General features: G+C 42.4%; 1 protein-coding gene across 2 annotated transcripts; it reads left to right on the top strand.

The window, feature by feature from the left end:
* Nucleotides 1–5,959: 5,959 nt before the first annotated feature.
* Nucleotides 5,960–63,297, top strand: GAD1 (glutamate decarboxylase 1). Of its 2 annotated transcripts, none has more exons than XM_026677748.2 (17): nucleotides 5,960–6,065; nucleotides 7,805–7,949; nucleotides 12,184–12,246; nucleotides 25,041–25,199; nucleotides 33,803–34,045; nucleotides 40,472–40,562; nucleotides 49,125–49,237; nucleotides 50,418–50,533; nucleotides 50,702–50,781; nucleotides 50,970–51,024; nucleotides 52,990–53,106; nucleotides 54,021–54,085; nucleotides 56,357–56,435; nucleotides 57,062–57,211; nucleotides 57,800–57,907; nucleotides 58,631–58,720; nucleotides 61,349–63,297. In XM_026677748.2, exons 2-17 carry the CDS (start codon nucleotides 7,880–7,882, stop codon nucleotides 61,520–61,522), a joined length of 1,773 nt encoding a protein of 590 aa, XP_026533533.1. In that variant the 5' UTR covers nucleotides 5,960–6,065; nucleotides 7,805–7,879; the 3' UTR covers nucleotides 61,523–63,297. The 2 variants fall into 2 exon arrangements, with proteins under 2 accessions (XP_026533533.1, XP_087805863.1); XM_087949737.1 differs by lacking the exon at nucleotides 5,960–6,065 and adding an exon at nucleotides 7,256–7,415.
* The last annotated feature ends 3,405 nt before the right edge of the window (nucleotides 63,298–66,702 follow it).

Here is a 66,702-nt window from a genome sequence, read left to right as displayed (position 1 = left end):
GTAAGCTAAAATCCAGCATAACACTTTAAAGAAGCATCTTCATATGGGTCCTGATAAAATCATGATATTTTTGCTATAAGTATTTCATACACACAGACACTAATATTGCTTCTACTTCACTTCTGAAATTAATTGAGGAATTCTAAAGTAAGGCTGCACTCAATCCGTTCTTCAGCTCCAATTACATTTTAGCTCCGGTTCCATGATAGAACTTCTATTTCTTGCTTAGTAGCAGCAGCAGCAGTAGCTGCAGCTGAAAATCTAGGAAAGGACTCTGGGTTAGAATGCTGAACTCTGACCTTCTGGAATGTTTCTAAATGCTAAAAGGCAAAGGAAGAACTCTCAAGTCACCAATTGACTCAGAGAGGTAAGTGTATGTCTAATCTTATAGAAAATTCATACTTGTTTTATGCCACTCAACTCCCAAAAGGCTCTGGGGAGTTCACAGCATATCCTCAAACAAATTAATAAAATCCTTTAAAAATGCAGAACTCTAAAATAGTAGCTTGATACCTATGCTTCGCTATGAAAGTATGTGGTTGGGCTTAGTTTTGGGGGAGGAAAATAAGAGGGAAAAAATTCTGCCTCTGCCTACCAGGATCCTTCAGCATTCATCTGTCTAGTGTCCTGTCAGTGTGTGAGAGAGTTGAGGGCTGTTTGGAAACTGAAGCAGTATTTGCTGTGTGAGCAAGGAGACAGCAAGGAGCCTAGGCGTGGCTTAGCTCAACTGTTTTGTACTAAAGCTGTTTGGTGCTGTGAAACTAAAAGTGAAACTGAAACTCCTCTCCTCTGCTTGTGTTTTGCATTGGAACAGATTCATTTTCAGGTGGGGAGGAGGAGTAGAACTCCTTAGCATCAGAGCGTGTTAATAATAATATACGAAATACTAATGCTCTGATGGTCATTTTGAAAAATCCTTTCTTAGTGAGCACTTAGAAACCAAGAGGAATATATGTGCCAAATTTCAAGTTTGTAGGCTTTACAGTTCTAGAGATTTTGTGATAATGCATGAGTGGTATTTCACTTTTATATATATAGATTTGAAAGGATTTGATTCCCCTTACTAAACTCTAATAGAGAAGAAACTTGAATCAATTCCAGACGCCAAGTTATTTTATAATAATAGCCCATCCATAGAAAGAGAATTATGTTAATGTACCATTGCAGGATTTTTTTTAAAAAAAATGCTCAGCTAATTACTTAAGTAACCAGAAAGGTAGGAGTATACATACTGCGCATAACTTTAGCCTAAATTGTGCAAAGCGGTGGATGCTGCAGTGGGAATGCTGCAGTTTAACTGGGTTCAGGCTTTGTAGTGTCTGTATAGGAGTAAGGCAGCATCTCCAAGAGGCACCAATTATCAGCCATGTTGCTACATTCTAAAACCACCTCCAGGGATTTTCCTATGATGAGTACATTGCAATCTTGAGGTTATCGGTGGGTACATTTACCAATTCCAGTTCACTCTCTTCCACAAAAAAGTTCATTGGGTTTACATATTGCTCCCCAACAATCTGGGTTCTCATTTTACCAACCTCAGAAGGACGAAAGGCAAAGTTCTTAACTAACATTTCTGCAGTTTCACTCTGTCTCCAACAGTTTAACTACATACGGGATTTGTTGAATACTATTAGTGAACCCTATATGTAAACCAAAATACACTTGGATGAACAGATAAAATTGAGTCAGTAAAAGCAAAAAGCCATAACTTTTGATGATAATTACAGTAGAGCCACCTAGAAAACTGTCAAGACCTTTTAAGTTGGAAGCAAAAACCAAATAACACAAAATCACAGAGGCAACTTGAGATAAAATCATCAGGAAACTGAATATGTATTATAAGAAGAAGTCAAAGTAAGCTAAGAAACATATTGGTGCTCAACATCAGTACAAAATCATGAAGAATAAAATTACATATGTAATTTATCCAAGAGGGAGAAAGGAATGGTATAAGTGGTATAAGCAGTAAAGCTGGATGAAGAAACATTATTACAGAAATAGGGGGGGGGGGAACCCACAGTTGACTAAGAGAAAATAACAAAGATTGGATAAGTGGAGGAGTGAACAAAGCAGTTGATTAAGCTTAGAAAAGGTAAGCAAAAGCCCAAGAGAATTATGGTAGATTGGGAAAAGACAAGGTAGAGATGACAGCTACAAAACTAGACAAGGAAAGGATTTATTTTTTTTAACAAGAAGGAAGCAGAAGAAAAAAAGTGACATATTTTATGGAGATATGTGGTTACGTTTTGCATCACATATGTTCAGAAATGATGCCTTGATACATACAACACTATGAGAAATCTAAATTGGTGGTTGACAAGAAATAACAAGGGAGAAGTGAATCAGCTGAAGTTGAATTAAACAAACGAAGCAGTCTAAATGCAATATACCCAGAAGGAACAAAAGGAAAAAAGGGTTTTTCTAAATTAGTGTTGAAGTAATATTCCTTCATAATGAGGAAATGTAAAGCAAGGTGCTTAAAGGTATATACAGTAAGAGTTTATCCACCATGTTTCACTTTGATGAAAGTCTTGGTAAAGAATGTTGAGTATTATTATTAATGAATATTAATTTATCATAATATGCTTGAAGCAGTTGTTATCTTCACTTGGAATGTCATTTCCACTAGGAGTTATCAAATGTGGAATTCAGGCTGCAAGCTAGTTCCGATATGCTAACAAAGGGCATTGCCATTGTTTTTGTACAACCAGCCAGAAGGCTTAAATTAATAGAACAAACTGGTTCCACAAATTCCACTTGTGCTTTTTGTTTTTGTTGTTTGCAAAAAATGGCAATTGAATGGACATCACATGCTATTTTTTTTTCTTTTTATGATCCTATAATCCCTTTTATTGGGGATTGAATGGAGTTGAGCGTTTACTGGCCCAATGCCCTCCCTGATGCCTATGTAGAGTTGTAACAAATAAATTCTCTTTGATACAGAAACATCACTAACTAGGATTGAACTCTCAATCTCCTGAGTGTGACATGAACATGTTCACCTCTAGCCACCATATCTCTCTGAACATTACATGCTATACAAATTTCCCTTAAATAAAAAAAAAGCCATCATTGCCAGGTAGATAACAGATTATTCAATAAATTAATAGTTTTAAGTCCCCCTTTTATCTAGGAAGTTTCAGAAATAGTAAATGAAATCAACTTTAAACTCAGTGGGAAATTCAGAATTTGAAATTGAGATACAGTGCCACCTTGAGAAAGCTCCTTAGTTTAATTTTTTTTTAAAAAAAGTTCCATAATAAAGGTCTGCTTTTTCTGTATGTGTTTGTTAATAATTATTTATTTTTAAAAGCCCTTTGCTTTGAAGGGGGACCAGTAATGGCAGTTCTTTTCTTAATAATCATCTGTTAGGGGAGGGCCAGATTGAATATATTTAGGCTGTACTTTCAGCTTAGCTTTTATAAACCTCTGCAGTAAAAAATGTTGATCATAAAGTTGGTTGCTCTTTGTTAAGTCTTCCAGCTGAGCCTGCAGGTATTGAGGATAAAGTAACATTTATTAGTATTATTGCTTTTACAAGTTGAAGTGCTTTGATTGCTTCATTGTCCCCATTGATAAAGCTACAGGCAAATTGCAGGTTATAGTTGAAGGAAATTCAATAAATTTAGGTACTGTGATAATCTCATATTACATAGCACTGTAGTCCAGAAGCAGAAAGACAACAGATCTGAATCAATTAATACACAAAACCTCCTAAATTAGACTACTGAAATTCAGTAAACTTGGAGAAAATCATATGATTTATTTAAAAATAGTTCATATCTCTATATTAAACATACATTTCTGGACTGAGTATGTAGTCAAACATTCCTCTCCATTGGACAGGTCTTTGAGTTCTAGAGAAGGTTCTTGCCTAGACTACAATGTATTCACCTTGCAGATCTAATTCCCAGGTTTTGTTTCCATCAGTAAGTATATGTAATTATTTTTCCTTCTGATAATAACAACAACATTTTGATAACCATGGTCTGTTTGTTTCTATCCCATTTTGATTCTATTTAGTAATGGTGAGGGCCGATTGTGTCATTCCCTCAACTCTTATTCTGACAATACTTAGCATTCCTCAAAGGCCTAAGTACACATTGATCGCTAAGCAATGAATATCTGGAGGGAAAGGGGCTCGAATTCATAAGCAGCAGGTCTGGAAATGGTTACCCAATCTATCCCCCTTCCTTCTTAGCTGCGGAATTCCATTTCTGACGTGGCTTTTCGCTCTTGCGAGAACAGCCTTTTTAATCACCCTAATTCCGAATCTTCCGATCCGTTGCTGCTCTCCGTGGTGCTGAAATCGATTGTAACACAATAGAAGTGTCCCCCTTGTACCGCCCACCGCCTCTCATCGCAGCCCTTTGAACAGGGTCTTCCCAGGAGCAGCCCTGAAGTGATAAATTTTATTTATCTTTTTCTTGCAGAACTACTCGATGCAACAATATTTTTTTTTCTTCTGTGCAAGTCAGGTTCATTTTAAAAAAAATAAAAAATTACCGGAGGGGGGAAAAGGTAAGACATCGAAACAGACAGGCTTAATGCGAAATCTGGCCCTGCGCGTCACACCGTGGGGTAGCATTGTTTTCTTTTCATTCAAACAGGGACCTGAAGTTGCTGTGAAACTCTTTTATTTTATTTTCTCCAAACAGTGAATAGTGGTTTAAATGCCGGCAAATCTTTTTAACACTCTTTAAAATAGTATCTGTTTATGATGGAGCAGCACGTGGCTGATCATTTCTTAAGCAGAGCAAAATGGTCGTTTCGGTGGGTAGTCAGCTATTTACTGCCTGTTACTCTCTGACGAGGGGCGTAAGTTATTTTATGGAAGTCCTTCAATAAAGGACAGACTAGTGACATCACGGGCGCTGCCTGATTCTCCTCTTCAGCCTTTCCTAATGCAACTTCTCTTTTCCTCCTCCCCTGATTAGGTGTCACAATGCTCTCCGTTCCCCCTTGGAGACGTATTTATATTAATCTGATATTACCAGGCTCCAAGCTAAAAAAAAACAACACCAAAGATTGACAACACGGAAGAGCATTTCTTATATTCAATATGATCTTTTCCTGTCCTTTTGGCAAAAGAAAAAAAAAGGAGCAGTTAAGAAATGCAAATTTAATGCGCGTGGTTAAAAGCGAGTCCAAACGATTAAGTGTCCTATTTTTGTCCGCAGACGCTGGAGAACGTCTCTTTTTTTTTAATTCGTTGGCGCCACCTAGTGGCGACATGGTGTTCGGTTTTCCGACTTCGAAAAACCTAGACGCGCCTTCAGAAAAAGAAAAGAGAAAAAAAATCGTTCTCCTTAAAACGACGATTTAATCATATAAATAGCCACCCGTGAGATTTTTAGCCGAGAAAGACAAGGAGAACCCTAAAAGTGGGATCGTAGGGGTATTTTGAAGAACTGAACTTATAATAAAAGCTGATGATCAGAACACGACAACGTTCCTTCTACAAAACGCTTATTATTGCACACACACACACACACACAGATGTAATCTGGCCTGAATTGCTAAGAACGAGGGTGTTGGGGTTTTTTTGAAGGCTTAGTCTGAATAACAGGGAAACAGAGATATCCTTTAAAATGCGCGGTAGAAGAGCGCTCGGTTATTTGCAACCCCCAGTCGTGATCTGGCTCCGAATGAGTTCCAAACAGCCGTCACGTGCACCTACCCCACGGGCCTCCTTTCGGAAGCCAGAACACCTGCAAGTCAATCACATTAGCTTGATAACGCGCGTGATTCAACCACCCCCGTTAACACCCTCACGCCTTCCTGCCCCCCCCCCGCCCCCCACGCTGGGATGGAAGGAGCGTGGTGACTTATGTCAGCGTTGCAACAAATCTCAGTCGAAGCTTCTCGCTTTTAAAAAGCAAAGCACTTGGCAGCCCGGGAGGGGAGGTCACTTCGAATTAAATTCCAGAGCGCCACTGATATTCCGCCGTCGTTTGTGGGGGAAGCTTATAAAGGACCAAGCCTCCTTCTAATATCTCGGCTTTTTTCGATCCGATGCGTTTTGGACTCTCGGAGTTTGTTCTCGCGTCCTCTGCCTCTCATTGGTAAGTATTTTGCGATTTGTTTTTCGTATTGCTTTTTATGGCCACCTTCACCCACCTCGGTTTTCTCGTTCGGCTGGAATTTGAGCTCGTTCTCTCTCCACAACGCCGTTTCTGCGCCTTCCTCCTGAATTAAATTCGAATGAAGGCTATTCGGGGAAATATTTGGGAGCGGATGGCGTTGATCATAACCTGTTACTTCACCTCCCAAGCTCGGCTCGGGGAAACCCATCCATTCTCGGCTCCCGGAGTTCAAGAATTGAGGTCGTGGGGCGGGGTGGCTGGTGCACGGGAATTCGGTTCGGGAGGCGAATTTAGACCCAAAATTCCAGCCAACCTGCCTTTATATTTTTGCAAGAATGAATGCTTGAACAAAAACTTTTGTGTTTAGAAAGGCAACCTTGACAGAGGTTATTTCCATCGGGCGGGGGGGAAAAAACCCTTCGTACATTTGGTGCCAGCTTGATTTTCTTTCTCTGTGTGTGTGTTTTTTGTGTTTAATTAACGCGGCGAAACAACTCCGAGACGCCCCAGCGGTGGCGGCGTCCTTAGGAAGAAAAGGAGAGAAATGGGTTGATCCGTTTGTCCCCATCCAGGAACCTTGGAACCCGGAGAGACGGAGTAAAAAAAAAAACCCTGGCAGAGCCATGGAAAGGCCGAGCGGCTCCCCTCCAACCCAACGCTGGATTATATTTATGAAATCACAAAAGCCCGAATTTTGATCATTTTGAGGGCATTGATCCCGAAGGGCGGGTAGTTAGTTATATTCCCGGCTCTGTGGCGCACCTTTGTTTGCCTTCCCAAGGCACTGGGGCTATTTCGCGACTGCAAATTGCTGTGCCGGCCGAATATGTTAGGCTTACCGGTTTATTTTATCCGCATTGGGGGGTTTTCCCCCCACAACTAAACAAACGACAATGTGCCTTCTATATTTTTTTCATCTGAAATCGAAATAAAATTGGAAGGAAGGAGGTATCTATGCCGCAAAAGTCGCTTACCTAAGAGTATAGGTCTATCAAAATATTCTCCCTTCCTCCCTCTCCCTCTCTCTCTCTCTCTCTCTCTCTCTCTCTCTGTGTGTGTGTGTGTTCTGAGCATGCTTACTGGAAGTTGGTTTCCCATTTGGCGTGAATCATAATTAGCCTCCTCATCGGCCTTTAATAGAGCTGCCCTAGACGTTCCGGTCAGCTGAATCCATCCTTCTCTCCACCGCCGGCGACACGCCAGTTTATTTCCCATCCCTGCCAGGAGCCAAAAAGGAATGGCTTTTTCAGCTCCTGAGCCCCGTCCAGACAAGCTCCCCTCTCGCCGCGCTTAAGCAGCCAGCGCTGTCTCTTCTAAAACCCGACTTAGGTGTCGTCACCTCCAGCCATTTCTCCCTCCAAATCGCTTTTGTCTGAGAGCAAGATCGGCGCGGCCGTTGCGGGGCTTCGGGGGCTGGGGGAGAGGGAGGGCGCGGAGTCTTTCGTAGGGAATCGGGATTCCTCTTCTTGTTCGGGTGTGTATTCACACCTTCCTTTTGTGCAGGCTTCTCTCTTCACACATGCACAGGCGCACCGTCCCCACCCCTCCTCCGACAACAGCCACTTCCCGAGGAGTTTAATAGCTTACTGTTGGCTGCAGACTCGTTTTCTGGATGGCCCCCCCGCCCCAGCTCCCGCGAAGAAAGAGGGAGAGGGAGGCAACGATCCAGGCTCTTCCGCGGAACAGGTTTCTAAACCCGCTTTTCTCTTCCGTTGCAGCCCGTCCTTTTTGGGGGAGACGGAGAAAGATCCAAAGAAGACTCCTGGGACCCAAGGGCTGTGCCTCTGGACCTCATGGCCACCTCGGATCCCTCCTCCTCCAACACCGCTCAGGATCCCAATCCAACTAATTTACGACCCACAAGTAGGTCTCGGGTTTTCGTTTTGCAAACCTCGGCCGTGCATGCGCCCTCCTTTAAAGCCGGAGCTTCGAGAAAAACAGCCGAGACGCAAAAAATCTCCCCCCCACCCCCCCAAAAAAGACCAACATGGAAGCCTTCTTGAATTCCCCCTGCGCTAAACCGAGAGGATGCCGAAAACGAGCTTGGGGTGGGATGTTGGGGGACGGGTAGTGCGTAGTTTTCTTCCTGCCTGAAAACAAAGAAACCTGATGCTGTTCCTAACGAAAGGCGAAGGGAAGGTGTGGAATATCTGGTCTCGCTGCCACCTCCCACCCACCCACCCACACACCCCCCGCCATTGACTTGGTGCTAGAGGAAAGGGCGGGGGGGCGGTTCTGCAAACGTCCATGGCCCTTTGTGGACGCCTCGGGTCTCAAAGCGTCCTTCCCCGTTTTTTCCGCTTCGGCAGCCCTTCATGAGGGCGCCCGGAAAGGCAGGGCAGGGCAGAATTGCTCACTGCCCCGAATTGGAGGGGAGACTGGCAGATGCCAGTGACAAGCGAGTGATGCTGCAGGTGGCGGGAAGGAAAAGGGAAGGGAAGGGAGGGAGGGAAGGAAGGAAGGAAGGAAGGAAGGAAGGAAGGAAGGAAGGAAGGAAGGAAGGAAAAGGGAAGGAAGGAAGGAAGGAAGGAAAGAAAGAAAGAAAGAAAGAAAGAAAGGGCTACTCAATTCTTGACTATAGCGCGTTCAGACAGCCACCCAGTTCCCATAGAAGAAACCGAGCTGGAATCAGGCTGCTTGACTTGATCGCCGGAGACAAAGCGAGGGGGAGGGTGCTCGAATGGGAAAGAAACGAAGCCTGGCGAACCCCGCCAAGCAGGGAATGGCGTTTGCCCTAGAAGGGCTTCTCGGGGTTATGAAGCATGAACGCCCAGACGTCGCTGTGAATAGCAGCGGCAATTTGCAAGGGAAGAATGGGGCGGGGAGGGAGGAGGAGGGTGGGCAACCAAACCAAAACCGTCCCTTTACAAAATCTGGACAAGGTTTTTCTGTCTTTTCTCACCCCCCCCCACCACACCCTTCCCGGCTGTAAAGGTGCCTAACTCCCAAAGTGGCCAAACGACACACCGGGTTAGGAATGCTTGTTCATACAGTGCTTTGCTTGGCTTTCTTCCTGGACTTGACAAAAGGAAGAGTGGTGTGTGTGTGTGTCTGTGTATATTCGCGTGCTCCCCTCGGCAAGTCTGCCCGCCGCCTTCCCGCCACCGTCTCTCCATTCAAAGGAATGCGCCTCCCGCCAGGCGCCCCCGGCTGGCAATTATGCCGGGCGCGCAATTCCTGCCCGCGCTCCCGCAAGCCTATTGCTCCCGCAAGTCTATTGTTTCCCGACGGCTCGCGGGCGCTCCCTCTGCTGCCTCCGAGGTCCCGGTGGGGAAGGCGCCGCGCGCGTGGGTGGGATCGGGTGGGGTGGGGTGGGGGGAGGTAGGCTGTTTTATTGCCCTCCTCTTCCTCTCTTTGACGAGCTCCCGCCTCGCCTCTCGGGCTGCCTCGGGCGGGGAGCGAGGCTGTTTTCCAGTCCTGTCAGAGCTGTTTTCATCGCCTGCCATTCTTTTGCCCGCGCTTCCCTTTGGCTCGCTCCCCCCCCCGTTTCTCGCCCTCCCGGCGTCCTTCTTGGCCATTCCAGTCTCCTCTTTTACTTGAGGCAGCCCCCCTCCCCCCTTTGCCTTTGGTCCTAGGCAGCCCTTTCCCCACTTCCCAGCTCTCTTCGTCAGCAACCCTCGTTTGTCTATCGCCCGCTCAGTGTCATCTCTGCTAACTGTACGATTTGGGGATGGTGTTTTTTTCTCCCCGTTTTCCTTTCTCACCGGCCTGGCTTGTTTCCTTCGCCTTTCCTTTTTCCTGTCTATTTTTCTACCCTCTCTCCAGTTTTCAGAAGGCCTCCCTCTTCCAGCCACACTCTTTTTCTGCAAGCCGTCCAGTTTATTGATTTATTTATTTTTATTTATTTTGTCAAGCAATTATAAGATTACAGGTATAGGTATAAACATAGTTATGAATACATGAGATGGATACATATACAAAAAATAAAAAGAAACAATAGGGCAGGGACGGTAGGCACGTCCCCTATTATATATAGTTGTCTAGATCAGTCTGCCCAAAGAGGATGCCTCCTTGGTGAAGTTCAGTTCCCAGCCTGGGAATCCTGATGTTGGAGTCAAGTCCGGTGCATTTGGCGGGCACCAGGTTGGAGAAGGCTGCAACAGGCGGCTCTTTGTCTTTGCCCATCCGTTGCTGCCCCTATAGGTGATCCAAAGAACAAGAAAAGCTTCTCGGGCCCGTTGAAAGCAAAAGCGGGGACTGAAGGCAGAGGGTGGGTGGAGCCAAAGTCCAGGACCTTCCTTTCAGAGCTCCTCCCCTTTCTGTTCAGTTCCCAAGAAGCAATAAGAAGACGCTGTCTTTTGGTCCTTGGGCTGTTCCTATTTTCTTACGTGCTGTTTTGAAATTGTGGAACCCATCAGACTTACATGGAAATATGAGCCAATAGTGTCATTTAATAACCATTCTCAAAGTGTGTGAAGTCCTTCAGGACTAGGGTAGGTTACGATTGAGTTACAAAGGTCAAAAGTATTGAGAATATTTCCACAACGCTTTTGCAATATTAATTTAAATGGATCTTGCCTTAAATTTATTTGGGGAAAACTTCCCAATGTCATGTAAGACCTATCTGGATCTTTCTTCAAATCTTAAGTGGTGTACTCTACATTTTAAACTCATCATTAGCTTCCTATTAGGATCCTGGTGTGTGGTCCATATGACAACATCACAAATACTCACCTGAAAGCCAAATTGATTTAGTAAAACTAACATCTCACTAACCTCATTTTAGTGGAGACTGTAGCCTTTTTATACTTTTATTTATTGGACAGCCTTTTGGTCCAATGGAGTTTCCAAGGCATCAGTAATCTTTTTTTCCCTTTGAATCAGTTGAATGTCCTTTGCATATTCCTTCTTTTAATCCACTTTTGGGTCATTTGCTTGTCATTCTCTTGTCATTTTTCCTTCACTTCTTATCCCCGTACTCTGTGAGGTACTGGGAAATTGAAAGCAGGAGGAGGCATCCATTCCTAGCAGAATAAGTCTTATTTTTTTTCTCTGCTGGATAAGCTACACTTGCTGTTGTGTACGGCCCACCTTCTTGGCAAAGTCGTGATTCCCATTTAAAACAAAACAAAAAAACAAAAAAACAAGGAAGTGGGTTGCCTGAAGGCCATCAGCTCCTCCCTTGCTTTCAGCACCTCCTGGGATGGACAGCGCAATGCGCGCTTCAGCCGCCCCTTTGGAGTGGGGCAGAGGAAGAAGGTCGGTGGGAGGGGGCGAAGAGAGCAGGCCGGATGAAAGGGGGTGTCTCGAAAAGGGGGGAGCAAGCGGACGTGAGAGGCCTTTTAATGTGCCACCCTGACTCGTCAGTCGCCTGCAACCTAGTCATGCAAGTCTGATCATCTAGTCAAAGACTATTGTTCACCCAATTAATTCTTGAACTCTTCCATGACCCCATTTCATGCTAGTTTATTTTAAGCTGCCACTTTCATGGAAGCCTGCCAGTAAATTATTAGGAGATCGGATCTCTCCCAGCTGCCGGTTTCTTCCTGATAGGACCTCTTTGGCCACTGAGCCTTGAAGCCACCGCTTGTCCACACGCGTGCCCGTCAATCAAGTCTCCCATCACCGCCTCCTCCGCTGTGGCTTCCAGTATTGCGGAGCTTAAAGCGTTGTTAGCAAAAAAAAAAAAAAAAAAAGTAAAACTAGAACAAAACAAAAACAGCTGCTCTCCCACACAAGTCACACCAAGCTCCGATGCCTTCCATAGCCTCAATCCCAGGACACAGTATAAAAAGCTATTAATGCTCTATTTATATGGATGGTTAAAATCGTCTTAATTCGCGGTGGGGGGTGAGGGGAATAGGGGAAGCAGAGATAGAGATAAATTAGATTTGTACGCCACTGGTGCCCGCTATATCGGCACTTCTTCCCACGCCCGACCCCCCCAAAAAAACAGCAAAGTTCCAGCTTGAACCATGAGATTTTGTCCCACACCTTGTTAGATCGCCTTTTTCTAAACATTCTGCTTATGTTCTGGTTTTGTGAAATCTCGCGTGTAGATTTGCTAATCTGCCAGATGGGAATTGCAATACGGCACGTGAGGTATCCGTTCGCTTCTGCAGGAAGTAATTTTTTTGTTTGTTTCTATTCCCTTTAGCCTATGACACCTGGTGTGGTGTAGCTCATGGCTGCACGAAGAAAATCGGGCTCAAGATATGCGGTAAGTGAAAAGGGGGCCAAAAAGGGAAAAACAAAGAATTTCACACTTTTCTCACCCAACTCCCTCTTACCCACATACACGCAACTAGATACCCGCGTCCTCCTTTATGCATTGTCTTGAATCTGTAATCACTCATGCAGCTTTTAATCTTTCATAATAATAATAATTTTTAAAAAATTCCGGGAGGCCTGAAGGAACTAGGTTGGTTGGCAAGGAAAGTAGGCTATCTTCTTTTATCTTGAGACAATGTGGCAGAGGCGGAATGAAGCTGCCAAGAGGTGCTCCTCCTCCCTCCTCCCACGGAGAAGTTTAACAAGGCAGCCGCTAGCTAGACTCTTCTTTTGGAAGAGAAGTGGGGGGGTGGGGAGGGACGGATCGGAGGAGAATCCCATTTGCTTTTCCCTGCTGGGTCGGAATCGAGTGCTGGGATAGAGACTCTTGCGCCACCTACTGGTCAACGTGAGCGAAACTGTGGACGCGGCGGGCGATTTTCCCCATACAATATAGATTCGAAGGAGATTGAGTGGCGGCGATGCAAAGGGGCTTTCATTGCAACCGGAAAGTCGGGGGGGGTGCGGGGCGGGGCGGGGCGGGGCGGGGGATTTTTAGGAACAGAAGTTGCACTGGTGGCGAGGGGAAGGTTGGTGGGTAGGAAGTCGGGGGTGCGGGAGGTGCTTATGCGTAGCGGAACCCAGGTATAAGGTTTCCCTCCTAAGCAGGGGGTTGGGACGAAGACCTCTAGGGGTCCCTTCCCACTCGCTTATTCTCTTCTTCAATGGGAATCGCCTTTGAGAGATAGAAGAGCCGGGAGAAACGAGTGGAAAACTGGATTGCAGCCCAGAAAGGGGTGTGTACAGGCCTTAGGTGTGCGGAGTAGTAGCTGCTCTGCGGGTTTAGCTTTCCAGAGGTGGGGTTTTTCGAGGAGATCAACCCTGGCTCCCTAACTGCTCGTTTTGCATCGCGACTCCCAAGGTCCGCTCCCCATCAGGAAGGCTCCCCCCGATGGCCATCCGGGAAGGGGGAGTGTTGGGCAGAGCCGGAGAAAGTGCCAGGGCGGCGGGAGGGAACTTGGATGCAGCTCTCTTTGTCTGAAACGTTTTCAACCTTATCGGCCCGGAAAATACAGATCTCCTGGGGGGAGGAAGATTAACGAGGGCCTGATTAAAAGAGCCATTCGTCAGGCTGCTGCGCCTGGAGATAGGGACTGGCCTCCCGCCCGCCTCCGAAGGAAGGAAAAAAGGCAGCGGAAGAGATGGATACCATCAGATTGCATCCGCTACAGCTGGAGATCCCGGGGAGGGTTGCAAGGCATCTGCCTGGGCCTAAGTTTCGCTCTAAGGCCTCCTTCCTGCCAGCGAGAGAGCCCCGAGTTTTCTTCATTGATCAATGTAAAAGTAAATTATAAAGGCCTTTTCGGAACCTCCCCCCCGGGTATCTGCTCGGAATTTCAACCTTACTGCATTTTGTGGAGCCAAACTCACCTAACTAGGCGCAGTTCTCATCTGGATATATATATCCATAAAAATTTGCCTGTTGGTTTGGGCCTTCTTTGTTTCTGGGCAAAGCAAGAGATTTCCGACTCCCTAAGCAGGAGCACAGCTATCAAGATCTCTCGTTCAGAGGGTTAGAAAGAGGGAGAAGAAACTCGCGGAGCTTATTCTTAATTTGTGACCAGGAACCACCTGTCAAGGTTGGTGCCGTTTAGGCTATTTCTTCTTTCACGAATAGCCCTTTGGAGTTTTAGGCCGTTTTCCTGCCAGTCCCTTCAACGGCTAAAGGGTGCTAGAGGGTTACACACACACACACCCCTCCCCATATTTTAATCCAACTCGGCAGAACAAGATTCCCCATTGATCCAGCTCAGGGGTCTCCAACCTTGGCCACTTTAAGCCTGGAGGCCTTCAACTCCCAGAATTCCCCAGCTGGGGAATTCTGGGAGTTGAAGGCCTCCAGGCTTAAAGTGGCCAAGGTTGGAGACCCCTGAGATGCCAGCTGATTCGGATTGGTACACTACAACAGATTCTAAGCCAGCAAGTCCCTTCTCAGAGCCAAAGAAGCTGGGTTTCCACTTCGGCGCGCGCTGCCTGCTTGGGAAGAGGGTCAGCTGTCAGCTGGATAGAAAGAACACAAGTGCCGTCGAGGTGGCATCGGTTGGCGGCGCCAAGAGGCTTCTTTCCATCCGGATTCTTCTTTTAATCCGTCTCAACGGCCGGATATCCAGCTCATTGGAGTTGCGAAGGACGAATGAGCCTCTCCAGCCAAAGGCAGGGGGCTTCTGGGCAGCGATCTGCCAGGGGGACTCTCGGAGCGAGGCGGGGGGGGCGCAATGGGCAAGCTGGGCGTCCGTCCCCGGCGGGAAATAGCCAGTTCTCGCGACCAAAAGAGGGGAAAAAACGAAGTCGTGTTGGTCAAGATTTAAGAAGGGCGCCCCCCACTCCCGGGCCTCTGCCAGATCCATGGGCGGTCCTCGGGTGACCCGTGACTGGATTGGCTTTGTGGCTGGCCCTGCGGCCGCTTTCGAAAACGAGAGAGGGACGCGAGACCGACCCACGCAGAAGAGAGAACGGCCTGCGGAAAGGGACGTTGCAACTTGCCCACCTGAAAGGCCGCCAAAGCTAAAAGCAGCTGAGATGCGGAGTTTTTTCAGTGAGGGTTCAGTCCTGTCGGGCCTTCCTCCCGAAACTCTCCAATCAAAACCGAAGGCGCGGCGGGCCTTCCCAGCCCATGGGTGGGGCCGGAGAGCCCGCTTGAAGGACGGCGGGGACGGCATCTCAAGGCAAGCCAGGAGCCAGGGCTGCTTTCACAAGGAGACTCAACCCTGAAGTCTGTGAGCTGCCTTCTTGGCCGTCGGCTTTACGCTCCTTTTCGGAAGGCGCCTCAGAACGGAATTACATCAGTAAAGGCAATTCTGACCAACGCAGGCCAGGGCTACTACCAAAACCCCGCAGGGAGGAACCAAAACTTTTCGTTCAAGAAGCAATTCAACCCCGTTATCTTTTCTCTTCTCTTTCTCCTTCTCCTCCTTTTTTTTTCCTTTTGGAAGAGGGAGGGGGGAGAGATTGGTAGTGTGCTGTTCAGGATCCTGAGCGAGCGCTTAGGGCAATGTTTGTTTCTTAACTTACTGCAGAGGGATCGGTCTGTCATCTCCATCCGGCTTGAACTAATATTCGATGAACTCTAACCAACGTGCCTAACTAGAGTATTGGCCATGTTCTTCAGCTTTCGGGTTATGTTTTGAAGTTATTTTCCGACCTAGTGATATTTAATTTTCGGTCTTGAGAACTAGAAGCTTGGCAGATTCCTGTTCTCTAGCAGGAAAGGAGAGGGAGAGGGAGAGGGAGAGAGGGAGAGAGAGAGGGAGAGAGAGGGGGGAGAGAGAGAGAGAGAGAGAGAGAGAGAGAGGAAGGAGAGAGAGAGAATTCTATCAAGGGGAATTCTAACTGTGCAAACGCACCTGATTCCAGGGGATTTCAGCCTTCTGGGTCTCGGACCGAGATGGCAACTTGGGGTCTGCAGGTCACTTTGGATGCAAACTTGTTCGCTGAGCTGTGATTGAATTCAGCGGGGTCCTTTCTCAGTAGCGATTTATAGAATTGAGATGGTTCTATCCAAGTACAAGCGCATTCTGTTGGAAGTGAACTTTGCTGAGAATAATCCAATTTACTTTTATTTTTTTGGAACAAGCTGACTTTCTCAATACATCGAGCCTATCTGAATTTTTATGGAGGAAATAAATATGCTGAATTTTTACTTATGCATTAAATAAGTGCACAACGAAAGCAGAATTAGCAATTATGCACCTCCCCCCACTTCCAAATAAAGAGCAAGGAAATTGTTTCCTGTCTCGTATATCAACCATAGGAGGCCGAGCAATACTTTAGCGGGATGATAACTGACAAAGGATATGAGCTTTGTGGTTCAGCGGAGGCTTAAATCACTTGGAACATCATAATTAAACTCAATAAAAACTAATCAAAGCTCAACCCTAAAAACAAGTCTACTAATTCAAATATCTCTGGGATCGTTTGAGGTAATATATAAAAAGGGGGACTGTGTTCAAAATGCAAATAACCCAAATTAAATAGGTTTAAATTTGTACTAACTGGCTAGTTTCCCTTGAGTGACTAAATATCACCTCCGTAAGAAACGAGGAAAGAACAGGTAATTATCAGCATGAAGAAACACAACACAATGTCCCTCTTTTGATGTGAACGGGTGTTATCCACAACTCTGATTCTTTCTGAATTGGGCTCGGATGCTTGTTTCCTTTTTTGACCCTTCTTTGTTCTTCCCAGAAAGAAAAAGAGTCAATTTCCCTACTAGGCATTTTTTTTCTACACCAACAAGAAAAATAATGTCCATTTTGATTTCTGTTCAAATGTGTCAATGACTAGGAAAGACTGTTTTTGTTTGAGATAAACCAGAGTTGACCTGTAATTTATGTCCATGATGCCTCTAGGGCTCATTTCCCAAACATAATTATTAATATAGCCAAATACCACCACCTCCTCCTCCTCCTCCTCCCTGCCTCCCTCCCTCCCTCCCTCCCTCCCTCCCTCCCTCCTTCCCTGCCTTCCTTCCTTCTTGTATTTACCTCTCCATCTAAGGAACCCACAGTCAAGAAACATGTTGCTTGATTTATAGTCAACAAATGAACTGGAATTTTTTTTTTAAAAAAAAAACATCTGGCTGGCCAATTAGAAAGTAATCAAGTCTAGATCATCTGCATAACTTTCCTAAGTGGCCATGCTCTCCCTTAGGTAGCATAGGCTTTGTCCAATGAAGCTTTAGAGAGTATCCCAAAATTCTATATGAGATTTCAGAGAAAAAGAAATTTAGGTTTCTGGCAGGCTGCCTGAGGTTTTGTAACATTTACCTTGACTGCTGGAATGCAATTGGCATGAGGTCTGCTGCAATAAATCAAGATGAAATCATCCCACATGAATTCCAGCTATTTGGAAATAGAAATAAATATGTTTGGGATGTTGATAGAAAAGTTCTTTTATCGGGTTTCTCAAAATGGAGGCTTAATTTCTAAAACGAGAGGGCTTAACTTAATCTGTCAGAGACGATCAGAAATCGGTGCTTTTGCTCTAAACTTGCCTCGTTGGCATTTGGCATCTATGATTACATAGTAGTGATGAGGTGAAAATATTTTGCATCTGCTCAGAAATTCTGTTATGTGATATATGGCTTTCAAAACGGATGAGTCTTGGCATTTACCCCTGCTGAGTGATTGGTCTTTGGGAAAATCCTAGCCCCAAAGTAAGGTATAGAATGAATGTTCCCAATTATTCCTAAGGAAAACAGTGGACAACTCTATGTATTATACGTCAGGTTTGCATGATACACTACTAGGCTAAGTGAAAATAGGATTGAGTAGTTTACGGTTTAGCATGTTTTGGGACCCCAGCCTCTATCTATACCTATTATTTTCTGGGTATCATTTAAGTCATAACATGGCTTGTTTATTTGTTCTGATGTAACCTTCATGAATGCAACCACTGCATTTTAAAATCTGGCTTTTGGATTTAGCATTTGGTGTGAAACCCTCCAAGAGACCCAAATTATTTATTTGAAGATTTTCCCAGCAGCCCATCTAAGATTTTACTTTGGTGCAGATGCAACCTTGCTATTACTGCCCCCCACCCCCACCCCTTGCTATTTTGTCCTCCCTCCCAGTTCTTGGAAATTTAAATGCTTGCAATTCTTTTGTAAACTTCATGGCCTAATAAAAACATTGTCCAAATATGGTGACTCAGAAATTCATTCTGCTCGCTTTAAGAATACTTACTTTTCAGTAAGGGTAAAAAGTATTGCACTTTGAGATAAGTGTCTCAAAGACAGCCCCAAAATATATCTGAATTTTAAAAAAATCTCTATACCATCAAATGGAGCCAGGAAGTCATTTTCCTTTCCTGTGTTCTGCTCCCACCCTATAAACTTCCTTTTCAATCATGGACAATTTTCTCCCCCTTTTTATTTCATAGGGCTCAGCATTTGAAGCTAAAGCAAATGAACCATACACAGAGAATTTCTCCCTTTCTCTCTCAATTTATACATAGAAGTTGCCATTTTATAAATATGCATCTCATTAGCTAATATTATTTCCTTCTTGGCCCCAAGTCCTTTAAAACCTGCTTTGAATAAAATTGATTTTCTTATTTATTTTTTTTAAATGCTTTACAGAGGCAAAGCCAATCAAACCTCATTACCCTCCAGGAAAGGAAAGGGGTAGACAATCTATTGTAAAGTAATTGCCTAATCTGTACTTATTACTTTAACCTCATGAAGATGCAACCACTTGGTTAATGCATTAGTGGAAGATTTCCTGATATATCATCTTCATAGAAGCCTGGCTCATTTTTTAGAATAACTGGGTTGCCCTGTATTCAAGGAGTAGAGAGCAGCCCTAACTGGCTGTGGGCAAAGTCCCTAGGTTTGTTTTAATTCACTCTTCTTTCAAAATCTGTGTTTATCCAGTTTCTAGAAAGGAAATAATTACCAAGATAGTTCAGTGATGGTTATCAATTAGCCTGGCCAAGAATGGTAGAAAATCCAAATTAAGTGGCTTTGTATTTTGATCCCTTGCATATCTAACATTCCTAGGAGATAAAAAGAGATAAAATCTCTTTTAAGTCAAGCTCATCCATGTAAGGGTTTTTTTTTTTTTTTTGCCCACAATGCTCAAGTGCTATCTCAACTGCTATCTTCTGGGATGTTTTTGATATCCGTGTCTTGTCCTCAGATCTGTCTTTTCCTAGTGGTCTCCCATCCAAGTAATAACCAGGTTCAATTTGCTTAACTTCTGAGCCAAGGCAAGGTTAGCCCTGTGCTATCAGGTGCTGGTTTCTGATGAGTGGAAGGCAGCAAAAGGGAAGGTGATTTGCTTTCTAAGTTTCAATGCTGACTTACTTGACTCTGGGCTAGACTGTGTATTATTTCCTGGACATTAATCCCAGTAGCCATGACCAAAAGGCCCTCTTGGCAAAAGCTGGTGGGATTTGCAGCCCTAGAGATCTGGAGAATAAGAGATGGGCAATGGCAAACTCATAAGTTGATGTTTTAAACAAGTTTAAAAGTTTAATTATTGTTCCACTCATATCCTATTTTAACATCGTTTGGGGAGATTTCGTTTCAAGACGGAGACCTGCTTAGCTTTTCCTTAACATCTAATGAAGGTCACGTCTAATAATAAAGGATAATCTTTAACCTGGCATAGAACACATGTTTGGCCGAATTTCAATTGCAGATGGCAGTGATGGTGTTCCAAACAACAGCACCTGTATTTATACATCATTTAGCAAAATAATAATAAAGAAGCTAAAATTTGTGTTTAATGCTTAGGGTTTGAATAGAAAAGGTCCAATTACATTTTCTTAGTCAATGGCCATGTTAACTCACCAAGGTTTCCTAACCAGTTTTACTGAATAAATCAGGCTGGTTAAGTTCAGAGAGCACACAAACCACAAATAAGCCAGCTTAAAATTGTTTACTCTTATAGTCTGAGCCTAGCTATTAACTGATTTCACACATTACACTAATTCCAATTTTTAAAAATATGTTATGATGTCAGCTTCATATTCTTTCTATCTTTTATTTAGAAGTTTAAGACAGCATACAAGGTGATCACTTTATTTCAGCACCTTAACCACTAGGCCTTAACTGGCTTTGGTTAAATGGTTGTCCCTAATTAAGCTACAATTGGATGGCTTCACATATTGAGGTAGGCTAAAGCCAGTTTTTTAAATTATAGCCTGGAATGACTGAACCCCATAACTGAGAGAGTGTGGCCCAGTTAATCTTAATTTTGCCCACCAAAGACTGAACAGCCATGAAATGTAACGGGCAGGATTTTGGACCAGTCAGTGATTGGAAAACCTGGCCACTCCCTCCCAACCTGGTCCCCCTCACAAGCTGTTATTTGGGTGGTGGCAGAGAATCTCTCAAATAGACAAGAACTGAACTAGGTGTCCTTAGTACCTTGGGGGAAAAGTCATTGTTTCAAATAAGCAAAACTCTGGAGCTTCGAAGTGATCAATTAACCTGGATCTATTTTTCAAGAAAACTGGAAAAATGGCAGCAATACTGCCAGGACAGCTGTCAGGTGCAAAGGATCAGAAACCCATTGGTAAGACTGCAGCAGCATAGAGGATTCATTCAAGCCTATATGTAAGAAATTGGTTAACTAAAGTTCAACACTAAATTGGTAACAGATAAGGGTCAACAGAATTCAGAGAGAATAGAATAGAATTCTTTATTGGCCAAGTGTGATTGGACACACAAGGATTTGTCTTGGTGCAAATGCTCTCAGTGTACATAGAAGAAAAGATACATTTGTCAAGAGTCAAGAATCATAAGGTACAATACTTAATAGTCATAGGGTACAATAAGCAATCAAATCATACTAGGAAACAGTCAATAAAAATCATTAGGATACAAGCAACAAGGTTACAGTCATGCAGTCATAAGTGGGAGGAGATGAGTGAAAGGAAGGATGGGAGGATTAATAGTAATAGTAATACAGGCTTAGTAAATAGTTGGACAGTGTTGAGGGAATTATTTGTTTAGCAGAGTGATGGCGTTGGGGGAAAACTGTTCTGGTGTCTAGTTGTTCTGGTGTGCAGTGCTCTATAGCCTCGTTTTGAGGGAAGGAGTTGAAACAGTTTATGTTCAGGATGTGAGGCATCTGTATATGTTTTCACAGCCCTCTTTTTGACTCGTGCAGTGTACAGATCCTTGATGGAAGACAGGTTGGTAGCCATTGTTTTTTCTGCAGTCCTAATTATCCTCCGAAGTCTGTGTTAGATAAGGAGTTGGACTTTGGAGCGCTTGTGGGAACGCAAGGAGTCTAAACTAATGACAGACTTAACTCTGCCCCTCAGCTCTGCCTGCTCTTCTCCTCTACAGCAGCTCCCCCAGCTGGTAGAAAAAGCACAATCTTCGTAGCATCAGGGGGTGAGGGGAACTGATTCAGAACAGCAGATGCGGGCAGCCTTGCTTAGCACCGACTGGATCGCTTCTAAGGACCACGCCTCTCCTTCCTTTCGCTTCCCCAAGTTTCGCGGTGAGGCAAAGAGTGAGCAGAGGCGCCTCCCTTCCTCCGCCCCTTTATCTCCCTTGTGGGGCTCGGGGACGGGCGCTAGGTGAGCCCGCGGGGAAAGAGGACTGCGCTCACACAATGGATTGTCCACCCCATTTCTCTCTTATTATTTCGGCCAATTTCTTCGCATCCAGGTGAGAAATAGTTCCCTCTCCAAGACCTGGTTTAATTTCGCATTTCAAAGACTCCGTCCCGCAACACCCGCAATTTTTTAAAAGTATCTTCCAAGTTGTTGCCACCGCTTCCCGTAATAAGTAGAGGCTTCGTGTCTAGCGATCCCCCCCCACACACACACACACACCTTCAAAAGCCCCTTTGTCGGCTGTGTTGGAATTGCAGATCCTAGGGCAAAAGGCCCCGCTGGCTTTGAAGAATCCGAGGGGCGCGAGGTTGGAGAAAGAGAGTCTAATTTAACCCTAAGAAAAGCAGAGGCTTCTCTCTTCGGGTCCTCCTTAGGCATGACGCCATCTGAGTTACCTTGGGCCAGTCGAGAGAGAGGTGGGGGGTCGACACTGATTTGAAGGGGAAGGAAGGAAGGAAGGAAGGAAGGAAGGAAAAGGAAGAGAAAGAAAGGATAGATCAACACTTATTCAAAGGAAAAAAGAAAAAAGAAAGAAGGAAAGAGGGAAAGGAAAGAAAAAGGAAAGAAAGAATCAACACTGATTCGAAGGGCCTTCCTTCCTTCCTCCTTCCTTCCATTGCCTCCTTCCTTCCTTCCTTCCTTCCATTGCCTCCTTCCTTCCTTCCTTCCTTCCTTCCTTCCATTGCCTCCTTCCTTTCCTTCCTTCCTTCCTTCCTTCCTTCCTTCCTTCCTTCCTTCCTTCCTTCGATTGCCTCCTTCCTTCCTTCCTTCCATTGCCTCCTTCCTTCCTTCCTTCCTTTCCTTCCTTCCATTGCCTCCTTCCTTCCTTCCTTCCTTCCTTCCTTCCATTGCCTCCTTCCTTCCTTCCTTCCTTCCTTCCTTCCTTCCTTCGATTGCCTCCTTCCTTCCTTCCTTCCATTGCCTCCTTCCTTCCTTCCTTCCTTTCCTTCCTTCCATTGCCTCCTTCCTTCCTTCCTTCCTTCCTTCCTTCCTTCCTTCCTTCCTCCCTCCCTCCCTCCCTCCCTCCCTCCCTCCCTCCGGATCCCAGAAACCTCCCCAGTCTAATAAATGTCCTCCTCTGAGGAAAAGGTCCTCTCAGCAAGGCGGTGCATGGCTTTACTCAAAGGGGAACCCCCCAAGATCGGTCTTCCGATTAACCGTTGGGAGCCTTCCCAGTATCACCTTCAAAAGAGGGGAGGGGGTGAAAACCCGATTCTCTTAAGGCTGACTAGATGGTCCCGTTTGCTTTTCATCTCCCTATCCTTCCCGGCTGGAAAAAAAAAGTAAATACGGCCAAATTGGATAAGGCTGAGGCGGGGAGGGCTTAGCTTGCACCGTTGTGGTAACGGGGCATCTATTTCTCCCGAAAGGAAAGGAAAGGAACCCAGAGGTGGTATTCTGCAGGTTCTGACCAGTTCTGGAGAACCATTAGCGGAAATTTTGAGTAGTTCGGAAAACCGGCAAATCCCACCTCTGACTGGAGGTTTTACAGTCTCCTTTTCCTGCCAGGCCCACCAAGCCACGCCCTCAGAACCGTTAGTAAAATGTTTTGAATCCCACCACTGAAAGGAACCCCATCGAAAGCCCTGCGAGAAGAGGTCGAGGTGAGGCCAAGTATGCCAGAGTTCAGTTCTTGCTGTCAGACAAAGATTTAAAGACTTCTGGGAAGGTTTTTTTTTTTCCTGTCAGCGCCCTCAATAAACAGTGACACTTGGCTCTTCCCTCTCTCCGACCTTCCTAGCTAGGGTGAGTTCCGGAGAAAATAGATTGGCGGGGTGTGTGTGGCCTTCCTCACTGTAAGATCTGTCCAACCGGACAAAATGTGGAGATTGTGGGACCTCCATCTCTTGGGGTTTTTTAAAAGGGGGCTGGGCAACTAATTCTGGTGCATTGTTTCATTCGTTTTCCTGCACATTACCGTGGATTGGACTAGATAACCTTTAGGGTACCTTCCAACTCTACAAATCTATCCTCCGTCCATCCACTTTACAATGCTATGATCTTCTATGATAGAAGCAAGGGAGAACCAAGGGGAGATTTCGTGACAGTTAGAACAATTCATCGAATGGAACGACTTGCCTTCAACACTGGAGGTTTTTAAGAAGGGATTGGACTGTCTCTTGTCCGAAATAGTACAGGGTTTCCTGCCTGAGAAAGGGGGTGGACTAGAGGACCTCCCAAGTCCCTTTCAACTCTGATATTCTACCAATTGAGAAGACGCTTTCCGGTATGGATGCATCTATCTTTGATCTGTTTACCTCCTTCGCCCTCTTTGTCCTGGGGCTTCATCGCGGTCGGGTGGATGATCAGATAGATAGAAGATATAGATAGATAGAGATAGATAGATAGATAGATATAGATATAGATTTAGATATAGATATAGATTAGATATAGATTAGATATAGATATAGATGATAGATGATAGATGATAGATAGATAGATAGATAGATTGATTGATAGATGATAGATGATAGATGATAGATGATAGATGATAGATAGATAGATAGAACACAAATATACAAAGAGAATCTCTTTCGATTTTAATTTTCTCAAGCCTTTTTCTTTTGACAACCGGTATTTGCCTTACCTGGCGTTATCTTTTCGGCGTGCTTCTCTGTTTTCAACCTGGGGCCACTGTGTATTCCGTTTGATTTCACGGGTGTGTGATTGTGATGAATCCTTATGATAAGACAGAGTTCTAAATAGCAGCTAGTCTCATTATATTTGGGGACCGAGGCTGCAGACTGACTGGTGTTTGGGATGAGGTCACTCCAAACACAAGAACTGTTGTGGCATCCGTAAGACGCCAGATGTGTAGAGAGGGGCATCCTGGGCTTCCTTTGCAAGAGGGATGAGCCACCGGTGGTTGATCGAACTACAAATCCAATGGCCCTTCACTTTTTTTGGGCAGGCTGGATGGACTTCTGGCATTGTAGTTCAACCACATCTGGAGGAAGCCGCCCATCCTGCGTATATTTCATGGGGTTCTGCCCTGCGTCCTCCATAATCCTCCCGGGTGGTTTCTGAGAAGGCGTCGTCCTTGTTTTTCCCAAACCGTTGGCTTCAAACTTGACAGCTTTGAAGTCGTGTGGACTTGAACTCCCAGAATTCCTCCTCCAGTCAGGTTAGCTCAGGAATTCTGGGAGTTGAAGTCCACCAGTCTTCAACTTGCCAAGTTTGAAGACCCTTGGACTTTCGCCTCTCTGCCCTAAAGCCCTCCCCATTTCAGTCTGTGGGGCGAAAAAGCCACCCTTGCCTCGTCCGGAATGTTCCCTTTTTGTGACCAAAGATGACCTCCAAGCCAAAGACGAGAAGGCAGGGGCGATCATCCGCTCCCCCCTCCCGTCCCATGCCTTTCCCCTGTCGGGGGGGGGGGGGTCTCCTCCCCGCGGGCTCCTTCCGTCTCCCTATAAATCCATCTCCCGGACAGCGGGGGAGGGAGAGAGAGAGAGAGAGAGAGGTGCTCTGGGCAGAGCTGGTCGCCCGTGGGAACGTCCCAGGGACCCCTTTCCGCGGGAGGGTGTGCATGCAGCTGCTGGCTCGGATCGACCATGGAGAGCGCGACGGAGGCGCCTCTGCTGACCTGTCCCGCTTCTCCTAACCCCGCAGGCTTCCTGCAAAGGAACAACAGCCTGGAAGACAAGAGCCGGCTGGTGAGCGCGCTCAAGGAACGGCAGAGCAGCCGGAACCTGCTGGCTTGCGAGAACAGCGAGAAGGAAGGCCGCTTCCAGAAGACCGAGACCGACTTCTCCAACCTCTACGCCCGGGGTAAACTAAAAGTCCCGATTCTCTCGCCCTCGCCTGCCGCCCCATCCCGAGGTTCCCTTCCAGGGCTCTTCAAAACTCCACAGCTTGAAGACTTGTGGACTTCAACTCCCAGAATTCCTCCTCCAGTCGGGGTAGCTCAGGAATTCTGGGAGATGAAGTCCACAAGTCTTAAACTTGCCAAGTTTGAAGTGCCTCCTATCTCTTCCTTTGCTCTCAAAAGCCCCAACCTGCCAAGGTGCTTCCCTTCCTAGGAAAGGGGTGGTGGCGGGAGAGGGAGAGAGGAGGATAATGGTTTGCCCAATGCCAAGCAGCTGGAAGCTGTTTTCCTGTCCTGGGACATCCCTCTCCTGCTGCTGCTGGCATCTGAGGTCATTTCAGGGTGTTGCCAGCTACCAAGCTAGCCAAATGCTTCTCCTGTTTTGCAAGTTGGTGCAACTTGGGTCATCTGTAGTGGGACAGTCCGAGGAGGGTGTCCTGCAGCTCAGAAGCAGGAAAGGAAAGTTATTTGGGACAAGCAAAGGGAAGCGGAGAGCCTAATGCCATCAATTGGCTTTAAATTGGAGAGGGTTACTCAAAGATTTCTCAAGGATTGGTCGGCTGCAGCTGAAATGGAACTTCTATTTATAGAAGCAGTCCTAGACTTACTACCACAACTGAGCCCCAAATGTTATGTTGCTAAGTGAGACACGTGTTAAGGGGGTTTTGCCCCATTTTCTTGCCTCCGTTGTTAAGTGAATCACTGCCGTTCTTAAATTAGTAACACAGTTGTTAAGTGAACCTGGCTTCCCCATGGACTTTGCTTGTCAAGAAGGTCACAAAAGGTGGACCGCATGACACACACACACACACCCCAGGATACTGCAACTGTCATAAATGCGAATTGGTGGTCAGGCATCCGAATGTAAATCACGTGACCGTGGGGAATGCTGCAATGGTCATAAGTGTGTGGGGGGGAAACGGTCATCTGTCGCTTTTTTTCAGTGCCGTTGTAACATTTAGTTTAGTTTGCTTTGCTTTGCTTTATTGTCATTGCACCTCGTACAACGAAATCAAACACCATCTTCAGTGCACATCATGACCATGAAAATAAACACAAACACGCATCATTCACACTCCACACATTAAACCGGAAACCCCTGACACCACACCAACACCAGCAGAATTCAAAAGACCTACTGCCCTGGGATAGAAGCTGTTTTTCAGCCTATTTGTCCTTGTTTTTATTATTCTGTACCGTCTGCCAGATGGTAATAGTTCAAAAAAGGGGTGCCCAGGATGAGATGGATCTTTGAGGATGTTTTGAACTTTCTTAAGGCAGCAGGAGCTATAAAGCTCTTCCAAAGAGGGGAGAGGGCAACCACTGATCTTCTGGGCAATGACATTAACCCAATGACGTTTGAACAATCACTCAGTGAACTGTTGTAAGTTGAGGACTACCTGTATAGTTTTCAATGCCAGGTGCAAAAGGAAAGTCTCTGCCAACTCGTCCCATAAGGTTCTGAGCCTCTTTCTGCAGGTCGAGAACCAAAGGATGCCAGACCAACCGTGATGCCTGAAAACAAATTGCACAGCTTTCTATCCTTTTATGGGCAAAAAACCACATAGAAACGATCACCAGCCTCTGGTGTAAGTTCAAGACAAAACAAAATTCCCCAAATTCCTTTCGCAAGCCCAACCCTGCCCAGATGGAACCTGGGACCTCACCCATTCTGTGGTCCCTGTTTTCTCAGTGGCTCTCTTCTTCTTTATGGACTTCTAGCCTATCCACTGTTGTGAGTGAGGGGTTGGGGGGCAATGTTCTGTTTTATGGGTTTTCTCTCTTTTTTAAAATAAAAATAAATAAATCCTAAGTTTAGTGAGCAAACTCTTTCTCGCCACGTTTCCTTTTAGGCTCAGTCCCTTAACCTGGAAGAGATAAGCTAGGCTTTTGGGATGGGCGCCTTCCTTCCCACTCCCTGCTTCTCAGTTTACATGCAGCTGCTAAGAGCCAACAAGCAACAAGTGATTTATCACTCCCCCCACCCACCACCCCGCTTGATTTATGACCTTCCCTGGTCAGGATGTCTTGTGCTGGACTGGGGAGTTGATCCTGGGTTTTGAGCCAGCCATTCGGCTGGCAGGCTTCCTCCTCCTGCCTGCACCGAAGTGCTCAATACCCCACTTGTATTACCATCAGCCGAAGAGCTTCTGCTAACCCGAACCTCACTTTTCATTGGCTTTAATTAGCACAGGTATTTTGGATCGCAGCGCCCGTGCTGTCTATCATTTCCCATCTTGCCTGGAGCTGAAGGGAATTGGGGTCCGAAACAGCTGGAAATCACCCAGTTGTTTGACTCCCCAGTCAGTCAGTCAGTCTGGGATATTTTGATGATCCAGTCCTCTCCTGTTCTAAACCAATGGGTGAGGGTCTTTTTAATTGGGTTGTGGAGTGGGGTTTTTTGCACAGCCTCTTCATTAGAAGTCTATTTTGTTAAATCTGCTATCACTTCCACTCTTTCGGAGACTAGCTAGTATTTTATTGAGACTAATCCCTGAAGACCGTTCCCCATTTTCTTTTATTTATAGAAGGGACATTCCCCCAACAGTCTCTTTTCTTTGTCAAAATCTTGCATTCTTTCTTTGCCTCCAACCCCAGAGCAGTTGAAAGTTTATCCTTAGCAGTTGTTTTGTTAAAGGGGCTCTTCTTTCCCTTGAAGCAACCAGTAAGCTGAAGTTATACCATGATGAGCATAGGTGTCGGTGAAGAAGGGAGGAGGGCAAACGATGAAATATGGATTGCCAACTCCTCTTCTTAGGAGTGCCATGTTGTAACACACACCTTAGAAAGGCCGGAGCTGGCCTGCGATGTCACGATGCACACTCCGTTGTGCACCCTCCATCGTTTTTGGCATCATTTGCGCGTAGCTGTGGATGCCTACACAAATGGGTTCACCCTGAGACATTTCACTGACCACTTGTCCATGGTGAAATCGGATGATTCCCATGGCAGGAAATCCAGAGCCTACCTAGTATCTACCTCTCTGGTCCCTGCACAGCATCCCCTAGGCCAGGGGTTCCCAACCTGGGGGTGCGAGACGATATTCCAGGGGGTGCGAGAAAAGTCCAGGTAAATAATAGGATATTGGCTATATGTTGGCATTTTTATTTATTATTTATTTCAGGGGGTGCGAGGTTCGAGTGAAATTTCTTTAGGGGTGCGGGGCGAAAAAAAGGTTGGGAACCACTGCCCTAGGCCTATTCCGCTTTGGGCAACAGGAGAACCGTTCTTTCAAACCAGGCTCTACATGTCATTCTCATTGCCAAGCTTGTCTATTCCCAGCTCTGTGTGTATGGGTGGTAGCCTGTGCAATGAAATAGAAAGAGGGAGAGGGGAGGGAAACCGAGAGAAGGAGGGGAGAGGGAGGGGAAGAGGGGGAGGAAAGGGAGGGAGGGAGAGAAGGAGAGGAAGGGGAGAGAGAGGGAGGGAGGGACAGGGAGAGAGGAAGGGGAGAAGGAGAGAGGGAGGGAAGGAGGGAGAGAGAGGGAGGGAGAAAGGGAGAGGGAGGGAAAGAGAGAAAGGGAGGGAGGAAGAGAGGGACAGAGAGAGGCAGAGAGGGATGGGCGGGGGAGAGAACACTGGTGGGGAGGGGGAGGGAAACCGAGAGAGGGAGGGGAAGAGGGGGAGGAAAGGGAGGGAGGGAGAGAGGGAGAGGAAGGGAGAGAGAGAGGGAGGGAGAGAGGGACAGGGAGAGAGGAAGGGGGAGAAGGAGAGAGGAAGGGAAGGAGGGAGAGAGAGGGAGGGAGAAAGGGAGAGGGAGGGAAAGAGAGAAAGGGAGGGAGGAAGAGAGGAACAGAGAGAGGCAGAGAGGGATGGGCGGGGGAGAGAACACTGGTGGGGGGAGGGGAGGGAAACCGAGAGAGGGAGGGGAAGAGGGGGAGGAAAGGGAGGGAGGGAGAGAGGGAGAGGAAGGGAGAGAGAGAGGGAGGGAGAGAGGGACAGGGAGAGAGGAAGGGGGAGAAGGAGAGAGGAAGGGAAGGAGGGAGAGAGAGGGAGGGAGAAAGGGAGAGGGAGGGAAAGAGAGAAAGGGAGGGAGGAAGAGAGGGACAGAGAGAGGCAGAGAGGGATGGGCGGGGGAGAGAACACTGGTGGGGGAGGGGAGGGAAACCGAGAGAGGGAGGGGAAGAGGGGGAGGAAAGGGAGGGAGGGAGAGAGGGAGAGGAAGGGAGAGAGAGAGGGAGGGAGAGAGGGACAGGGAGAGAGGAAGGGGAGAAGGAGAGAGGAAGGGAAGGAGGGAGAGAGAGGGAGGGAGAAAGGGAGAGGGAGGGAAAGAGAGAAAGGGAGGGAGGAAGAGAGGGACAGAGAGAGGCAGAGAGGGATGGGCGGGGGGAGAGAACACTGGTGGGGGAGGGGAGGGAAACCGAGAGAGGGAGGGGAAGAGGGGGAGGAAAGGGAGGGAGGGAGAGAGGGAGAGGAAGGGAGAGAGAGAGGGAGGGAGAGAGGGACAGGGAGAGAGGAAGGGGGAGAAGGAGAGAGGAAGGGAAGGAGGGAGAGAGAGGGAGGGAGAAAGGGAGAGGGAGGGAAAGAGAGAAAGGGAGGGAGGAAGAGAGGGACAGAGAGAGGCAGAGAGGGACGGGCGGGGGGAGAGAACGCTCTGATATTTCATGGTATTTCATATTGCATCCGCCAGGTGCAATATGATAAAGCAACCCCTGCACACATGTTGGCTGTTGTGGGGATGGAACTGCTTTTGAACATAAGGTTAACTGTATTCCATGAAAGGAATAAACCCACTTTCAAAAGTACCTTAAATAAAAATTGAGATGTTGCATTCGGAAAGAGAGAGGCAGGCGGCGGCAGTGGTGGTGGTGGGAAAGATGACGCACACAATGCCTCTCTCAGATCTGTCGGCTATTATTCAGGCTGGTCCTCTCTTGGACTCATCTAGGATCCTCAAGCAGAGGATTAGCTCATAGGCCTGGCTGGCGAAGAACCTCTTCCCTTCCTTCGCCTCCTGTCTTCTTCAACCTTGGCAACAGATCTGCAGACTTGTGGAGAACTGGCATCCGACAGATGCTGTAGTTAAATGCTAGCTGTACCTCAGGACCAATAATGGCACTCGGGGGATTGGCAGATGGTTCTCTCCTCAGCTGCCGAGGTGGGGAAAGGCAGCCTTCCCTGCAAGGGAAATGAGGACACCAGGCCTCTGGCTTCTTCAGCCTAGAATGGAGGCCAGGAACAGCTTGTCCACTACAGGGACATGGTGGAGAACATGTCCACTGAGTCATGGGGAAGAGCCGTAAATCAAATCTCGTTTGGTTTTAGCCAGTTAGGTTTTCGGATTGCTTATTATACAATGCCTTCTCACCTTGTTGTGTGATAATCCCAGAGGTGGTATTCAGCAGGTTCTGACCATTTCTGGAGAACCGGTAGCGGACATTTTGAGTAGTTCGGAGAACCGGCAAATCCCACCTCTGACTGGCCCCGCCCCCATCTATTCTCTGCCTCCCATTGAGTCCCAGCTGATCGGCTGGGTCTTCTTTTGTTGCCCTGCACAGGAGAACGGAGCTGGAAAGCAGGTTAGTGGGGTGGGGAGGGAATGGGATTTTACAGTATCCTTCCCCTGCCACGCCCACCAAGTCATGTCATGCCCACCAAGCCACACCCACAGAACCCATGGTAAAAAAAAATGGAATCCCACCACTGGATAACCCCCATTATCCCCGGTTAGTGAGGTGTTGCCTGTGAATAATTTAAATTGACCTCAATGGGGAAGGCCGTGCCATATCTTTTTCCTTAGAGGCAGCCAAGCTGAAATTGTTGGAACGTGCTTCAGATGCAGATGGGAAAGGAAAAGGATTATCTGCTTCTCACTTTTGGCCCTTGCTAGGCGATATAATACACCTAACAGGGATCAAATGTTGATATATAACACACAGGGAACACATGAGCAAACAGCCAGGCAAACAGCCAGGCCAACTTCAACTGAAGTCTTGCGGAAGATGCCACCTAAGCTGGTGACAAAATGTTCGGAAACGAAACAACAAGCTCAGAGAACAAGCCAGCATGAACTTCTACCACCCGCGCTGCAGATATTTTCTATCATTTCTAGAAATGAAGTTTCTCACCCAAGACTTGGCTTCTTTGGGTGAGGCCAAGTGAGATGTAGATTCTCCCCAGATTCTAGATGCTCGTATATACGCTAGTAGAATGGCTCCAAGAACCCAGGAGTAAATTGGATCGACGTGCTGCTCTTAGTTCATTCTTCTCTTTTCCAAGCTGAGATTTCAACCTTGATGAGGGTAGGAGATGATGGAAATTGGCAGCTCAATGCATCTTGAGGGGCAGTGGATTGAGGAAATTGCTTTAATTCATCCAGGGGTGGATCCTGATGACCGGCCACAAATGACTTGCACTAGGGAGAGTTCTAGAATTGTATCGCTGAGCCTGCATTAGTACAAGACTCCACCTGTGTGGGGTCTACTGGATGGACTATAGCCCTCATTATGGATTCTGCAGAGGACAAATCACACCATACCTCAAGTTAATAAACTTCATTGACAATATGTATTAAATGGAAGGAGAAGAAATGCAAGTGATTTGTTTTGGAAAATGAGTTAGTTGGGACATGGTATGTGGACAAAAGTATACACCTGTCAAATAAATAGCCAAGCTAGGAAAAATCTGATCTGGTACCTTTAAAAGCAAAGAGATTCATTGCAACCTAAGCTTCATGGGCCATTTTGCATCAAATGTTCCTACATTCCTACGGGATAAAAACCATTTGATGGTAGAACCAATTGCCCAGCAAGGTCAAGGGCTGTTCTGCATTGGATGTGTTCAGGCAGAAGCCAGATAGCATCTGTCCAGGAAGTCTTGATTTGGATGCCTGCAGAGTGCAGAGAGAGACTCGGCGACATAAATTGCTCTTCCTGCTCCAGGATTCTAGGCTGTCATTAGTTGAGTATAATGAAGAAAATAGTGAACCATGGAACCTTATTTCAAGGGGAATAGCCTCTTTGGTATTTTCCTACTGTAGGTTTTTGTTGCTGTCATCTCTTGCCAAATTAGTTAAAAGCTGCATTTTTTTGCCAACAATTCAGTAAGCAACTCGGTGATTTCATGGAAGAAGGATAATTTGAGCCTTGCCATTTGTTGTTGTTTTTATTCCATTTGCTTGTCTTCTTGGCTAGCTCTGTGTCAAGATTGAACCCTTTGCTCCTTTTAAAGCTTATCACTATTCAACTTGCCAATGAATGGGAGGGGGAGGGTGGAATGGCATGCTGAGATTTTGTGCACAGCTCATGAGAACTTGGAAAGTATCAAGGTCACCGCTGCAGGTGCTTGAAAAGGATGTCTCATAATTAGACAGTGTGGTCACCTAGGGGTGGAGAGAAAGGGAAGCCATTGTTTAACTAGCAAGCATTTGTGTGGTACAACCAGAGCTGGTTTTGATTCTTCAGTACCAAAATGGTGTCTCCAATAAAGTTTTACTTTTGGTCCTGAGAGTGTTTAGTTATTTTGGGTTCACTAGTCAGACAGTTGACACTATGATATTCTCAGGAGTCTTCTCCAATGCCAAAGTCTAAAAGTATCAATAACTCTTTCTATCTTGCTTCTTGAGAGACCAACTTTCACTTCCAAACAGAGAAAACAGGCTTTTAAATAGAGATGTGCAGTGAGGGGCTCATCAGATATTCCTAAATTCCAGTATCCAGCAATTCATGCCAGGATAGCCAATGATAAAGACTGTAATCCAACAACTTCTAAAGGGCCACACATTTCCCCTGGTGTGACCTAAGCAGCATGAAATTTAACTAATCCATATTTAGTGTTCAGAATAGGAATATTGGGTAATGAAAATTACAGTAATTCTGCTAGATTAATTTATGGGTGTATAGGAGAGCCACTGCTGAGCATTGATTAAATGATGGATTGAAGCTATTCAGCTTCCAATTCTTATGTGATCAAAAAAACTCACTGCATGATTATAGACCATGCTGACAGTTTCAGCCTAAATTGTTTTCCAAGCATGTTTTGGCAGTAACTGGATGGCTTATTATTTAGAAGTATTGTTGGATGGCTTATTGTTTAGAAGTGTTCTTTTGTTATTATTTTGTTATTATTTGGGGGGAAACAGAACAAAAAAACTTACTTAAGAAATGAATCTATACCTGAGACCAGGAATGGAATTCAATAAGAGTCAGGCATGGCTTGGCCTACCAAACTTATTATCTTACAGTGTACCAAATTCAACAGAAGTAGTTAAAGCATTTTTAGATTTTTAAAAAGTAATAAATACCGCACGTGCATATAATTAACAACAAGCCTCATAACATTTGTCATAGGTTTTGAAAGACTCATCTCTTTGCCTAAGGTGATGGCCATGAGAAATAAAAAACATTCCATATTGGGGCTTTCAGGAAAAGAAAAGATTAAAGATTAAAATCTAGGGAAGATTATGCCAATTTTATGTCATCTATGCATCGTCTACCCATCATCTTCTTGAATTAAAATTTTACTTTGAAGGGTGTATTTTATCACTGGAGTATAAAGTGTACAGGAGAAGCTGAAAAACTCTTTTCCATCTGTAATTGGTTTAGTTATTTATTGTTCCTTTGTTCAGATTTACTGCCAGCCAAGAACGGTGAGGAGCAAACAGTTCAGTTCCTTCTGGAAGTGGTGGATATCCTCCTGACCTATGTGAAGAAGACCTTTGACAGGTCCACCAAGGTGCTGGATTTCCATCACCCTCATCAGCTCCTGGAAGGCATGGAAGGCTTCAACCTTGAACTCTCCGACAATCCAGAATCACTCGAACAGATTCTAGTGGACTGCAGAGACAGTCTGAAATATGGAGTAAGGACAGGTGAGAGAACGTGTTGGGCTGTTCATGAAGTAAAGAGTTAGAGCAGCGTTTCTCAGCCTTGAAATCTTGAAGGTGATGTATGGACTTCAACTCCCAGAATCCCCCAGCCAGCATGAATTCTGGAATTTGAGGTTGAGAAAAACCGGATTAAATTGTTGAAGGGTTTTGTTATGTGTATGTGAAAGTAGCTGATGCAGAAGCTTTATTACAGTCTAGAAGGCAGAGACTACCTCAGAAACTTACACACACTTAATTTATTTCATGATTTTAAAGAAGTGTAAGTACAGTATAACCTTGTGCTGAAAAATTTGGTATGAGGCGATACAGCATGGCATTCAAACAAGGGTTCTGAATGGGGCCACACCTGCAGCTACACTACTCAATGGCAAAAGAGATTTCCTAGTACCAATGTTGGCATATTTTGCCACCATATTATTTTTATTACATTAGATTCAGAATAGTTCATTACTAACTTTTTCTGTTGTTCTCTTAAATCTGTCAAGCTTGACCACTCAACCTGATAGTATAGAAGAGAGAAGAATGATCAGGAATGTATTTGCTCTGATCTTGGCTCAAGGAATTGTCTTTCTATCCTTCCAATGTCCAAAAATAACAACCAAAAGATTACCTTGAATACATTTATCTATGTATAATTATCTGAATTCTTTAGTAGCAAAGGTCAATACCATTGGTGTTTTTGTGAAAAATAAAAATATATCCTGTAGGTCAATAGGATAGCATCTCAGTTTTATTGTTTTGGCCCCACAGTTAATCTTTCAATAAATTTTCCTGACATAGTTCACACATTAACCAATGCAATACACCCTTTATTTAAACAGAGGTTATTGAATTAATTATAATTGGTTAAGTTTACCTACAGACTAAGCCAGATCCAAAGAAATCACAATAATGGCTTAGATTTAACATAATGGTGGGGAAATCGTTGCTAAATTAAATCAAGTTTTCTCGTCTTTGGTAGTGATCTAATTGGTTATTTATACTACATGCTGTTAAGTACAGTATAACATTTCCACTATTATTTTATGAAGATGAATTGTTCTTGCTTGTCTACCAGTAACTGATTTTGATAGTAGGCATTTCATTTCTGTTTGAGAATGGGTGGAATTAATATAGAGAGTGAAGGTGGAAAGGATGTTGCACAAAGAATAGGAGACAACTCTCTACACTCAAATTTGACTCATCGAAATTGGCCATTAGAAAGAACCCATCTGGAAATATTGTAAAGACATACCTTTTATAGTTTTAAAATATATAGTGCAACAAATCAATTTGGCCAACTGTAAGACAAAACGTGTTTATAAGAACTTGGCCATAAGTAAGAACATATGGCATAAATAAGGCTCTATTTAATTTTAAATCATGTGGCTTTGAGACTAGATTTGGACCTCTTATTTAAGACCTATATGAAGAAGTATCCGTAGGAAATTTATTTTAAATTCAATTTCCTTCTTCTTACTGAAAGAATTGACTGATCTCTCTAGGCAGTCACCCTGCCCTGCATGTATTCTGTGTGCACACATATGCCAAAATTCCTTGCTTGTTGCTATCATTAAGGAGATTGCTGGCTGATTCATTTGTCACTCATATTTTGCATTTTACAATACTGGCTATAGCCAACTTATAACGGCGCATCTAAAAAATCCTAATTGCTTTTACCCGATGAAATGCAAGCTGCCTATGTCCCAAGGGAACAATACCATTAGGTAAACGAGGGCATTCAATGAATTTGTACTTTTTTTGTCTTTATGTTCCATAGACATTTCATACAAAAAAGAGGGGTGGGGAGGGGAGAAGGGGGATTCAGTCATTAATACTTCTAACCTTACCAATAACTCATCCGACCGCAGGGAAATATCTGCTTCCAGTCATTTTTGAATGACTTCTTTAATAAATTAGAGTATTTGCAGAACAATCTGTTTCCAAGGTGAAATGATTGCTTGGAATGCTTTTATTCCGCATGGCAAAGAGAACAAAACTCAACTACTAACAAGCTCTGGAGAGGAACTTCTTTTCACAAAGAAAAGCAGTAAGAGAGTTGGCACCTCCTCTTTTTCCCCCTGTATGAAAGAATTGGAGTGGTGAGCCAGGGTTACTGAATATTATTTCAGCAAAATGTTAATCCAGTGGGGGAGCTAGAAGTTCTTGGTAGATTATTTCTTCACCCAGCTTCAATTATCAGTAAACAGGGGGAGGAGAGGCAACAAAATCTGCCCAACTGGCGGCGCCTATTTAAGCCACTGTTCCTTCTCAGCGTTAAACTCACCCTTTGCGGACGTGAAACGCATTCGCTCCACTTAGGAGTGGGCTGCTGGGGGTTTGCGGGGGTTCGTGAGAGTCCCTAGCTAAGATTCTGTGCAGTTTGGAGAACCCCCAAATCCCACTCCTGGCTGGCCCCGCCCACCCCTCCCCTCCCCTCCCCTCCCAGGAGTCCCCACACAGCCAGTTTTGGATACAGGGCGTGCATGGAGACTCAGGGAAGGCAAACAACGGGCCTCCTGGAAGTTTGGGAAGGCCAGAAATAGGCCCGTTTCCGGCTTCCAGAGAGCCTCCGGAGCCCAGGGAGGCCCTTTTCACCCTCCCGGAGGCTCAAGGAAAGCCTCCAGAGCCCGAGGAGGGCAAAAATGTCCCCCCACCACCACCATGGTGCAGGAGTCTGACTAGGCCACGCCCCCCCATGGCCACACCCACCCAGCAACCTGGCAGAGAACCCTTTGCTAAAATTTTTGAGGCCCAACCCTGCTCCGTTCCTCTGGATAAGTTATGCAGGAAAGATCCTAATGAAGGTTCTTCCCTATTCAGCAGTCATCCCTCAGGTTACCAAGTGCTGAAGGCAAACCACAGGGAAAGATTATCACCACTGTGTCCTCCTCCTAAGCTTTCCAGAAGTATCTTTGGCCATTCAAGAAAAGAATGGGTGAAATGGACCTTTAGTCTGATCCAGCAAGAAGGAGAGGAGGGGGGGAGGAAAAGAATCTGCCACATAGGTGTGGGATGCTTCATTAAAAGAGCTGCCTTGGGACAAAGGGCTGGAAATATACAATCCAGATTTCCTAGCCCTACAATTACGGAAATCTCAACAACTAACTTCTTTTCAGGGACTTTGTGCAAAAGAAACTTTTTTGGGGGGGCGGAAGTAAATCAAGCATATATTTTTACATTATTTTTACATCCTTAGGAAAGCTATGGTTCCCCCAAAAAAATGCAGCTTGCCATGCGTGAGCCTTCTTTATATGCATGGAGTTATCTAGGGCAATAATTCATTTTGTAAGTTGGGAGATTCCTGATTGCCTAATGGGGAAACTCCTTTCTGTCAGCAGAGGATTTTCCTTTGTGCAAGAAAAAAAGGGTTCTCATATTTGATCGGTTTACTCTCGAATTTGCATTGGACCAACAATCCTGCTTTTACATCTCAGGGAATGTTAAGTCGGCCGTCTAATCTAATGAGATCAGGGAAGTTCTGTGGTGGTTTGATGAAAGTAGGAGGCTGCCCTGATTTTCAAGGAAACTGTCCAGCATTGTAAAGTATAAAGATTGAGGGGCTCACTTGGGGACTAGGAAAAAGCAATGGAAGTTTTTTTGCAATGGATCTAGTATTTTAAAGGGATCCTGATTTTGATATCACTTAAGATTGCTTCTTCGTTAGGAAGATTCTTAAATATGTACTTAAGAATATGTACACTTAGGAAGATTCTTAAATAGGCTTCCTTCCTTCCTTACATGCTATGTAATAGCATTAACCCTGATTCCAGTTTGGACTCTACTGCTAACCAGTGGTGGGATTCAATTTTTTTTACTACTGGTTCTGTGGATGTGGCTTGGTGGGCGTGGCAGGGGAAAGGATGCTGTAAGATCTCCAATCAGAGGCAATATTTGCCGGTTCTCCAAACTACTCAAAATTTCCACTACCGGTTCTCCAGAACTGGTCAGAACCTGCTCTGGTGCTAACCATGTAGTTATTACTGCTGAGATTGTGGTAGGAATGGGACATTCCAACTGAGGTAGACAGAATTCTCAACTATGCAGGCTTTGGAGTGTGGTCTACGGATAGACCTTCTGGTGAGATGTTTCAATGCAAATCCACAACCATGGCAAGTTTGCAATGTACTATTTTACTTTTAAAGTTTCATGTACTATTTTACTTCAGAAGTTTGCCTTTAAAAACCCTGTTCATATGAACCCTGGTGCAGAAAGCAAACACCCTTCTTGCGCCTGTTGAAAAATGCAGCAGAGTTCTTGCCTGTAGCTTTGAATCATTGTCAGAAAAAAATCAGTATCTGTAAGGCACAACAAATGCAAAATATAACCTTTGGATTGGAGATCACTTTTCATCAGTCTCCAAAGTTGGTCATATGTATTGTTGCAGCAACACCTGATAGTCAGAATTTGGCATGATAAATGTGAATATGAGATGTCATAAGAGAGAAGTGTTTATTTATTCTTCTAAAGCATGTCCTGATTCTCTACAACTAAGCTACTCACCAAACATTTCATACTAAGGATAGTAGCTTAAAAGGGCATATATAGTGTAGGATGCTACTAAAGCTATATCAGTATATGCCACTCCTAGCACCGTTACTGCCTTGGAATTTAGAAATTAACAGATGAATATATAAACAGTGGCAAAATATGCTTGCTTTTTGCCTACAAATTATGTGAGTTAATTAGTTTGCCTACAAAGATCATGTACAAAGAATCAGCCTTACTTAATCTGGTGTTTTTCAGAGGTGTTGGACTAACTTCCATAATCCCCAACCAGCATGATATTTTGACTAGGTTGAGTTGAGGTCTAGAATCTGGCCAACACCAGATTGGAAAAGATTGTTCAGTCTATAAAACAACAGAAAGCATGAAAGTGAAAGATATAGGTAAATGGCTCCACAGCTTTCAGGAGAAAAGGATCTACTGTCTTTCTCCAAAGCTAGTTCCTGCTGCAAGTTAAATCTGTTTTCTAATGTTGACCCTATGTTTCTTTCATTTAAAATAATGAGATATTATTCCATATTAATCGTTAAAACCCATAAATGCTTTAAAATAAATTTTATGCTTATTTCACATTTACAAAGCAATCTATAATTTATTTCAGAATGAAGTCTCACTACATTCCAAAGTGCTCACTGCTAGTAGATATGCATATAGGGATGAAGTCTTCAATAATGTTAACATGTTTTAATGTAATTGTCCTGGCACATATACCAACAACAGATATTTCTTCATACATCTGAGTTTGACTTCCTTCTCCACATTAGTTTCAAGGGAAGATAATTATGATTAAGTTTGAATGGATTGTGTTTTGTTTTCAAAGTAGGATGTTGAAAGATAGGAAGGGAGGGAAGGAAGGAGGGAAGGTAGGAAGGAAGGAAGGAAGGAAGGAAGGAAGGAAGGAAGGAAGGAAGGAAGGAAGGAAGGAAGGAAGGAAGGAAATGTTCTTTTCTATTCCCTGCTAAGGGCAGTCCTGGCATCTACAAATGACAGAGAGGAAGATTAGTGTTAGCAGCAGGCAAGGGAAATGTAGGTTGGGTTATGTCTTTAATGGGCAAATCACTATCAAAGCAATCACTGAAACACCCAAAGGTGCTTTTTCTTTTCCAACAGGCAACTGGACTTGCTGGTAAATCCCTGAAACAATACAGGAATGTAAATTAGGACCAGAATTTCTATTGCTAAGCAAGGCGGTTATTAAATGAGTCGCATCCAATTTTACAACTTTTGCCACAATTAAGTGGATCACTGCAGTTGTTAAGTGAACCACACATTGTTAAGTGAATCCAGCTTCCTCCATTGACTTTGATTGTTGAAGCCAGCTGAGAAGGTCACAAATGACAATCCCACAGCCCTGGGATACTGCAATTGTAGTAAATTCAGGCCATTTGCCAAGCACCTGTATTTTCATCACATGACCATGGGGAACCTACAATGGTTAAGTGCAAGGATTAATTGTAACTCACTTTTTTCAGGGCTGTTGTAATTTTGAACTGATGCTAAATGAATGGTTGTAAGTCGAGAACTACTGTATTTTTTTCCTATTCATAAAGTTAAGGAATGCCTTCTGAAATCACAATTCCTCTACAACAAACAAGTCAAAGATGCGTCCCATAGGCCTCATCCAGCCTGTTATAGGCCCAGAGTTGTCCCATGGGACCATCCTGGAGTTGGCAAGGAACCTGGCCCATTCCGGCCATGCCCACCCAGTCAGCTGCAATGACCAGGCCATGCCCACCCCGGAAAACAAAATCCTGATAAGGCCCACAAAGGGATTGAGTTAGACACCCCTGCTCAACAACATCGCTGACAAATGTATAGCATTGCTTCCCTTCTATCCTTTCTCTATTTTCTCTATAATGGATATAAACATGGATGAACCGATAGCTATGATATTTAAGCAGCTGTCTTTTTTTTCCCCCCTAGGTCATCCTCGCTTTTTCAACCAGCTTTCTACAGGGCTCGATATCATTGGCTTGGCTGGGGAATGGCTGACCTCTACAGCTAATACAAACATGTAAGCCCAGCCTTGCTTTTTCTTTGATACCCAGAAATCAGATTCATATCTGAGGGGATTGTGGGCAAAGTTGAGTTGTATACCTGCACTTCAGGAAAGCCCCAGTTAAAGAGACTATCGCTGAGCCTCGTTGCTCCTAAATGCAGCATTCTAAACTTTTTAAACATGCAGTAAACCTTCAGACTTATGTCTATGTGAATTTTACAAAAGATAAAAGCAAGAGGACAGGGAAACTGGTGGTTCCCATAGCTCTCTTCCTTTGCTTTCACCTGAGTCCTTTCACTCTTCTCTGAGTGACAGAAAGATAATGAAGATAAATTAGATAAATTAATTACAGGTTATCCCAAAGGTGCTTTGTAAAGAGGCAACTGGACTTTCTAATTTTTCTTTGATCTTTTTTTCTTTAAAGAAAAAACAGAAAGTCCAGTTGCCTCTTGAAAAAGCATCTACGGGACAACCATGACCTGGATGACTGAGAATCTCTATAGACATTTAGCAGTGAATAGAATAGAATAGAATAGAATAGAATAGAATAGAATAGAATAGAATAGAATAGAACAGAATAGAAATAGAAATAGAAATAGAATAGAATAGAATAGAATAGAATAGAATAGAATAGAATAGAATAGAATAGAATAGAATAGAATAGAATAGAATAGAATAGAATAGAACAGAACAGAACAGAACAGAACAGAATAGAATAGAATAGAATACTTTACTGGCCAAGTGTGATTGGACACACAAGGAATTTGTTTTGGTGCAAATGCTCTCACAGTGTACATAAAAGAAAAGATACATTCGTCAAGGCACTGAATAATAGGGTACAATAAGCAATCAAATCATACTAGGAAACAGTCAATATAAATTGTAAGGATACAAGCGACAAAGTTACAGTCACAAGTGGGAGGGGATGGGTGATAAGGAGTGATGAGAAGATTAACAGTAATAGTAGTGCAGGCTTTGTAAATAGTTGAACAGTGTTGGGGAATTATTTTTACAGGTTAATGTAAAATTAATGTTACAGATTAATGTAGCTAGGAAATATTGGAAACATTAAGGCAGCTCTGGGGTTATGCTGTCCTCTGGTGTTTAGGGGAAGGTTTATGGATCTGCATGTGAGAGGAAAGGAGAAACAGCCAAAGCACCAAAAAAGCAGAGGTCAGCAATTTTTTTCTAGAAAGGATTGGATCCTGCTCCTTCTCAGTCTCATTAGGCATAGCTGACGGATCTGCTGCCAAGGAGCACAGCAGCCACTGACCTTGAAATCAGGTTAATTAAAACCAGGGCCAAGCTTTCAAGATTTGGTTTGAAGTGCCTGCCTGTGGTCACAGAAGAAACTTGTCAGATGCAAAATGGAAAAACAACTCCCATGCTGGAAGCATTAAAAAAGTATAAATAGGAACAGGAATCAAGCTGGTGGAAGGCACTTGTAGTTAGTATGACTTTTCTCACAAATGCTGTTTATTAATATGATAAATAAATATGAAATACCTGGTTAATCATTGAAATTGGGGGGGGGGTGTTGATATAAAAGCCCCTCTCCTGTTCTCTGTGAACATGATGCAGAATAATGTGAGATGGGAACTCCGCACTGATCTCCAAGACCTTTAGAAAAAATGGTAGAGCTGCATTCATCCCATTCAAAAGTGAATTTAGCATCTTGTTCTATGTGTTTTATCTCCGTATGTCATTGCATGCTATGATGGCTACATTCATAAGTGGTTGAGAATGCCTCGAGACAGAAAAGCTGTGTGTTACTGTGTGGTATAAGATGGAGACATTTCACTTGCAAACTGAAAAGGAAAAGGAAATATCTAATTGTCCACTAAGGAGGTTCTATTGAGCCAATGATAGCTTGGTGAATTGCCATATATATTCTTCTGTTGAATTCTGCAAGATATTTGACCTGACAAAGCTTCCTCATTTGCTTTAGTGTACAATAGCCTGTACATGATTTCTTGTGCCTTTCATTTTTCCATTCAATGCTACTATTCAAAGCAGCAAAGGGATCTATTTTTAATTAAATTGATTTATGCTCCTAGACAAAATGATCAAAGTACCCAGTCCAGACCATTAAAATTTATATTCCATGGAATTCAGTGAGATGATGGAGTATTTTTATCATTATTCTCCAGTGAAATGTATGTCTAATTATTTATTAGATTTATTACTTGTTTTTCATTCAGGAGCTCAAGGTGGTATACATAGCACTCCTAATTTTTCCCCACAACAACAGTCCAATCCTGTATAGTATGGCACTCCAAGACAGATTAACGGGACGAAAGGAAGTGTTCCCAGAAAGCTTCCATGGTTGAGAGTAAACTAGAACTTGAGTGCCCTTATCACAATCCAACAATTTAGACCATCATTAAAGATTTTTGTTTAAGGCTCCTCCACATGACCAAGTTAAAGATTATTTGCCCACCGCTGCCCGACTAGAAAACTGAATTAACATGACATTTCTTGTTTTCATTGCCAATTCCTACTGGGCCAAAGCTATGCTGTCAGCAAATGGTACCATCCTTCTTCACTGCAAACAGACACGTGGAGGAAAGGAATTTTTCTTTTTCCTTCCAGTAAATTCCACCAGGAGAGAAGAAAACATCACCAGTCACTCTCCTTATGGAGGGATGAAGCCTGCTAACTTCCCATAAATATCTAAACTGGTGACTTTATAGGCCTATCAAAAATTGCTCCAGGAGGTGTAAAAATGGTCCAGCTGAGCAGCTGACAGACATTTGGTGGGGTTTGCAGTGCTGCATCGTGGCCATTCCTGCTGCATCACCCAACCCACTTTCTGTCATTACTCCCGTGGTATAATTCTAGATAGGGTTAGAGCTCTTTTGGAAGATTGCTAGTGCGCGCACAATCCCTCCGTGCACCACACATCTCTGCGCATGTGCGTGTGTGTCCCGTGCCCCCCCTCCTCCCCGCACATGTATGCCAGATACCCATCAGTATCAGCTGTCGGGCAGCGGCGGCGCACACACATGTGCAGTGGGGCTCTTCCGGGCAAGCTCTTGCGTGCCGGGGGAAATGGCTCTGTGTGCCACTTCCGGCACGCATGGCATAGGTTTGCCATCACAGGCATAGCACATCTAAGCATCCGACAGTAGTATGGTGGGGTATGGCACAGAATAGGAAAGAAATTCCTCATGCACTATGCCTTCTCTAACATGCACTGCTAGTTCCGTGCTTATATGTGACCTTATAACACAATTACTAACATTGCATTGCAGTGCCTATTTTATTACAGGCAGTCCTCGACTTACGACCACAATGGAGCCCAGAATTTATGTTGCTAAGTGAGACATTTGTTAAGTGAGTTTTGTCCCATGTTAGGATTTTTCTTGCCCCGGTTGTTAAGTGAATCTCTGCAGCTGTTAAATTAGCAACACAGTTGTTAAATGAATCTGGCTTCCCCATTGACTTTGCTTGTCAGAAGGTCACAAAAGGGGACATGACCCCAGGACATTGCAACCGTCATAAATATGAACCAGTTGTCAGGCATCTGAATGTAAATCACGTGACCATGGGGATACCGCAGTGGTCGTAAGTGTGAAAAAAGGTCATCTGTCACTTTTTTCAGTGCTGTTGTAACTTTGAACGGTCACTAAGCAAACTGTTGTAAGTTGAGGGCTACCTGTACTTGTAAATTCCTACTCCTACCTCAGGTTCCCCCAGGCATTAGTTCCTACCCACAATTATTTACCTACCTGAAGGTGGATACTGTGTATTGTAGCACTTAAGCAGACAACGTGTTTGTGCACTTTAGCAAAATGTAAACGTACATAATATTGGCAAGGTATCCTTCTAAGATACAATAACTTGCCATTTTGTGCTTTTCTGTTAATTCTTCATTTATTCCTTGAATGCATTGTAGGCAAATCTCCATGATCTTTTGCACAGAGAAAAAAGGCTTCTGGTCACAGAAGGGCATTTCAAGAACCAGCCGATTATTAAATAAGTTACCATGGCCCTTTAGAAATACGACACGCTACAGGATAGCAGAAGCGGAGGCAGCTTTGGACTTCCAGACTGGGAGCTTTATTATAAAGCAGCGGCCCTAATCTGGACCAAAGAATGGTTTAATTTAAGTAACAAAAGGATATTAAGACCGGAGGGCCATGATTTACAAAAAGGGTGGCATGCCTTCTTATGGGGAAAAGAAACAAAAAAAAAACTTACTTTCATAGGCATTTGATTAGAGATTCCTTGATACAAAATTGGAACAAAATTAGAAAGAGACGCTATATGAAAATTCCGATATGGCTATCCACAATGGAAGCGATGATACATCCCAATAATCTAGATTTACGTAAAATGGCAAAATATAAAGATGTTTTAGACAAACAGGGAAAATTAAAATCAAATCAAAAACTTAAACAACAAGGAATATCAATAGACTGATGGCCATATCTCCAATTACAGAATAGACACAAAAAGTATATAGAAGAATACGGGATTTATACAGAACTACAATATTTGGATAAAATCCTTACAGGCCTCGATGAGAAAAATATTGCAAAAAATTTATAAATATTTATTAGAAGTTGAGTTAGAAGAAGAAATTGTAAAAGGTTGCATAATAGCTTGGGCCAAAAATATAGGACACAACATAGATTTAGTAGAATGGGAAAAAATCTGAAATAGGAATTATAAATTAATGAGATCTGCAGCCTACAAAGAAAGTATATATAAAATGTTTTACAGATGGCACCTACCTCCAAACAGATTAGCAAAAATGTATCCCAACATGAATTCGGCATGTTGGAAGTGTAAAAAGAGACATGGTACTTTCTATCATATGTGGTAGTCTTGCCCAGAAGCGCAAAGATATTGGACCAAAATGAGGCGATGGATACAAGAAATTGTCAAAGAACAAGTAGAATTTGAACCGGAATTATTTATGCTAGGGATATTTAAAAAGAAACACGATAAAAAGATTAAGTACATTGCATTACAAATATTAACGGCGGCTAGATTATCTTATACACAGTGTTGGAAACATAAGAACATCCCCCCTGACAAATTGATAATTCAAAAAATATTGGAATGTGCCAAAAGGGACAAATTGACCCTAGAACTAAAGGACAAAGAAGAGTCAGAACATTATAAAATTTGGGATATGTGGTATGATTGGCTGGAAATTAGACAAATAGAAAATAATGAAAGTTAAAAGAAGTAAATGACAGATAAATGTATATAATCGTATAATAATGTATATAAATGTATAACGCACAAGAGATAGAGATGTATAATACGAATGTTACAGTACTGTTGTGGTTATTTTTTTTCTTTTAAAACGTAAAAGAATTAATAAAGTTTAATTGAAAGAAAGAAAGAAGAAAGAAAGAAAGAAAGAAAGAAAGAAAGAAAGAAAGAAAGAAAGAAAGAAAGAAAGAAAGAAAGAAAGAAAGAAAGAAAGAAAGACGATACTCTGAGCATATATAATAGAGCGGCCATGTCTGTTCTTTGAAACGATGTTGGTTCCCTTGATAAGTTTAATTTGCTTTTTTGCTGGAAGCTTCATTTCTTTGTGAAAAGGCCATTCAGCGCTTGGTTCCCTTTGGAGAGCCTTTCTCCCTTTGTGGTCCTGTTTTTCATTCTTATTCCCTGTTGCCTGCAGTGACAGCAGCAACAGAACGCACATTAACAGACTGTTCTTGTGGCTACTGTTTTCTTCCCAGATAAACATTACATAATTCCAGCATATGGCCGGGGGGGAAAATCAGGGCATGCTCAACATAAAAGTGGAACAAGCCCCCCCACTCCCCACCATTTCTTCCATAGCCGGCAAGTTCAGAGGTCCCATATTTGTTTGTGTGGAGTATGCCACTCTTTCCACTGACAGCTTTGTGGGCTGCCATTACTGCTTGCAGCATCTGCCCTCTAAGGCCAGCCCCATCCATTTCACTGTCACACAAGGAATAAAAATTAAAATGGCAGCTGTTAGTGGCAACTGCATTCTACCCACCTCTTTCCCTCCCTGGGAACATCTCTAAGCAATGCAATGGTTGAGATGGGCTTGAGAAACAACCCGGAGCAACAATCAAATGCATTTCCTTGTCACTGCTAGTGAAAGGAACTTCTGTGCCCCCCCCCCCTCCAAGAAGGAGGAGGGTTCTTATATTGATCTCTTTTTGATGGCTGTTATTTCCTCCCTTCCACTTCTGCAGAATGGAAGCTGAACCAACCCAGTCACTGAACATGACCTCTTTTTTTTTCTTTTTTCTTTGGTACTAGCAAACATTTTGCTGAGCTTTGTGGGAAATTTAAAATGGTTGCCACTGCTTCCACAGTAACCATGGAGAATGGAAAAAGAAACAGAAAAAAAGAAAAACCATCCAAGGGGTGGGCGGGAATGATCCCTAAGTAAATGAAACGCCAAGACTAGAGAATAGAAAATGTGCCAGGTATTGTTGAATGAAATACGAAATATGCAGGATTTCCAGCTTTGATTTCCAAGGCCTCATATCTGTCCTAACATTGTGTCACTTAAGATAGATGCTCAACACAGAATAAATCCTGTCCTTCCTTTGGAGGTTGCAGTATCAGGAGGGCCACCTTGCTGGAGTTTCAGCAGGATTTGTTCGGCATCCTTCAGTCTACCTTTTCATGTTATGTTGCGTACTTACAACTGCTGACTTTTTAAATCATAGACTGTGTCACAGCACTGTGTTCCTTTTATTGCTTTATTATTGCAATTGTTGCTCGCTTTGTGGTACGCCAAGGTCATTAATTGATTCATTATTGAACATTAAAGTAAATCCAATGTGTTAATACCGTAGGAATGCACAATGTTCTATATTTCATAGGAGTCCTATCAAATCATTTGCCCAGAAAGTTGTGATTGGTCATAGATTCCCCTGTTGGTGTACATTCAAAACGAGTTATATCCATAGGTTCATGCGCATCATCTTTGGAAGTGTGGTTGTTTATGTTCTGGCTGCAAGTATAAGCATAGGCTTAAATGGTCTCTGCCAGTGTTATGAGCATTGAAGTTTGGCAGCTCCTCCCAAAGTTGCATACTATTTTAATTGTTGAGGCATAACCATTTACTGTCTTGCTGTAATAGCTGACAGGGCTCATTGCAATCTTTGTTACCCAATAGAATGGAAGAATTATATTACGGCAATTAGTTTCTCTTTGGTTTATTTCCAGTACAGTTTAAATGAGACGTAATAGTCTTCTGCTGCAACCTTAATGAAGGAAAACTTTCTACTCCATACCCAGAGTGGTTCTTCTTATTTATTTATTTATTTGATTTGCCAATTGTTTACAAGATAATAAGTATAAGTGTATACATAGTTGTGAATACATGAAATGGGTACATATAAGAAAAATAAAAGAAGAATAAGAGAAACAATAGGACAGGGACGGTAGGCACGTTGGTGCGCTTATGCACGCCCCTTACAGACCTCTTAGGAAAGGGGTGAGGTCAATAGTAGACAGTCTAAGGTTAAAGTTTTTGGGGTTTGGGGAAGAAACTACAGAGTCGGGTAGAGTATTCCAGACATTGACCACTCTATTGCTGAAGTCGTATTTCCTGCAATCAAGTTTGGTGCGGTTAACTTTGAGTTTGTATCTATTGTGTGCTCTTGTGTTGTTATGGTTGAAGCTGAAGTATTCATTGACAGGTAGGACATTGCAATGTATGAACATTGTATGCAATGTTGTATGTATGAACATTGTATGCAATGTATGAACAATGTATGCAATGTTCTTTAGCCTGTCCTTGATCCTCAAAGAGAACGAAATGGCTTTATGTGGGAATTTTGGTACATGGGGGAAATATACGATATACTGTATTAAACGATATGCTATGGCTATGTTTTGTACTAAATGGACAAAACAGTGAATTACCCTTTTGTTATCTGTAATTAGTAGTTAGAATATCGACCTTTTAAATTACTGCTGAAAGGTATTGATAGTGTGGCATTTATAATTAGCTCTCTTTGGAGAAAACCAAATACATTCCTATAAAAATGACTTTTTTAAAGCTCAAGTTTAGTGTTTCTAATTTTCTTTCTCAGTAGCTTTCTGATGATGTTAGGATACTGTTTTCATAACTCTCTCTGTTGGATAATTATGTTTGAGAAATAGAAAACCAGCATTTTGCCAAGTAAAAATATTTACAGGTGGTCCTCAATTTATGACCACAACTGAGTCCAAAATTGATGTTGCTAAGTGAGACATTTGTTAAGTTAACTTTGCTCCATTTTGCAAACTTTATTGCCACAGTTGTTAAGTGAATCACTGCAGTTGTTAATTTAGTAATACAGTTATTAAGTGAATCTGGTTTCCTCATTGACTTTGCTTGTCTAAAGGTTGCAAAATGGGATCATATGACTCCTGGGACACTGCAGCTCTCTTAAATATGAGCCAGTTGCCAAGCATTTGAATTTTGATCACATGACCGTGGGATTGCTACAACGGTCATAAGTGTGAAAAATAGTCACAAGTGACTTTTTTTACGTGCCGTTGTAACTTTGAATGGTCACTAAGTGAACTGTTTTAAGTCAAAGACTACCTGTATTTATTTATGTTTTTTACACACAGGTTTACCTATGAAATTGCACCTGTTTTTGTACTCATGGAACAAATAACACTTCGAAAAATGAGAGAGATTATTGGATGGACCAATAAAGATGGCGATGGAATATTCTCACCTGGTAGGTTTCATTCCATTAAAAAAAAATATTGAATAAATGTTTAACAAAATAAAACCAAAGCAAATATTAGAAAAGAAAGAAAATGAAAAGGATAGGGAATAAGAAAGAAAATAGAAAAAGAAATGATCATTAAAAAGGGTCTTCCAATCTTTTTGACAGTGGTTGCATAAATATTTTACCTTCTTTGTCTAAGGTTACATCATAATTTCCTTCTTTCATAAGCTACCCTTTATAATCTTCTAACCCATAAATCACATATTCATTTTTTTCTAATTTCAGCAAAAAGTCCATGCAGGGTTTCCAGGCACTCCATTCTTAACAAGTTGTCTCTAGCACCTAGGTCATCAGTAATGCTGCAAAGCCCAGTCACCAACTGAGCATAAGCAGATAGTCTGTATGCTCTTAGACCTATTGTATGTAACTCAGTACAGTAACTCTGAAAAGCTAATGCTTTTTAATTCAACTTGGTTATTCTGCAAAGGTGCTACTAGACTCTTTTTGACTTTTGGCTTTCAGTCTCTAAATTATTTTCCTTCAGAGGCCAAGCAAAGGACATTCTCTTATTTTATAACTTGCATAACTTTTAGGTTTTTAATCTTCTTACTTATATTAAAAGAGGCTAACGTTATATATACTGATATATGGTGACTGATTTTCTATGCTTTTAGTATTGTGTATTTTAATTATTGTAGTCTTCAACATTAGCAAAGTTAACTTTCCTAACCTTTCTTGATAGTCAAAATACCATATTAACTAAAACCTTAATATACTTGTCTTTTAATAGAAATGTAAAAATGTTCTTGTTTGCATGTAACCATGACAATATTCAAAATAACACAAAACAGTTGGGCCCAATAGAATTTCTGGGTCTCAATATTTAAGCAGAGATTGCAGGAAATCACATCTTGTTCACCACTTCCTGAGGAATGTGATTGAATTTGAAGTTTTTGCAAATATTACCTTAAGAAAAGGTAATATTCATAAAACTGGAGAGTTAGCCTTATTTAAAACAGAGGTGATTATCATTAACTTTTATCTATTGGTTCATTGGATATTGATGCTTTTTTGGCTACATTTGCAACATAGTTCACAAATACCGTTTATACATTTGTCATAGAACTGTATCAGACTTCTTATTTTCATGTTCCTAATACTCTATTGTTGGTTCCTCTCATTATAGGTGGCGCTATATCCAATATGTATAGCATCATGGCTGCCCGCTATAAATACTTTCCAGAAGTCAAAACCAAAGGCATGTCTGCAGTGCCTAAACTGGTACTTTTTACCTCAGAACATGTGAGTTCAATAATTTCAATTAACATGATTGTAATGACTGGATATTGTGATTTTTGTCATCAGCCCTATTCTGGAGAGTCTATCATTCCCTTCTTTCTCCTTAACATTTTGGAATTCAAAGGCAATCATAGCAATTTGACATTAATTATCTATTGATTGTTGTTTCAGAGTCACTATTCAATAAAGAAAGCTGGAGCTGCGCTTGGATTTGGTACTGAAAATGTGATTTTAATAAAGTGCAATGAAAGGTGAGATATTTGTACATCTTTACCTGGGTGTCTTTGTGTTTATGTTCAGGTTGGAACAATGCTAAGGACATAATAACAGCATCAGTGAATGCCCTGCTGTTGTGGCTTGTTTCATTTCTGTTTAGTCCTTTTTTCGTTCTTCTTTCTCGTATGTCAGATTTGGCTTTCACATTTCACTTTGGTTGCAGGGGCAAAATAATACCTGCTGATCTAGAAGCCAAAATCCTGGATGCCAAACAAAAGGTATTTTTTTTAAAAAAAAAAGAGGAAAAGATCTACTTAATTTTTTTTCTTTTATTTAGAATATATTTACAATTTGGACACAGTAGCACTTACTTCTACATGAATGTATATCAGCTTGCATTCTTCATCCATCATATTCAAGGCAGGTTAGGCTCAGCAGCATAAGTTGGAACTGAAGAAGCTACTTGGATGAGAAGTTAAATGTTTGCAAAGGAAAAGAAAATAAGAAAGTCCAGCTGCCTTTTGGAAAAAGCATCTTTTGGACAATCCTGACCTGGATGATTGACAATCTCCATAGACACTAAGCAGCATAAATGGTCCTCTCCATTTTCCACATGTGAATTTCCATAGGGAACTTATTCCATGTTATAAGTCAAATTCTAGAAAAAATTATCCTGATCCTTCAGCAAAGTTCTTGTGGGGTTCTTGAAATTTTATTACGTACAATTGAAGATTAGAACGTATAATTGTTTTTTAGCCAATTCACCCTATAAAAATACTGGTAAACTAAGACAAGAATTCTCATAGTAATGTCCCTTCCTTTGTATATTTCATTCCTCTTTGAATGGACTCATGTGATTATTTTCTCTTTGCCAAGTGTATCATTATTACAATTGTCTCGCAGTGAGATTCATGAGACCAACTTCTTATAAGTTCTCACTTCCATTAAGATTTATCACAATTTTGGTGTAAAAAAGGAGCAGTATATTTACTATACATCTCATACTCTTAAGGTTACAATTTACTTCAAGAGTGTCAAAAACGTGGTCAGGGCTCACTCATCTCCTGCTGGAAACCTTTTGAGGTACTCTTGAACTATCTCAAGCCCAGAGTCTTCAATACAACATGATGTGAAACCAAGTACTGTATGACTGCTAGGTTGGTAGAAGTACAACATCCCTTACATCATGAGTGCACAGATTTGACTGAAGGTCGCGTTTAGATATTCTGGATTGTGCAGGAAACAAGATGTTTACAGGAAGTCCTCTATTTAGGACCACAACTGAGTCCCAACTTTCCGTCGCTAAGCAAGGCATTGTTAAGTGAGTTTTGCCCCATTTTGCATCCTTTTTTTGCCAAAGTTTTGAAGCAAATCACTATAGTTGTTAAATGAATTTGGCTTCTCCCATTGACTTTTGTAAGTCACCCAGAATTTCTTTGAAATGAGATGAGAAGCAAATAAATATCATCCTCATCATCCTCATCCTCATCATCGACTTTGCTTATCGGAATTCAACTGGAAATATTATAAATGGTGATCAGTGCAAGTGATCATAAATACATGATGGTACCCAAGTACCCAAATTTTGTCCATGTGACCTTGGGGGTGCTGCAATGGTCATAAGAGTGAAAAACAGTCATGTCACTTTTTTCAATGCTGTTGTAACTTCGAACAGTCACTAAATGATTGGTTGTAAGCTGAGGACTATCTAATGTGGTAAGAGTAAAGCAGTGTCATCCTGAGTAAATCCCCACCTCCAATTTTTTAATTCAACCCATCTATTTTTTTCAGTTGATTCCTTCCCCACCAATGCACTTTTTCCCATCTTATGTAGCCTTAAAATGGCTATGTTTAGTTTTCATATTCTTACACTAAAATGGTGGAGAGATATAAAAGAAGCTAGGGAGCCAAGAGACTCAGGTTAAGTACCAATACTTTGTTGTTGTTTTTTAATTTGCAGCAAATGCAGAAAGATCTTGCGTCCTGGTAAAAGGATGATAATGTGTATTCTCTGAAAATACTTGCGGTTATTCAATGTGTTTCCAGAGCATTGCTGCCTTTACAATTGACGATTAATTATTAGATATTTTTTGATAACCTGTTTTAGTCTTGGGAAAAGTCAAAGAAAAAACATGCATCAATTAAAAAGAACTTGGGATCAGTTGTACTTTAAGTTAGTGTGAATCTCAATTGAAAAAAAAATGTATTTCACAATAGAGCTTCTTCTCTGTTTTTCTTTACAGGGATACATTCCCCTTTATGTGACTGCAACTGCTGGTACAACCGTTTATGGAGCCTTTGATCCTATTCCAGAGATAGCAGACATCTGTGATAAGTATAATCTTTGGCTCCATGTGGATGTAAGTAACCAGGGCTGCATAATCCCAATCCATTTTACATGGAAATAAAGCCCATTAAACACAATCGCTATGCTTGCATGACGTTCTTAGCAAAATCGGTTGTATTGTGCAAAGTTATGTCCCAATCATTTCAAGATAGGATCATGTCCAAATTATCCAGTGTTAACTACTCAGCAACTTAAACTCCCCTGTCAGCTTCTAGACAGAGATGACAGACTACAACAGCTCTGCAAATAAGTCAACGCCAGTCAGATTATCCCAGTTTTTCTTTTCTTTTAACCCATTGGGTGGGGGTGGGGGGGTCATGCTTAAACAGGGCAGTTGACACGAGGCTAAGCTTTCTATTTATTATACCACATTAAAACAACAATTTTAAAAAACAAAGCGGAAAATTAAAACAAAAACCTACCAATCACTGCAAAAATGATATCTAAGGCAGTTAACCAACCAGTATGACTAAGCTAGGGAAACTATGTTGAATTAGATGGCCTGCAGGATCATCATGCACATCATTTACCATAAATCAGATATGTCATGTGAATTCAGCCAATGAGCTAGACTTTTGAGTAGGGATCTGTTGGTTAGAGCAAATTTGGCAAGTTTAAGACTTGTGGACTTCAACTGTCAGAATTCCTGAGCTAACATGACTGAAGGAGGAATTCTGGGAGTTGAAGTCCACAAGTCTTAAAGCTGTCAAGTTTAAAGACCCCTGGGTTAGAGCATTATAATGCAAATAAATGATTGCATTGCTCTGCAAGTTATTGCATGACTAAGATTGTGGAAAATAGGTCCACGTTTCCTTCTTTAGGGAGAATTATGACAGTGAGTTTTCTGCTGAAATTAAGTATCTTTAAAAATATTTCAAGTTCCCAATTCAATTCCTGAAGCTTACCAATTTTTCTCCTCTTTTCCAGGCTGCCTGGGGAGGTGGGTTACTTATGTCTAGAAAGCATCGTCACAAGCTGAATGGTATAGAAAGGTACATAATTTTAAATTCTGCAGGGAAAAAAAAAAGACTTTTTATAAATATATCAACATAAGCATTCTCTTCCCCCAACCCCCAACAAGAATGGAAGAGATTTCCCAGATGTTGTTGGACTTGAATTACAACTCCCAGCCTTCCCCCTCCTCCGCCGTCCTCTCAGTGCTGGTTGTAATTCAGCAACCTCTCTTTTGCAAAATCTATGGTAATTATGAATATTGTGTTCACTGGCATATGTGAACCATGATTTGAACGGGATAAACATATCTAAGAAAAATGGGCTGCAAAAATGTCTTCAACCTGCGGACTGGATCATAGTTAACTAGAATTATTTGGGGACCTACCTCGTGCTAAGTTGCTGCAGTACGAAGACCAAAATGTTGACAAATGAACATATGATTGCATATAAAGTGGCAGAGCCTTGAAACAGTTTTATTTTGTGGGGGAAGCAATATGACAAGCTGCCCAAAGAATGGAAAATATATTCAGGGCAGCTGTTCTTTTAGGATTAATTTTGCTATTTAAGGGACAATAATGATAAGCTGATGGTATAATGAATGCCGATTAATTACTGTCAGTTTTCCGCTGGTAAGCTGAGGCACTAATTTAATTGTTGAGAGAGCCCTCTTATGGACACAATTCTAATAGCAGTCTGGCCAATTTTCATTTCCTCAAAGTACCAGCTGATCAAAGGGATGTTTAAGCCTTATACTATTAAGAAATACCTAAGAGAGATTCTTATAAAATACAGTGTCGGCACATGTGTTATTTCCTGGATTTTCAGTTCTTATATTTTCACCCAGAATCTCTTGCAAACAATATATCCATATTTAGAAATGCATCCACAACAGTTCCCTCTTCAAAACCTAAGGAATCATCTTTTTATTCTGTAAGTCCTCCAGCTGAATCTTGGGGGAAAACCCCTTTATATCAACTATCTATATTCATTCTTCTTAGCTCTTCCAAAATCAATAGAAGTGTCGTCAGATAATCCCAAAGAAGGTCTAAGGCTACCTGAAAGAATGAAATATTTTACCTTATTCGTATAGTTACTCCACAATAAGGATCGATACATTTGTCATTAGGCAGGGTGGTCATCAAGTGAGCACCTGGTTTCATAACCCTTTTTGCTGCAATTGTTAAGTGAAACATCACGTGACAACAACTTGCAACTTTGACTGCTAGCTTCCCCATTGACTTTGCTTGTTGGAAGCCAGCTAGGAAGACCTCAAATGGCCATCGTAAGGTTACAGGATGCTGCAACCATTACAAATGACCCCGGGAAAGGAGGGGAAGAGATGCTGCCTAGGGAATGATCAGATAAAAGGGGGAAGACTGCAGCTGGACAACAGGCAAAAAAGGAAACTTAGAAAAAACCCACCCTAACTTATCAGACATTAAAAAGAGACAACGGGAGATTTGTCCTTTTAGACTTGCAAGATTTTGTTATTGTAAGGCTGCCCGTGGACGGGATATGTCACACACAGGCCACGTCCACCCTGGTTCCACAAAGGCAAAAAAAGTTAAGATCCAGCCCGTGACGCGATCGAGTTTGACACCCATGTTGTAAGGTAAAAATAAAGGTTTCCCTGTCCAGTTGTGTCCGACTCCAGGGCGCGGTGCTCATCTCCGTTTCTTGGCTGAGAGAGACACTTTTGTGGTCCCAAAACACTTTTGTCCCAAGACACTTTTGTGGCCATGTGTCAGCACACAGAATGCTGTTACCCTCCCACCAAAGTGGTATCTATATATCTACTCCTTGGTGGCACAGTGGTCAGAATGCAGTACTGCAGGCTACTTCAGACTGCCAGCAGTTTGGCAGTTCGAGTCTCACCAGGCTCAAGGTTGACTCAGCGTTCCATTCTCCTGAGGTTGTTAAAATGAGGACCCAGATTGTTGGAGGCAATATGCTGACTCTATAAACCACTTAGAGAGGGCTGTAAAGCACTGTGAAGTGGTATATAAATCTAAGTGCTATTGCTATTGCTACTCATATTTACATGCTTTCAAACTGTAGTCTTACAATAAAGTAGGATTCATTAATTTCGTTATGTTTTCTGTTTGATCTCCTCAGGAGGCCGATAGTTATCCAACCTTATAAAATACATTAATTATGGCGTTATTGATTTTTAATTAATCCACTTGACATATTTTAGTTATGGTATAACCTCCATTGTGGATGTGCAGGTTACCCTGAAATCACTGGTGCCAGATTGCTCCTACCTGATGTTAGTGAATAGCTTCTAAACACGTTCCTTTGTTTTGCAGAGCCAATTCTGTCACATGGAATCCACACAAGATGATGGGAGTCCTACTGCAATGTTCTGCCATTCTTCTTCGGGAAAAGGTTTGCTTCATTAATTAAATGCTCACTCCCTCTATTTCCTTTAATCTACCATATATGAGCTGCAACAAATCCTTTCCTGTTGGGACACTCCTGAGTGTCAATTACAGGAGTGGAATTAAGGTTCTTGGTGGTAGATGTTTGTGCCCACAACCTTGAGGGTAGCATAGTTAACCACAATGATTCTGAAAAGATGAGTGTTGTTCCTCTAGTGTTCATTCTTAGCTGTTGGGTCTTTAGCATTTGACCAAGAAATGCTCCCTTACCACACATGTGAATATAAGGGGCCATTGATATGTTCTCAGTACTATACGGCAGACTTTGGAGTCTAAGTAAAATATCATATAGATAATTGACATCTGTGTTTCCCAACTGGATTTTTTGTGCTGTGAGGTCCTCTGGGATTGATTGGAATCAGGATCTCTTCTGCTACAAAAAGCAGAGAGAAAAAAATGGGGCTGCAGGATGGAATGTGTTGTCTCTGGGACTTTCTACTGATTCAGAAAAATAAGAGGATTTAGCAATTTTAAAAGCTTAAGCAGACACATACGCAGTAATGTTTAATGCATGCAGCACTGCATTTATCTCTTGCTTCGTATATGTTCAACAGGCATGCTTTTTTATAACAGGGTGTACTTCAAGGTTGCAACCAGATGTGTGCCGGATATCTGTTTCAACAAGATAAGCAATATGATATCACCTATGACACTGGAGACAAAGCAATACAATGTGGACGCCATGTGGATATATTCAAATTCTGGTTGATGTGGAAAGCTAAGGTAAATCATCAGCAAAATGCAGAACATTTCTATAGAAGCTTAACCAGAAGTCAATTCCCACCTGTTCAACACAGCTTTAAATTCCTATAAACCTAAGCATATTGTTGATTTAAATATTGAAATCTCCCAGGTGAAAAAGCTTGGGGGGAAGAAGAAATTAATATCTAAGCAAAACAATTCATGAAATTAATATCTAAGCAAAAAAATTCATGAAATTTGGACCATAATTCTTATTCTGCCTATATTTTGTGTATAATTACTTATTCTATTTTACTAGCCATATCTCTTTTTGGGGAGTGGGGGATGGGGGCTCATGCAAAAGCCTAAAAAAGATGTTTTAATGAGTAGCAAAATGGTACTTTGTTCACACAAAGGCCAAAGTATGGACAACTCTAAAAGATTAAAATGAAGTTGTTCCATACATACAGCATTTACAAATATTCCATATTTCATTGCTGTTCAGCTTTGGTTAACAAAAGAAATATATAGTTGGACTCCAAATTTCCAAGATTTACTCGCCAAACTATTTAGAGGATGCAGAAAGAGTATGAGATTGAATTATTTGTTTTCCCCCTTTTTTCAAAATAGGGTACAGTGGGATTTGAAAGTCAAATCAACAAATGTCTTGAATTGTCAGAATACCTCTATAATAAAATTAAAAACAGGCAAGAGTTTGAGATGGTTTTTGAAGGAGAGGTAAGTTGTAGACCGTAAAATACTTTTAATTCAATTATACATTTTTGCAATACAAAAAATTTCCATCCAGCCCTGTTACTGTGATTTTATCTTTTTAATCTCTGGTAGACAGGTGAAGAATATGAAATCAATTGAAGCCACTGAGGCACATAATGCTGAAATTCAATTGATTCATAACCCTTAGAAAAAGGTGTTATCACTAAAGCCTTGAAATGTATTTTGTTCCACTCTAGTGGCCTGCTTATTATTTGTTATTTAAGTAAAGGAAAACATGCTGTTCAATGGTTTGAATCCTAGCTGAAATGGCTTTCTGCTTGATTGAGCCTCTGCAGGATTTTGAGATCCCTGTCTTAAGGTTATGGTCAGGCATGAACAGAATTGTCAATCCAAAGGTGGCGTTCCAAGTGGACTGTTTATATTTCCCATGAATTTTTTATTATGAGAATAATCTGGAGAAAAAGGTAAAGACAGTGGTGATGAATTGGAAAATATCTCTATTTGTTCCTGTGCAAATTGCCTGTCTGTCAGTGATGTTCTAAGTGCTTTAGGGCACATTCACTTCCATTTTGCTCCATTCTTTTAAACTTTGAAGGACAAAATCAGGAGGCATGGCAAACAAAGTAACTTTATAAGCAAGGAAAATTAATCCTCTTGATGATTATATTCATGAACTGCCTTTGTGATTTTTAAAAATCTTTGCTTATTTCATTTTATGATATATAGCCTGAACACACAAACGTTTGTTTCTGGTACATTCCGCCAAGTCTCAGAGGGATGCCAGACTCTGAAGAAAGAAGAGAAAAACTACATAGGGTAATTTTTTTTTAATTATAATTTGTAAAACACTTACAAAAAAAATTTCTGAGTCAATGTACATTACAATGATAAACAATGTTAAGAAAATGAAATAATTGCTTAAAAAACAGAATATATAAACTAAGACCTTTACAGTATCTAAGAAAACAAAAAGATTGAAAGGCTCCAATGGAAATGAGTTGAGCAATTCAGAGGCAAGGCCTTGTGCCTCCTTCTCCTTCTCAGAGAGAAGGACAGGGGTGGGATTCTACAGGTTCTCACCTATTCACTAGAACCAGTTGTTAACATTCTAAGCAGTTTGGAGAACCGGTTGTTAGAAGAAATTACTGGCCTAATCCTGTAAGAAAGGCAGGAAGGAAACATTCTGGTGTTGCTTACAGAAACTGCCTCTCCGTTAACCCTTATTACATTCCTGGCAGGACTAGACTTCCTGTCTCAGGAACTTCTCTGGAGTTTTTTCCCCTCCTTTGCTGGTACTTTGCTTGTGTGGAGTGACCATTCAAAGTTACAATGGCACTGAACAAAGTGACATTATCATTTTTCACACTTACGACTGTTGCAGCATCCCTACAGTCATGAGAGGACAGGCGAGGAGATGTGTGCCTCAATGTGAGTGATGTTGAGTTGGCCACACCCAGCCAGTCACATGACCACCAAGCCACATCCACCAACTAAGCCACACCCACAGAACCGGTTGTTAAAAAATTTGAATCCCACCCCCGGAGAAGGAGACTAGAGAGATATATCAGCCCACAGAAAGAAGCATCTCAAAAGGGACCTTCTCTAGTTCTTTAGAAAATGAAGGCAAGGGAAGGGAGAACCGCTTTCAAACATACAAGAATTTCTTACTATAACCTTGTATACTCATGGTATCGCTTATTTGTCTGGAGTATATCGAAGGAATGACAGGGTGACAACTATCTCTCTTTTCCCCTCCTAATTCTGCCCTTTTGAAAACTCCCAGTGCTATTGGCTTGGTTTTCTTTGTTGATTTACAAATCTTGACTAGAAACCGCCTCAGCTATCTCTTTCCACTTACACCTTTGAAACAGCTGATTGTTGGATATCTAGTACACATGTGTGGGGGGCAGGGGGGCATGGGAGATGCATGCGCAGAGTTGCACAGCGCGGGGGTCACACGTGCATGCACCGAGTTGCGCAGTGCATAGAGGGGTGCACATGTATGCTCAGGGGGCGTGGGGAGACCCCACCCCATTGCTGTCTGGGTGCTGGCATGCAAGTGTGCGCATGCAAACACACACAATTATCAGCACAGGAGCCCAAAAAAGGTTAGCCCCCACTGCCTTAAGTGATGTAGGCTTTTTGAACTACCCTGAAATAAGCCGACTGCAGTTCAAAAAGCAATACATTGTCCATGTGCTCTGAATGCTTCAAACTCTCTTCCAGGGAACTCTGTGTAGAAAGCATTAAGTATTGTAGATCTACTACGTAGGCGTATCCAAGGAATTATGAGTGTGTTGACGAGATGAGTGTGAAATTCACATGCTCAATGAAGAGCCTCTTGTTTCTTTTAAAATGAGTCTCTTGTATGAGACAGAGAATTGCATTATTGTTTAGTAATAAGCAACAGAAGGGATATTACAAAGTAAGATCTGTTATTATCCAATTGAATTACAAACCAATAATCACTCTAGCTCAGGGGTCCCCAACCACCGGTCCGCGGACCGGTACCGGTCCGTGGAAGAAGTCCTACCGGGTCGCTGGTTGCTGGCGCCGCCATCTTTTTGATGAAAAAGTGCTTCCGGTGAGCTTTTCCGGTAGAAAGCTCACCGGAAGCACTTTTCATCAAAAAGATGGCGGCGCTAGCGCTTCGTGAGCTTTTCCGGTAGAAATGGCTTTCTACCCGGAAAAGCTCACCGAGCCTGGCGCCGCCATCTTTTTGATGAAAAAGTGCTTCCGGTGAGGTCACCGAAGCACTTTTTCATCAAAAAGATGGCGGCGCCCAGTTGATGCCGGTACCGGGCGCGGCGCCCAGCTGATGCCGGTACCGGGCCGCGGCATAAAAAAGGTTGGGTATTACTGCTCTAGCTCATCTGTATTAGGGATGAGGTTCTGCTTATTTTGCCCTGAATCGATTTTCTTAATTTCATAGCCAAGACTTTTGTCAGAACCATTAAAAACCAGCAAAGTGCTGATTTTATTTATTTATGTCCTTTTACTCACACCAAATCTGCTAGGTGAATTTTCTGCCCCAAGTACTAAAATATTTTACCCTATCTCAATGTTTGGGCGTGAGGTCCTCCATGACCACAATTCATATTGATTTTTGTCAGGAAAGGAAATAAGTGCATGGAAGTACATGGTCATATTGTTTTGTGTAGCTTCGTAACTTGGTTATATTCTATGGAAATATTAAAAATAAAAGCAACAAAGTGCCGTCAGTGCTGTCTTCCATATCTTGGTGCTCTCCCATTCTGTTGGCCTTGCAAATACCAGAACTTCAGGAGAACACTGAAAGACTGCCCATCAGACGTACTGATACCTTCTTCGTCCATTCTGTATTTTCTCTACATCAGGCCGTGCTTCCTTGCTGATGTGCTAGTCTTCTCCCTCAAAGGGAGATCTGAATTCCAAACCTCTTTTCTTTCTTGTTTGAATCTCAAGGTGGCACCCAAGATCAAAGCTCTGATGATGGAAACAGGTACCACCATGGTCGGATATCAGCCTCAGGGAGAAAAAGTCAACTTCTTCAGAATGGTGATCTCAAATCCTGCAGCCTCCAAGTCAGATATTGACTTCTTGATTGAAGAAATAGAACGATTGGGGCAAGATCTGTAATCCACATGACTTGAACCATGGTTTTTCTCTTGAGCGCTCTTTTCCAGCACTGGCTGTTTTTTAACCAGTTCTGTAGAATACATTTTAAGATGATCGATTCTTCTGATACCCTCTCTTTAAAAACAATAGTGCCCGCTTCCATAGATTATTGAAAAGTATATAGGAACTGATTTATTATTTCACCAAAGGATAAACCTATTATTTTGAAATGTATCATTCAGCTAGTTAGGCCTGATCATTCTAGTTTGCCCGAAAGCAAATTATGTTAAGATAACTAAGAAATCTGCACTATATGTACAGTGTGATGGTGTATGGTGTGTGTAGACATATTTTAACGAAACACACAACATACACTTTATATGTATATAAAGAAAATATATAAATAAACAATAGTAAGCATTCCAGGTGTTCCAGGTATCACGGACTGATCTTCTGAAGCTCTATTAATACCAAAGGGGTTTCACTAGATTCACTAGATGATAGACCAACATTCCCATTTCAGGTATAGTACTGAGGCATTGATCCTACTGATTTTACTGAAATATCATCAGCCGTAATACCGGAGTCCATATCTTTACTCTGTATTAATTTGAATGGACATAGCCAAACCCCGTATGATATATTTTTAAGTCCCACTGAAATCAGTATAAATTTACCCAGCATGTTAGATTGTCGCATTTTTTCAGACTGGAGTGTAAGAGGCCTGTTCTTTCTAAGTATTTTCTATCAAGAAGTAAGTAACACGACAACCAGTTTACAGGTGATAAAGCTCCCAGGTAATGCTGGGGAAGAAAACGTTTTTAAAATGTAGATTCTTAGGAACGATGGTAAATGGTGAATGTTATTTAAACATTATTTATTGATGCTTCTCTAATATATGAAAAAGAAAGAGGAAAGCAAATCCAAATAAGTAGTTTAGCTGTATGTATACCCCTTTAGCTGTCATATCAGGGGATAGTAGTAGCTGAGTTGTTGTAATAGATTATAATATTGATGTATTTTTTAGAAACTCACTTGTGTAGATTGTGTACATTACTGTTAAATGGGGTGGGGGTGGGAAAGGAATTACATGTAATAGTTTTCCAGCAAAATAATTGTTCAGTTCTAGCTATATGAGCTATTTGCTTCTTTATATGCAAAGAATTTACCATGCTAAAGAGTTGTCTTGTATTTTCTTCCATTTGTATTGTAGCCTATTTATATAATTAACAAAGTTCTAAATAATGTTTATTGGTAATTCAGTGTAGTTGTGAGCCAAAGAGAAGATTAAAAATTAGTTGGCACATTTATATAATATGCCCTTAAAACAACAATTTAGCCGATAATTTTACTTTATCAAATTCTAGTACTACATTCTGATACTATGCTATAAACTAGATTTAAGCCTAATGAAATCCTTTCACTTTCATAGAAAAGTAACTTTATTAATTATATGGTGATCTGACTATATACTGAATGCATTTTTAGTGATTCATGAATGTTTAAGCAAAGGACCCTCTATGTCAGAATAATCCACAGACGTTGGTTTATAGGAATCCTGTGGCAAGATCCCCAATAATGGCCCATACTCCTTCTGAAGGGGCCCACAGTTTTCTTCATTAGTAGCAGAAGGGTAACTGTGGCTTTGATAAGAAAAAAGAGAAGCTCAGCACAAAATCTTTTAAATATGGCTACAATAATTATTGCATATGTAGCTGTAAGATTCACCTTCAGTTTGTTAGCTAGGCAGCTGGCGTTTTTGACCACGCTAGTAAAAGGCAAGGAAAGTCACAAGATTATTTTAGTCAAGTGACACCTGCTAACCTAAAGCCTTCCTAAATTTCCTGCAGTGGCTGTTTAGCTTCCATTTAATGCTTTATATTTCTCATGCATAATAAACTGTAAGGATTACTTTAATGCACATTTGCACACATGTCCGCTGAGATAAATAGAATGTGTGTACATCAGAGAGAATTCTGCCCAGGTAACCATATATGTTCTTTATTGCCTGGGTTTTATTAAAACAGTGTTTTGTTGAAAATATTAGCAATATTTCAATGAATGTTTGTGTAGCTTTTCATCTTTTGGTTCCGGAGTTTTCCAAGTGTGAAATGAGTATATTTTAAGAATCCACATACCTTGATATTACTGTCCCCTTTGCTCACTTGGCTCTTTCTTTTGTATTAAAGTGATGATCCCTTCTGGAATTGTGATGTGACTAAACTACTTTCAATGTATTAAGTGTCCATATGGTATTTTACCATCGTGTGGATGGAACAATTGAGAAGCTGCTCAGAAGAGTCTAACATCTGTTATCAATAACTGATGTTCTAATGGAAATAAAAAAATAAGTGACATCTGTATTTTTATAAATGTACTATGACATGAGCCTTTTTTTTTCCTAGCCTGGAAACATCTTTCTTTGCACAGTCTTCAATCCCAGGCTCGAAACTTTCTTTTCAAATTAGTAAATGATTCCTTCTATAAAATTGATTCAAGGGAAAAGACTAGCCTCTCCTTGTTGTCTGATCGGTCTCGTTGCAATTTAGAAATGGAGAACTAAAATCCATTTTGAGGTTCCTGTTATTTCTATGCCTAAGGCTGTGCTCTAGAATCCCAGGTTTAGATAAGGCTATATTGCCAGTTTGGTCATGTAGCATTAGCTGAAGCCATGTAGCTGAGGCTCCGGAGGTTGCTAAACATGCTTTTAAATATTGCATATGTGGGCTGGGAATGTTGAGAGTTTTAATATAGCAACATCTGGAGGGACAATAGGTTTCCCCTCTTCTGGAATTTCATGGTTTAGGACTGTCTATTATGAGCCACGGTGGTGCAGTGGTTAGAGTGCAGTACTGCAGGCTACTTCTGCTGACTGCCAGCTGACTGCAATTTGGCAGTTCAAATCTCACCAGGCTCAAGGTTGACTCAGCCTTCCATCCTTCCAAGGTGGGTAAAAGGAGGACCCAGGTTGTTGGGGGCAGTATGCTGACTCTGTAAAACCGCTTAGAGAAGGCTGTAAAGCACTGTGAAGCAGTATATGTCTAAGTGCTGTTGCTATTGCTATCTAGATCATGGTGGTTCTCAATCTTTTCTTTACCATGGACCCCCCCTTTTGTGGCCACAGGCCCCCAAGACTTAACTCAAGATTTAAATCACATTTCTTCAAGCCTTCGTGGAGCCCGTGACAACATCGCAGGGATCCACGGACCACAGATTGAGACTCAGTATACCATCCTTCTGTTTGTGAGTCAAGAGAAAAATATATTGACTTAAAAACCAATGAACTGCTTTTATCACTGACCCCCCCTATTCAGTGAAGAGGCCAATGCTCTTTTGTAGTGTCTGACTGGGTCAAGGTAAGGAACCTGTTGGTGGAGTCTTCTGTCTGTTTCCCTTCCCATAAGCCTCACCAGCGCCAGCTGAAGTCAATTGCTCTTAACATGTAACGGGCAGGCCTTAGAATGGCTGGTTTAGCCACCTGTCAAGCTGCCTCTCCAACAGATTACAGGCAAGGAAGAGCTCTGCACCTGTTACCTGCCAACTGGGCTAGTTCCAAATATAAGTGTCTAGAACTCTTCTGAAAGTGCCAAATCCACGTCCAAAACTACCCTGGCTGTTAGGTCACAAGAATGGAAGAGAGGTGCAGGGTGAAGCTGGAGGAAACAATTGATACTGGACAGGCTTCTATCTTGACTAGTCATGCAAAAGAATGGTAACGGAGATAGTCAGTGGCTGTGACTAGCAGCAGCTGTAGAGGAGACAAAATTGTGCCCCTTGGGATAGTAAAAAGTCCAACCCCGTGAAATTCCTTCTTGGCAGAAGGAGCAGAAAATCTATAAGGTGCTCATTTGGAACAGAACCAGCAATATTCAACTGACAGTATCTGGTTTTCTCCAAAGCACTTGAAGGCAGGACAAGAAGGAATGGGTGGAAACTAATCAAAGAGAGAAGCAACCTAGAACTAAGGAGAAATTTGCTGACAGTGAGGACAATCAACTCGTGGGACGGCTTGCCTTCAGAAGATGTGGGTGCTCCAACACTGGAGGTTTTTAAGAAAAGATTGGACAATCATTTGTCTGAAAGATTGTAGGGTTTCCTGCTTGTACAGGGGGTTGGACAGAAAGACCTCCCTTCCAACCCTGTAATTCTGCTTCCCTAAATCACTTGCAGCCCATCCAAAATGATTCTAGCAAGCAAGGCCCAATAATCAGAGTCGATCAGGCAGGTCTGCAATAGCCTAAAATAGCCAACAGAAGCTGCACAGATGCCAACACTCAACCATAACATCAATCATGTTACCAGTGAAGCATTCTGGATCAGATTCACAGGGGGGAAAATGCTTTCTGGAGGTGAGGGAAATATATCAGAACAGTTTAAAATTGAACCACCGAAGAGACCTTGAAGCTCCCTTTAATATGTGTGTGTGTGTGGGGGGTTGAGATGGAGGCAATGATGTGAGGACATGGCATTAAAAACCATTAGCAAGACTATCTTGATGCTGAGGTTGGGAAGATCAGAGGATAAATCTGAGAAACATTAATCATTACCTAAATATGAATCATATATTATTATTGTTTGCCTTCTTTGAATGCTTATGGGTTTTGCTTAGTTCTCCAGAGTGCCAAAGTTGATCATGCCACAAGAGTTACCCAATGCCATCAATTCAGATTTCCAGTCTTGCACTGAATAATCCTCCCTTGTTTTTTTCTGTCTATACTTGACCCAATGCTCCATGATGTCATGCTGGCCACAAGACCGCAGAAATGTCTTCAGACAGCGTTGGCTCATGGCCTTGAAACAGATATGAGCGCTGCCCCCTAGATTCGGTAATGACTAGTGGAGTAAAATCCGTAGGGATGCCTCTCCTTCCTTTCATCCTTGGCACTAACGTCCAATCAACTGATTAGTTAGTATCAGGGATGGATAGTTCCATGGACAAAATACCATCCAAAACCTGATAAATGTTTCAAGAGTACCATCCTGTAAATGTCAGCTTAATCTTTTAATATCATTAGGGCATGCAAATTAAGATGGCTCACTCACTAACAAATCTACTAGCAGTGTAGAAAAAGGTCTTCCACCAATTACTTGCTTCATAGCTGCTGAGGTCGCCAAACAGAAGATTAATAGTGAGCCAAAGGCTATTGCTGAGAAAGTAGAATGTCACATTTCACGGAGGCCAAAATCATCTGTCAGCTCTG

This window comes from Notechis scutatus, chromosome 1 (assembly GCF_049901735.1).
Source record: "Notechis scutatus isolate UNSWTSFEM ecotype Mainland chromosome 1, rNotScu1.2, whole genome shotgun sequence".
NCBI classification, from domain to species: Eukaryota; Metazoa; Chordata; class Lepidosauria; order Squamata; family Elapidae; genus Notechis; species Notechis scutatus.
Note: the sequence above shows the minus strand (reverse complement) of the source record. Positions and strands in the feature narration are given on the sequence as shown.

Bases quoted from the DNA above. Each gene is read 5' to 3' on its own strand.
- GAD1 (XM_026677748.2), top strand. From the start codon at position 7,880: ATGGCCACCTCGGATCCCTCCTCCTCCAACACCGCTCAGGATCCCAAT. The intron at 50,534-50,701 runs GTGAGTTCAATA...TTGTTGTTTCAG, and splicing joins TACTTTTTACCTCAGAACAT to AGTCACTATTCAATAAAGAA. The intron at 57,212-57,799 runs GTAAATCATCAG...TTTTCAAAATAG, and splicing joins GGTTGATGTGGAAAGCTAAG to GGTACAGTGGGATTTGAAAG.